The 72089-nt window shown below is 39.8% G+C and overlaps 2 protein-coding genes and 1 long non-coding RNA gene across 3 annotated transcripts in view; 1 reads left to right on the forward strand and 2 right to left on the reverse strand.

Moving 5' to 3' along the window:
- Positions 1-9206: 9206 nt before the first annotated feature.
- On the reverse strand, positions 9207-10312 carry LOC141545781 (uncharacterized). The gene is made up of 2 exons (XR_012483137.1): positions 10048-10312; positions 9207-9471 (listed from the first exon to the last, which is right to left on the reverse strand). It is a non-coding gene; the product is annotated as an uncharacterized LOC141545781 (long non-coding RNA).
- LOC141545780 (sodium-dependent phosphate transport protein 2B-like) lies at positions 10299-42822 on the forward strand. The gene is made up of 11 exons (XM_074273039.1): positions 10299-10420; positions 20205-20333; positions 20614-20757; positions 21930-22041; positions 28762-28957; positions 29718-29813; positions 30061-30181; positions 36275-36442; positions 38952-39068; positions 39161-39285; positions 41851-42822. Exons 1-11 carry the CDS (start codon positions 10414-10416, stop codon positions 42403-42405), a joined length of 1770 nt encoding a protein of 589 aa, XP_074129140.1. The 5' UTR covers positions 10299-10413; the 3' UTR covers positions 42406-42822.
- A 16666-nt stretch (positions 42823-59488) lies between these two features.
- The window catches only part of SEL1L3 (SEL1L family member 3), a 110014-nt gene continuing 97413 nt past the window's right edge, over positions 59489-72089 (reverse strand). The window contains exons 18-24 of the mRNA XM_074275633.1: positions 72000-72089; positions 71809-71893; positions 71032-71141; positions 66451-66578; positions 65660-65762; positions 65496-65568; positions 59489-60711 (exon numbers count right to left, since the gene is read on the reverse strand). The exon at positions 72000-72089 is cut by the window's right edge and continues 1 nt beyond it. Coding sequence (XP_074131734.1) covers positions 60584-60711; positions 65496-65568; positions 65660-65762; positions 66451-66578; positions 71032-71141; positions 71809-71893; positions 72000-72089 — 717 coding nt within the window. The 3' untranslated portion in view covers positions 59489-60583. The remainder of the gene's footprint in view (positions 60712-65495; positions 65569-65659; positions 65763-66450; positions 66579-71031; positions 71142-71808; positions 71894-71999) is intronic.

The following is a 72089-nucleotide window of genomic DNA, read 5'->3' on the forward strand; positions in this document are numbered from 1 at the left end:
AAATATACATGGAATCTCTTATAGGACAGACCACCAATGAAAAAGTTTTATAAACCACTTTACTAATAAAGTTTGAAGTAAACTCCCAATGAAATTGTGGGGTAAACAATAGAAAACACCTATTTTGTCACTGTGACTTTTTCAGTTGTGTCCCAACTCTCCATGACTCTATTTGGGATTTTCTTGGCAGAAATATTGAAGTTGTTGGCCACTTCCTTCTCCAGGTCATTTTTGTACTATTTTTTAAAATTGTACATAACCACATTATAAATACAGAAACTAAGTACCTCATTGTCTCCTTTACACTTTGTATTCCTTTTTCCATTTGGATTATCATGTGATCTGTGTACATGGTGTGCTTTTACATATTTTTGGAAAGACAGAAACCAAGGTATTTAAACCTAAAGTGCATGCGCTTTTGAAAGTTCAAGAATGAGTTGCTTTTAATACTTTCACAATTTCTCATCCTTAACAACTCTTCAAGATGCCTCCACCCATCACCTCTCTCCCTAGCAAAAATAAGTATCAGATCAAGTGTCCTGCCTGGAATCTTATCAAGAACCTGAGAGCTAGACCATGGGATCCATTGCCTTGCAAGATCCTTAAGGTTCTTGTTCCACTGTTTTCACTTCTATCCCACTATTCATGACCTCATTTACTGTTTCCTTAGCAAAGATAGTAGAATGGTTTGCCATATCCTTCTCTAGTTCATTTTATGGATGAGGAAACAAAATGAGGTAAACTATTATGGGCCAGAACTCAGTACTTAAAACAAGGATACTTTTTAAAAAAATTTTAATAGTTTTTATTTACCAGATATATGCATGGGTAATTTTACAACATTGGCAATTGCCAAACCTTTTATTCTAATTTTTCCCCTCCTCCCCACCCCAGATGGCAGGATTTGGACTTTAACATCTGACTATCCTTGTGGTGATTATTCAACCAAAACAAAGGCCTCCAGAAAACCAACCAAGAACATTACAGCAAACCACATTAGGTGACTTGCACAGCTAGAGTCTGAGGCTGCATTTGAACTCACTAAGAGTCTTCCTGACTCCAGATCCAGCACTCTATCCAGTGTGCTCATCTAGCTACCCTTTCTTAAACTAGAAGAGACCAATAAAGCATATTAGTTTTTCTTTTCTTATTCCAGTTCCTGGGTCTCTAAGCCTGAATTAATCTAAATAATTGTAGAAGGTACCATTTCCTATATCTTTTCTAATTGAACAGTTCCAAGTTAAAGAGTCAGGCCAGAGAGCTGCCATTAGTGTGAACCAGAAAGCATGGGGATGCTAAGTAGTCGGTACCCTGAGAAGCATCATGACCAGTTTCAAAATGGAGGTAGTCTGAAAACCTAGCCCCTTGGAAACTCTCCTAATTGGCTTGCATGAGGCAGGCAGCTCTTTTGCAATCTCCATTAATTAATATAGTGGAGTGTGTTATTAAGCATCAACTTTGCACTAGAAGATAATAGTTTGTGAATAAGTCACACTCTGGCATCTAGCCTGGCTGGCTGGCTCTCATACAGCAGTAGGGGCATACATTATGCTGGCAGGACATAAATTATGCTTTATCATTTGGCTGGGGTTAATCAAAGAAGCTCAAAGGGTCTCTGGTAGCAGCTCTGTATTGAGATTAGAGGATTCTTCATACTCCCTTGGACATAGAATGGCACAGTGGACAGAGTCAGGATGACTCATCTTCCTTCGTCCAAATCTGCCTTCAGACACTGTGTGAACCCAGGCAGACATTTAACCCTGTTGGCCATTGTAAAAATGAGATGGGGAGGGAAACCACACTAGCATCTTTGCCAAGAAAACTCCCAATTAGGGTCATGAAGAATGGGACACAAATGAAAACAGGTGAACACTGTCCTTCCTTGACAAAGGCATCTTTCCAAGGAATCATTTGTTCATGGCTACTGAACCATGGGGTAGTTGGAAGTGCAGGAAACAACCCAAATAAGAAGGGGCTTCCCAAGCCATGATGTAAATAACTCTGGAAATGATACAAAACTAAAGCTCTCTCCTGGTGACATGGGGCACGTAGAGTTGTGGTTGTTGTTCATCAGATGAGATCATTTTAAAGCCCTTTGAACAATGCCTGACACAGTGTTATTAAATGTTTGCTATTATTTTCATTCCTCTTCACGCAGAGGAAAGGAAGAAAATAAACATTTATTAAGTACCTACAACTCTGGCAGGTAGGTACCATTATTATCCTTATTTTGCAATTGGGAAAACTGAGGCAAATAGTGGCTAAGTGACTTTCTTAAGGTCAAATAGCTTGTGTCTGAAGCTCTATTTCTCTCTGTCTCTCTCTGTCTCTCTCTCTCTCTGTCTCTCTCTCTCTCTGTCTCTCTCTCTCTGTCTCTCTGTCTCTGTCTCTGTCTCTGTCTCTCTCTCTGTCTCTCTCTCTCTCTCTCTCTCTCTCTCTCTCTCTCTCTCTCTCTCTCTCTCTCTCTCTCTCTCTCTCTCTCTCTCCCTCTCTCTCTCTCCCTCTCTCTCTCTCCCTCTCTCTCTCTCTCTCTCTCTCTCTCTCTCTCTCTCTCTCTCTCTCTCTCTCTCTCTCTCTCTCTCTCTCTCTCTCTCTCTCTCTCTCTCTCTCTCTCTCTCTCTGTCTCTGCCTCTCTCTGTCTCTGCCTCTCTCTGTCTCTGTCTCTGTCTCTCACACAAACTCACATACACACACACACACACACACACACACACACACACACACACACACACACACAAAGACAAAAAAACAAAAGCCTTGGAAAAATACGAATAGGCAAGCCAAACCCATTCTATCACTAATCATGTCCAATGACATTCATGTCTCATTTGGCATCCTAAGGTTATCAGCTTCTCTGTCAAGAATTGAGTGCCTTGCTTCACCTTAAGTCCTGCCTTCATCCATTGTTCAATAAACATCTAATTACTTTATAAATACATTCTCCTATTCTTATTAGATAATAATGTTATTTATTGCAAGAGCCTGTGCACAAGACTAGTTTTTTTTCCCCCTACCGGGCCAGTGATTTCATTAGAATGGGTCATATTTCTTCAGCAATTTGATTACCAGAGCCAATAAAAGCTTAAAAAACTTGACCAAGGTTATTCAAAATTTAGGAGCTTAATATGACAAGGCAACAAGTCAAATAGTTCTTGACTTTGAGGAGCTTACTTTAATTTTTTTTATTAAAGCTTTTTATTTTTCAAAACATATGCATGGATAATTCTTTGATATTAACCCTTGCAAAATCTTGTGTTTCAATCCCCCACCCCCTTCCCCCATGCCCACAATCCTCTCTCTGGATATAGATGGCTCTCTTCATCACAAGATCATTGGAACTTGTTGAAAGAGTCAGAATTGATCATCGGATAATCTTATTGTTCCCATGTACAATGATCTTCTGGTTCTGCTCATTTCACTCAGCGTCATGTAAGTCTCTCCAGGCCTCTCTGAAATCATCCTGCTGATTGTTTCTTACGGAACAATAAATAACATTCATATACCATAATTTATTCAGCCATTCCCCAGCTGATGGGCATCCACTCAGTTTTCAGTTTCTGGCCACTACAAAGAGGGCTGCCACAAACATTTTTGCACATGTGGGTCCCTTTCCTGAGGAGCTAACTTTTACTAACAAGATGCACCAGAGACACAAGTAAACACAATTTAAATACAAATAATGCATGGTAATTTAAAGAGGGAAAGAAAGAAATAAGCATTTATATGGCAATTACTATGTGTCAGACACTGTACTAAGCACGATATATATATATCTCATTTGGTTCTCACAATAACCCTGGAGGTACCTGTTTTTGCTACCCCCATTTTATAATTAAGGAAACAGACAAAACAGAAGTTAGATTATATGCTTAGGAGCGCCCAGGGCTCTATCCACTGCAGCCATCAGCTGTCTCCAAGTGAGAGTTAATAACTAGGAGAGAAGGAAAGGGAGCTGCTCAGGGAAGTATTTATATCAGAGTTGTTACCTTCTGCAAAGGAAAACTGGGGAGAGAGTGTATCACAGACTTAGAAGATCATGGATATCAAAGCAGGGGAATATTGAATTCCAGGTATGGCCAATAATTAACTTTGAATAATTTATTATTCAACTGAATCAGACAATAAGGAGAAGGGTGGATTATGAAATAACTGGCTAAGGAAAGCACATTCTTGAAAGTCATCAAAATTGGGAATTCATAATTAATAATTATAATAATAATAATTCATAATTAATATCAAGGCAAAGGGGATCCATTGAAGATTTTAAGTGGTGTGGGAGTATTAAATCAAATGCTTTACCAAAAAACAAAAACAAAAACAAAACCCAACAACACTTTAGTGGCTTTTTAAAATCACCTTCCATTGCATCCATCATCCTCTCCCAACCAAAGAGTCAATGAACATTAAAGGGAAAAAATCTGATATTTATTATATTCGGTGTTCTATACCCAAAGTCCCTCCTCTCTACAAAGACTTGGGGGAAGTGTTTTCCTGTCTAGGTTCTATGGAGCCAAATTATTTACTAGAATGATGCACTCTTGCATTTTGATTATTTTGTTCTTCCCATTTACATTGTTGCAATCATCGGATATATTATTTCCTTATTTTATTTTACACCAATCCATCCAGGTTTTCCAATGCTTCTCTGTATTCATCATATTCTTTGCTCTGATATCCTTCTCTAGAAGGAGCTTTCCTAGACACCCGGGAGAAAGCGAGGCTGGGGCCTTCAGGGAGGAGAAAGTGAGAGTGGCTACTTTGCACATCCCATACTCTCTTCGATCCAGTTCCCTTGGGTGTCAGGGCGCCACCTTGCTGATGTCGTGGTCTTTTCTTTTCTTTTTTTTTTTTTTTTTTTTTTTTTCCTGAGGTTGGGGTTAAGTGACTTGCCCAGGGTCACACAGCTAGGAAGTGTTAAGTGTCTGAGGCCGGATTTGAACTCGGTCCTCCTGAATTCAGGGCTGGTGCTCTATCCACTGCGCCCCCTAGCTGCCCCTGTCGTGTTTCTTTTAGAGAAGGAAAGACAAACAGTAACAGTCCTAGGCCTGGGCAGAGCCTGGACTTGGGGGTGGCGGGGCCGGCTTCTCGGCGCCTCTCTCGGGTGAATGGCCGGCACGAGACGAGCCCAGAGCGCGAGAGCAGCGGGGGGTGTCCCGCGGCCCGAGTCCCCGCGCGCCCCGCAGGGGAGTCCGGGCCGCTGCGGGCCGGGAAGCACAGTGGGCGCCGCAGCCGGGCCCGAACTTTGCGCAACCCCTCCCTCTATATAAGGGCTGCGGGGCCGGGCCGCGGGTCATTGCTCCCTGGTCCTCGGTCCGGGACGGAGGCGCACAGGTGAGTGCGGGCGGGCGCGCCGGGCCGCCTCCCCACCCCCGCGCTGGCTCCTGCGCCCTGCTCCGGCAGCTCCGGCGGGGGAGAAGGGGCCGGGGCCGCGGGGCATCCCGAGCTGGGGGGCGGGGGGCTGGAAGCTCCCAAACTTTCTACTTTCGGCTCCTGACTCCTCCCGGGTCTGGACGCTGAACAAGTCCGGGCTCCCAGGCCCCCGGACGGGTTTCTGCCGGACCGTGCCCGCGCCCCAGCCCGAGATTTCCGAGGGTTGCCCGCCGGGAAAGGGGGCTCCGAGGCTGGCTGCCGCTCCCCCCGGGGGAGGGGCTGCTCCGAGGGGGAGCGCGGAGGGGCCCGGAGCTGGCCCTGGGCAGCAGCTGCGGGACAGAGACGGGGCCGGGGGGCGGGCTTGGGGGGGGGCAGGTTCTATGGGGGGAAGTGCCCATGGGGAGGGTCGTTCCGCCTGGATGTCAGAGCGCAGAAGCTTCTGGGAGCGCAGGAGGTGAGGACAGGAGGAGGTGAGGTGGTGAGCACAGATGTGGAAACTGCCCGAAAAATTAGGTAAGCTGCCGCCCAGGTAGTGTCGAGTATGATTCCGAACCCATTGTAAGTGATTCCTTTTGCAGTGCTCTGTTATTTGTGGAAGGCGCTCCTTCTCCTAGAAGAAATTTCCTAATTGCTGCTGGAGCAAGAGTGATGGAGCTCTGCTCTTGGAGCTGCAACAATAGGGTAGAATCGGAGAGAAAAAACTTGCTGTTTCTGTATTTTGTAATAAAAACAACAAGAACCTGCCTCAATTCATGTGTATAAAATGCTGTAAATTTTAACAATTATGCGTCTACTTTTCCTCGAGATTTAAATAGGATAAAGATGTCTTCTTTTTACATGAAAACATGGATACTGACTCGAAGAGACTCGCCGAGGATCACGTGGCTAGAAGGGGTTGAAGCTGGGCCTGAGTCTTTTGACAATTATCCAAAATAATATTGGGAGAACAACAAGAATAGTTAGAATTCAGAGGGGGGAGAAAAGGTTGCAACTTGCCAGAGCTGTCTACAAAATCCCTCCAAACACCTTTAAAGAATGAAATAAAACAATCCTGGAGCAGCAGAATCCACAAAGGTTGGGGTGAAACAATGTTCCAGCCCAAGATAACTAAGTCAGCAGAAAAGGGTGAGAGTGCACAACAGTCCAGCTCAGCAAACCAGGAGTGGGCCTTCCTTGCCAGCCACTGAATCAGCAGCACAGTAGCAGCAGCCTATTCCCGAGCTCTCAATCCACAGCCATCAAACTGGTCAGGAGGAGATTTCAGGGTCTCAGAGTAGGACTCTGAGGCTTTGTCTATTCTCACATCTGAGTCGCAGTCCCTGGGCAAGGAGATCTTTGACCCAGCAGTGCTACTACTAGGCTTATATCCCAAAGAAATACTAAAGAAGGGAAAGGGACCTGTATGTGCCAAAATGTTTGTGGCAGCCCTTTTCGTAGTGGCTAGAAACTGGAAACTGAGTGGATGTCCATCCATTGGAGAATGGTTGGGTAAATTGGGGTATATGAAGGCAATGGAATATTATTGCTCTGTAAGAAATGACCAGCAGGAGGAATACAGAGAGGCTTGGAGAGACTTACATCAACTGATGCTGAGTGAAATGAGCAGAACCAGAAGATCACTATACATTTCAACAACAATACTATATGAAGATATATTCTGACTAAAGTGGATATCTTCAACATAGAGAAGATCTAATTCAGCTCCAGTTGATCAATGATGGACAGAAACAGCTACACCCAGACAAGGAACACTGGGAATTGAGTGTAAACTGTGTTCACCATTGTCATTCTATCCAGGTTACTTTTACCTTCGGAATCCAGTTCTTAGCATGCAACAAGAAATTTGGTTTTACACACATATATTGTATCTAGGATATACGGTAACACATTTAACATGTATGGGATTGCCTGTCATCTAGGAGAGGGAGTAGAGGGAGGGAGGGGAAAATTTGGAAAAGAAGTGAATACAAGGGATAATGTTGTAAAAAAAACCAACCAAACAAACAAACAAAAGAAAACAAACTACCCATGCATATGTACTGTCAAAAAAATTATAATTATAAAATTAAATTAAATTAAAAAAAGAAAAAGAAAACAGTTGCACAAAATCCCTGAAGGTTGGAACAGTATACCCTGGACCCTGGGAACAGAGTCCTACTTTAACAGGGCTAAAAGTCAAGTGATAGTGTAGGAAAATGAGGAAATAGGAAAATATTCTGACCATAAGAAGTTACTATGATGACAAGAAAGAGCAAAACATACACTCAGAAGAAGATAAAGTCAAAACCTCTAAGAAAATATAATTTGGTCTTAGGCCATGGAAGAGCTCAAAAAGGATTTTGAAAATAATGTAAGAGATATAGAAGCAAACTTGGAAAGAGAAATTAGATTAATTCAAGAAAATCATGAAAAACAATTCAACAGTTTTGGTAAAGGACACACAAAAAAATCAAGAAAAATAATATTAAAAAGAAAACTAGATCAAATGGTAAAAGAGGTACCAAAAACAAAACAACAAAAAAAAAAAAAAAAAAAAAAAAACCAAACAATGAGAAGAGTGCCTTAAAAAAGAGGGTTGGATCAAATAAAGGAGGTACAAAAACTCACTGAAAAAAATCCTTAAAAATCAAAATTGAGCAAATAGAACCTATTGGCTTTATGAGAAAGCAAGAAACAATAAAACAAAATTGAAAGAATAAAAGAAGATAATGTATAATCTCATTAGAAAAATAACTTACCTGAAAAATAAATCCGGGTGAGATAATTTAAAAATTATTAAACAACTTGAAAGCCATCGTCAAAAAAGAGCCTCGTCATCATCTTTCAATATATCATCAAAGGAAAATACTTTGATATTCTAGAGCCAGAAGGTAAATAGAAATTAAAAGTATCCACTGATCACCTCTTGAAAGAGATCCCAAAATGAAAAACCCCAGAAATAGCACAGACCAATTCCAGAGCTCCCAGGTCGGTCAATGAGAAAATATTGCATGCAATCAGAAAGAAACCATTCCTACATCATGGAGTCAAAATCAGGATAGCACAGGATTTAGCAACTTCTACATTAAAGGATTGGAGGACTTGGAATAAAATATCCCAGAAAGCAATGGAGCTAGGATTACAATTAAGAATCCCCTAAATGGCAACATTAAACATCTGTCAAGGTGGAGGGGGAGGGAGGAGAAATGGGCATTCAGTGAAACAGAGGACTTTCAACATTTTTGATGAAAAGACTAGAGCTGAAGAGAAAATTTGATTTTCAAATGCAAGATTCAAGAGAAGCACAAAAATATAAACAGGAGAGGGAATTGTAAAAAATTATTAATGTTAAACTATTTATATTCCAACATGGGAAGATAATATTTGTAACTCAAAAACTTTTTCATTATTAGGATAGTTATAAGGACTCATCCATCCATCTTGTGATGATAAGAGCCATCTGCACTCAGAGAGAGGACTGTGGGAACTGAATGTGGATCACAACATAGTATTTTCACTCTTTTTGTTATAGTTTGCTTGAATTTAATTTTCTCTTTTTAAATTGTTTGATCTGATTTTTCTTGTGTAGCAAAATAATTATATGAATATGTATGCCTATATTGGATTTAACATATATTTATATACTGGATTACATGCTATCTAGGGGAGGGGATGAGTTGAGGGGGGAGGGATTGGACAGAAGGTTTTTCAAGAGTTAATGTTTAAAAAATTATCCTTACATGTTTTAAAAATAAAAAAAAACTTCAATAAAAAGTAATAGCAAAAAAATGTTTAAAATTGTTTTTACATGTAACGGAAAATAAATACTAAATAAAAAATTTAAAACCACCAACAAATCTTGCTCATCTCCTTTATTGGCAGAACTTTTCTCTGGAACTGCAAATCAGTTCTGAGTTAAGAGCTGGTAATCCCAGAAGTCAACTCTAATCCCTTCCTTTTACAGTTGACAAGTTGATACTGAGTGTGATTGATTCTTCAAGATGAGCCTGATGATCCACATAAGAGGGAAGATTTGAATTAGTGTCTCCTGTCTTCTGCAGGTGTGTTCTTTCCATTTTATCCACACTGCTTCCTCTTTCTTTCTGGTCTTCTATTCACTGCCTATGGAAGAAGTTTTCAAGTTATAGAGTGTCCTAAAGGGAGTGGACTAAGGAAAAGAGAGGATTACTGTCTTCCTGACTTGGGACTCACCTGGCCATTTTAGGAATGAAGACAGCTCTGTGCCTTGGGAAGGTAAGGGAGACAAGAGTGTGAGTAATCCTGAGGGGACCATGTCAGACGAATCAGGATTTATTAGAGGGCAGATCTCATAGTACTGAAAATGTTTACCCTATTCTTCTAACACTTCTGAGGAGTATTTTACTCCACAGTGTAGGCAATTTGCTAGCCTCTGAATCAATCAGTCATCATTTATCTAAAACTCACCAACTAAGTGCCTTAGGTCCTGGAGTTATAAAATATTAAAAACCAAGAAAAGAGGAGAACTATTAGAAGATGAACAAAGATGACAATTATCTATTTAAAGAGTTTAGAAGCAAGATCATTAGTTTGCCTTAAAAAATTGAGGAATGAGACAGCCCATACTGTTACTTCTTTTCTAGGATTTCTAGAAATTGGCGATTAGTAACTTGTGGCACTAATACCGAAACACTTCCCCCTTTCCCATGCCAGACACACCTCATAGGCTCCATCTTTGAATTCTTGTCTCTTCTTGAAGGGAAGATAATTCTGTCCTGAAGCACAGTTGTAGAGTTTGAGATTCCCTCATCCCTGTATCCCCCGCACTCATCCTTTTGCTGTTAGATGACAATCCTGAGCAGCTTGAGCTACCTTAAAACTAACTCAGCAGTCTCTGGGTAACTGAGATTTTAGTTACCTGTTGGAGCCAAATGGAAGTGGGATATATTTAGTAACTGGAGGTTCTGAAGCAGTTGGATTCCACAGAAGTCTGTTGGATTGAGTGAAGGGTTTCTGAACATTGGCCTGGAAAAGGGTATTGATTGGTTTGGTGGCAACATCCTTCACTTACCTTTTGTTCTGAAGATGCCAGGTGTCCTACTAATACTTGTTTATAAGTAGCCTATAATTGATAAGTTTAAAGTAGAGCTTAATCTTGAAAAGGAATAGAGACCCATCAGAGGAAAAGCCAACACTGAGCAAAAAGACATTTGCTGAGCTGGTGATTAATATAAAAGGGTTTGGATAGTGGAATGAGACATTTAAATTTAGAAGGCAATAAGAAAGAGATGAAAGAAATCCAGTAAAACAATGACCAAGACCAGGATTAGTGATTTAATTATGAATTTGGGATTGGGAATGTAGGGAAAAAAAGTGAATCCAGAAAGAAAAGGAATGACTTGTTAATAGGTTGCATATGTAAGGTTAGGAAAGTAAAAGTTTAAAATTTTACCCTAAGATGCCACACATAGAAAATAGAAATATGTATATTTTAAAATAGCTTTAGAATAAATGATTTTTGTTGGTGCTATTGTTGTGCATCTGAACTTCCTGTGTTCCATATTGGTATACAATTCAGCTGATGTGCATTTTTTGTAATTATTTATTCATTTCACATAGATTGTTAGTTTTACTAGTATATAATTGAGCAAAGTAACTAGTAATTATTGGTCATGCATTTACCCTTTTCATTTCTGATCCTAGTAATCTGGTTCTCTTAAAAAAAATCAAATTACCCAGTGGTTAATCAATTGTATTGTTTTTCCATAAAATCAGTTCCTAGTTTTATTATTTTATTTTTAAAACTTTCACTTTTATTAATTTTCCTTTGATTTTCAGGATTTCCATTTCATTTCTTATTTGGGTATGTGTAATGAGTTCTTTTTCCTAGTAATTTTAACTATGCCCAATTCATTGATTTACTCTTTAAAAAAAAAATTAACGTATGCATTTAGAGAGATACATTTTCCCCTAAGTACTGCTTTGGCTGCATCCCACAAATTTTGGAATGTTGTTTTATTGTTGTCACTCTCTCTTGTTTTTTCTTTTGAAAACTTGGGATATTTGTTGAAATGGAAGAGTTCCAAACATTGCTGATGAAAAGCCTAGAGCTTCACTGATGCTTCAAAGTGTAAACACAGGATTCAGCAGAAGGCAGCCCAAGCTCCCAGGGGGAAGTTTGTCTAAATCCACCCCTGGAGCTAAAGGCCTATCAGTGAGCCACTCAGAAACACCATCATGCCAACATAAAGACATAAGCATATGGTGGAAGATGAACCACAGTAGATGGAAAGGGATGGATTCTGCTGCTCCCAAGGGCTTTCGCCTGGGTTGATGGGAGACCTCAATCTAAGGCTAGAGCCTGGGAGATAGACAAAATCTTTGGAGAAGGAAGAAGAGTTTTCTTAACTTTTATGGGCACAGCCAATCCAACAAGCATTTATTAAGTTCCTGCTGTATATATACCAGATCATTTCTTTCACTCTGAAACTGTCTAAAGTCTTAAGGAAATTGTACCCTGATGGTATCCTTCTATGAACAATGAAAACCTACTCAGTTCTCCATTTTCCCCTTCCCTCCCATCATCCTTCCCTCCACTAGATAGTTCAAAGTCCCACTCTAAAGCTACCCATCCCTTCCCCTGTGCCTTCTGGAATGCTAGCTCCTTAAGTAACAAACTTAATTTCACTTTCAATGTTTCCCTTTCCCATTCTGAGATCGACCTTTTCCCCCCTTGATGACAAAGCCTTTCTTTTAATCATTGGCTGCACTTTCACTCATTCAACCCATTCACTAATTAAGGTGGGAAAATCAGAATACTCTTTGTTTTCCATTGTCACTTCCAGGCTCTCCTTCTCTGTGACTCAGTAACTTCTCTGAGGTTTATTTGGTCCATATCTATCACTCAATCCAAAATCCAGTATCGGTTATCCACAGGCCTTCAGGACTGCCCTTGTTTCCTTAATGTGTTCCGGGTCTGGCTCACAGGCTTTGTCTTCTCCCCAACTCCTGCCCTCATATTAAGGGACTTCAACATACATGTCTCTCCAACATCCTAACCTCATAGATTTCCTCAGTTTACTCATTTCACATGATCTGCTACCCTACCACACATCAAGGTCATATCTTTGATCTTGCCATCATCCATAAATAAAATACTTCCACATTCAAGAACTCTGCAATGCTCTCATCTGATTCGAATCTATCATCATTCTGGCTCTCCCTTTGCGTTGAAATCAAACCCATCACAACTTCCAATCTCCCCACCCTCAGTTCTTTCCTAGGTCATCATTCATGCTTCCTTCTCTACTCCCTTCTCCATTTTGGCCTCTGATGGACTAAACTTGAATTTGAACTTGGAAACTAATCAATTTTCTTCTCTCATGATCAGCCAAGCACCTGCCTTGCACCATTCCCGCCATCTGCTACCTTCATTCTTTCACATATGCTGTTTGAGTCAAGTTGGAGAAAATCAGGAAATGATGATTGTCACTCTTTAATGAAATTATTGGTTATTTCTGTCATTTGTTCTTTTACTCAGTCATTCATTAGAAGTATTTTATTTAGTTTTCAATTAGCTTTTAATCTGTACTTCCATGGCCCTATGTATAAATTTTATTGCATTGTGGTCCAAAAAGGGTGCATTTGGGGCAGCTAGGTGGCGCAGTGAATAGAGCACCAGCCCTGAATTCAGGAGGACCCGAGTTCAAATCTAATCTCAGACACTTAACACTTCCTAGCTGTGTGACCCTGGGCAAGTCACTTAACCCCAACCTCAGGGGGGAAAAAAAGTTAATGGCAAAAGGGTGCATTTATTATTTCTGCTTTTCTACATTATGCCCCAATACATGGTTAATTTTTGTCTAGCTGACAAAAAGTCTTATTCCTGTCCATTCCCATTCTGTTTTCTTCCAGTTCTTATCATATTTAACTTTTTTTTTTAGGATTCTAGTTTATTTTCTTTTTATTATTTAATTTTATATTTAGATTTATTCAGCTCAGAGACAGGAAAGTAGAGGTAGAGTATAGTTTTTCTATTTATTTCCTTTTGTAATTCATTTAACTTTTTCTTTAAGAATTTGGATGCTATGCCATTTGATGCATATAAATTTATACTTCATTGTCTATGGTTCCTTTATTTAAAAAAAGCAAAATGTAGTTGCTTATCCCTTTTAAGTATATCTGTTTTTGCTTTGGCTTTGGCTGAGATTATGATTGCTATCCCTGCCATTTTTCTTCAACTGAAGCATAATAGATTCAGCTTCAAACCCATATTTTAACATTGTGTCTCCCTGCTTTGAGTGTTTTCTATATACTACACATTGTTGGGTTCTGATTTCTAGTTTTCATTCTGCTATTCACTTCTGTTTTATGGGCGAGTTCATCTCATTCACACTCACGGTTATGACTGCTGACTGCTTTTCTTTTTATCCTATATTCTTCTGTTTATCCTTCTCTCTTTCTTTTTATTCTTTCCCTTTTCTACAGTCTGTTTTGCTTCAGAACATTGCTTTTATCTGTCCTCCCTTTTATCACTTTTCTCTTTCCCTTTTTCCTTTCCTTTCTACTTTCTTGTTGGCTAAGATAGATGTCTATTGCCAATTATGTGTGTGTGTGTATGTGTTTCTCCTTTTAAAATAATTTAAGTGTGAAATTCAAGCATTGCCTGTGCTCCTTCACTATTTTCTCTTCACTGTGTAAACTCTTCCTTGCCTGTCTCTTTGATGTGAAGTAATTTTCCCCATTCTTGCTCTTCCTTCCCCTTTCTCCCAAGTGTATCCCACTTTCTTGCCTATCCTTTTTTTTTAATACCATGTCAACATAATAGACTCAACTCTGTCCTTTTAATGTAGAATCCTTCTAACTGCCCTAATAATGATAAAATTCTTAGACAATATATGTATCATCTTCCCCTATAGAAATGTATATAGGTTAATCTTTTTGAGTCCCTTATGATTTCTCTTTTATGTTTACCTTTTTATGTGTCTCCTGAGTCTTGTATTTGAAAATCAATTTTTTTCCAAGACAACAAACCCAATAAACTTTGGATAGAAAGCATCATCTACGTTCAGAAAAAGAACTATGGAGACTGAATATAAATCAATACATGCTATGTTCACTTTTTTCTGTTTTTTTTCTCTCCCAACATGATTCATAAAGAAATGTATATTTAAAAATTAATATACATGTATAGCCAGAAAAAAAACAAATAAAAAGAAGGAACATCTAGATGTACACTATTAGACAAGAAACAAATACAGAAATAACTTTGTTTCAACTTAAAAATCTGTATCAACAAATCATCATATCTCAAAAAAAGGTCAATTAAAAAAAATTAGCTCTGGCCTCATCAGAAATATTTTTGTCTTCTATTTTATTAAATATTTATTTTTACCTTGAAGTATTATACTCAGTGTCTCTGCATAGATTATTCTTAGTTGGAATCCCAGACCTTTTGTCTTCCAGGACATCATATTCTAATCCCTCTGGTCTTTTAATGTAATAGCTACTAAGTCTTGTGTGATCCTAACTATGGTTCCTGAGAGTTTGGGAATTTAAGTACAATAGTCTTAGGAGTTTTCATTTGGGGATATCTTTCAGATGGGTTTTTATTTTGTTTGTTAGGCTCTGCTCTTTTTGCACTTTATTTTTAATATTCATTTTTTAAAAATGAATTCCAAATTCTCTTCCTCTTTCCTCCTCCATCCTTGAGAAGCAAGGAATTTGATGTAAATTATATATGTACAGTCAGCAAAGCATATTTCTAAATTAGCCATGTTACAAAAGAAAACATTTAAAAACTCACAAGAAAAAAAGTTTTTAAATATATATTAAAGATTTTTATTTTTAAAACATATGGATGGATAATTTTTCAACATTACCCCTTGCAAAACCTTGTGTTACAATTCCCCCTCTCTCTCCACCCCCTCCCTTAGATGGAAAGTAAAACAATATATGTTAAACATGGTAAAATATATTTAAATCCAATATAGGCATACATATTAATACAATTATCTTGCTGCACAAGAGAAATCAAAAAGGAAAAAAATTGCGAAATAAAATGCAAGCAAACAACCAAAAGGGTGAAAATGCCATTTTGTGATCCACACTCAGTTCCCACAGTCGGGGTGTACATGACTCTCCATCACAAGATCACTGGAACTGACCTGAATCATCTCATTATTACAAAGAGCCACGTCCATCAGAGTTGATCATTGTATATTCTTGTTGCCATGTACAACAATCTCCTGGTTCTGCTCATTTCACTTAGCATCAGTTCCTGTAAGTCTCTCCAGGCCTTTTTGAAATCTTGCTGATCGTTTCTTATAGAACAATAATATTCCATAATGCTCATATACCATAACTTATTCAGTCATTCTCCACCTGATGGGCATCCACTCGGTTTCCAGTTTCTTGCCAGTACAAAGAGGACTGCCACAAACATTTTTGCACATGTGGCTCTCATTGTCTCCTTTAAGATCTCTGGGATATAAGCCCAGTAGAAATACTACTGGATCAAAGGATATGCACAATTTGATAGCCTGGTACTATTGCAGGGCTGGAGGATTTTCTTAGCTAAGACATTTCTTTCTTCTTCTGTCTTTTAAGATTGTTGTTGATCTTGAATTCAGTTTTTGCCTTGGCCTAAAACTCTGAGGTAACACTCTTTTCCTATTTCCTTTTTCCATCCGTCTCTAGTTTCCCATTATTTCTTGGACAATGATCAATGAGAACCGTTGGATTCTTCCTCTTTTATCCAAATCCCATGTAATTTCATTCTTACAGACAGTTCATACTGTTTTACAGTATAATTAGCTAGTATGTGATGACTTGAAAACATAATAGTCTATGTAAAAGAGTTGATCTTAATAGATCTTAACAGAAACCAAAGGTATAGCATTTCTGTCTCATTAACTTATTTTAAAACAAAGTTACTGTCTTTATTTTTGGTTCCAATCTGATTTCAGAGGTAGAGCAAACTCTTGGTATAGAAATTTCCTCTGTTGATACAAATTAACAATTCCTCTATGACTTATTATTTTAGAGAGATATCTGGGACACTGAGAGGAAAATGTGGAAAAGCAGAATTTGAACCAAGATCTTAGTGATAGGAAAGTGAGCCTTCTCTGTGCTACGTTACCCTGTTTCTTCCCTTCCTGCTCCCTTTTAAATTTTATTATTTATTTTTACAGCACTCTTTTTAAATGTTGATTTCCAAAATTTCTTCTTCTTTTCTATTCCTTTCCTGACCCACTGGGAACGATATCATATTACATTAAGTAATATGATATCAAATATACTTGTGAAATAATGCAAAACACATTTCCATAGTATCCATATTTCCAAAACACCTAAGACAAATGAAGTAAGAAAATCATACTTCGAGTTGCACTCAGAGTTCATCAATTCTTTCTCTGGAGGTAGATTACATTTTTTCGTCATTATTCCTTTGAGTTATCTTGGATCATTGTAATCATCAGAGTAGCTAAGTTGTGGATCATCATTACAACATTTCTGTTATTATACACAACCGTCTCTCATTTCTTCTCATTCCACATTGTATCAGCTTATATAGGTCTTGACATGCTTTTTTTTTTTATCAATGCCTCTCCTCCTACCTTTCTCCATCTGTTCTTGAAGTTTAGTAACACTCCACTGACACTAATGCATTATTGGTGGAGTTGTAAACTGATCAAACCATTCTGGGTAGCAATTTGGAACTATGCCCAAAGGGCTATAAAACTGTGTGTATAATTTGATCCAATAATACCATATACTAGCTCTGTATTCTAAGGATTTTTTTTCCCCCTGAGGCTGGGGTTAAGTGACTTGCCCAGGGTCACACAGCCAGGAAGTGTTAAGTGTCTGAGATCAGATTTGAACTCGGGTCCTCCTGAAATCAAGGCTGGTGCTCTATCCACTGCGCCACCTAGCTGCCCCTCCAAGTATTTTTTTAAGGGAAAAGGATTTTTTTTTTTCCCTTTTCCACTCCACTTGAGTAATTTTTTTTTTCCAATTGCATATAAATATACATGCAACATTCACTTTTCAACATTCACTTTTCAACATTCACTGTGATAAGATTTTGTGGTCCATATTTTTCCCTCCCTTTCCTCCCCATCCCCCAATCAGCAAGCAATCTGATCTAAATTATACATGTCCAATCATGCTAAATATATTTATCATGTTATGAAAGAAAAATCAGAACAAATACAAACACAAGGAAAAAAACAAAAAACAAAATGAAAATAGTATGCTTCAGTCTGCATTCAGGCTCCACAGATCTTTCCTGGACATAGGTAAAATTTTCCATTGTGAATCTTTTGGAATTGTCTTGGATCACTGTATTAAGTGAGAAGAGCTAGCTGATCATCACGCCATGTTGCTTTTACTCTGTACAACGATCTCCTGGTTTTGTTCACTTCACTCAGCATCAGTTCATATATGTTTTTCCAGGTTTTTCTGAAGTCTGTCTCCTCATCATTTCTCATAGCAAAATCACATTCCATTCCATTCATATATCACAATTTGTTCAGCCATTCCCCAGGCGACGTGCATCCCTTCGATTTCCAATTCTGTCCCACTACAAAAAGAACTGCTATTACTATTTTTGTACACGTGACTCCTTTTCCCTTTTTAATGATCTCTTTGAGATACAGACCTAGTAGTGGTATATGGCCAGTTTTGTAGCCTTTGGGATATACTTCCAAATTGTGGTGGCTTAAAGACGAATTTCATTATCACCATTGTCAACATCAAATATGATTGATTAAATGTATCTGTGCTTATGACTGTGTGCTCAGGATGCTCCAAAGCAAGTGAGAGTGAGGTGAATCTTATCCTGGGGACAGTGGCAGCTCCACAAAGTCAGTAGGGGATGGGCAAATGCATAGCGTGGGAGTGTCAGATGGGCCGACCTTCTGGCAAATGGTGGGAACCCAAAAGCTCTGTCTAGCACTCTAACTCATGAATTTCTGGGAATCATCATTTCTGAAGTGGGGAAGGAGATGCACAAGCACCTTCACTCCTCCCCTCCATGAACAGTACAAAGGGTTGTATTGTTCTACACTGACTAGAATGCTGGACCTGGAATCACAAATACTGAGTTTGAGTAGGACTCGGACACTTCCTAGCTTGTCAATCAGGTGCTCGCAGCCTCAGTTTCCTTAGCTGTAAAATGAATAATAGTAGCACCTGTCTCACAAGATTCATGTGAGGATGAAATGAGATGGAAGATGTGAAATGTTCTGCCAGTTTCAAAGCACTCTGGGCACTTTGGCTCTTCCATTAATTACTTCTTCCTTCTTCCATTCTCTTCCTCTCATGTTCCCGGGCAGCATTTCCCGTTTGGGTATATTTTTCATCCCATTAGATTATAACTTGTGAGGGTTATCTCTACAGGTCCCCAGCCTCTGGGACAGTGCATTCTGCCCAGCTGGCTTGGAAAAAAGTGGTAATTGATTAAATAAATGAATGAATGATTATTATCTTCCCTGACTGTTGAACTGGGTCTTTGGAAGGCAAGTGTGGCTTATGGACAAGGCAGAAAGGCAGAAAGGTGGATAATGGGAGCAGGGATATTTGGGGCCAAAAGAATCTTTAGAAAAGCAAAACTGTCATTTTTATTGTGAAGCCCAAGACCCCAATGACCCCTAATGCCCTTCTGGAGAGCACTAAGTGCTCTGGCTGGTCATTATCTGGGACCCCTCTACCTGCAACTGACTGCTCCTATTATCTGCTCCACTTAGCAAGCCAGTGGGTCAGCTAAGAAAGCCTGCTTTGCTTATGGCTCCTCATCCCCTCCAGACCTCAATTTGTTTGGTGCCAAAAAGCTCCACCAATGTGGCTTTTTTAAAGAAAGGGGTGGGGCAAATCTGGAGACCACTTCAAGTTAATGGCTCCTTCTTCAAACGCAGTTTCTAATTCATCCCTCAAACTGACAACCCCAGCCTGCCTTCTCCTGGCTAGAAAGAGATGGGACATGATTGCACAAAGTGCCAGTTCATCTATATGTGTGAGTGTGTGTGTGTGTGTGTGTATGTGTGAGTGTGTGTGTATGTGTGAGTGTATGTGAGTGTATGTGTGAGTGTGTGTATGTGTGTGTATGTGTGTGTATGTGTGAGTGTGTGTATGTGTGTGTATGTGTGTGTATGTGTGTGTATGTGTGAGTGTGTGTGTATGTGTGAGTGTGTGTGTATGTGTGAGTGTGTGTGTATGTGTGAGTGTGTGTGTATGTGTGTGTATGTGTGTGTGTATGTGTGAGTGTGTGTGTGTATGTGTGTATGTGTGTGTATGTGTGTATGTGTGAGTGTGTGTGTATGTGTGAGTGTGTGTATGTGTGTGTATGTGTGAGTGTGTGTGTATGTGTGAGTGTGTGTGTATGTGTGAGTGTATGTGTGTGTATGTGTGAGTGTATGTGTGTGTATGTGTGAGTGTATGTGTGTGTATGTGAGTGTGTGTATGTGTGAGTGTGTGTATGTGTGTGTATGTGTGAGTGTGTGTATGTGTGTGTATGTGTGTATGTGTGAGTGTGTATATGTGTGTGTATGTGTGTGTGTATGTGTGAGTGTGTGTATGTGTGTGTATGTGTGAGTGTGTGTATGTGTGTGTATGTGTGAGTGTGTGTATGTGTGTGTATGTGTGTGTGTATGTGAGTGTGTGTGTGTGTGAGTGTGTGTATGTGTGAGTGTGTGTGTGTGAGTGTGTGTGTGTGAGTGAGTGTGTGTGTGTGTATCTGCATAGGAGGAAGCCATACACACATGCCTACAATAAATGAGGCAATATTTGTATAATGCTTAGCACAGGGGCTGCTGTTTAATAACACAGTAGGTAGTCAATAAATGCTTTTTCCCCTTCCCAATTTTTTTTTTCCCCAGAGACAGAATCTACAGGGAAAATAAATGCTACCTGTAAAGGGATCTTAAAATTGATTTCACTACTGCTATTACTCTACTTATTTGTATGTTCCTTGGACATTCTCAGCAGCGCTTTCCAGCTGGTTGGAGGTATGAGAAGCGATATCAGAAAGGGGCAGAGGTTTATGGGTAGCTTTCTTTCTTTTAATTGATCTGGTTCAGCATATAGCCAATCAACAAGCAATGTCCCTTCTTTTAAATTATGAGGGGTCTCACCTTTTCATCCATTCCAGAAACATGGATGCCTCTTGGTTCATACTTTCCCTCCTTCCCTCATCTCCCCTCCCCAGCACCAATGCTTATTTATTTATTTAATGATTTATATTATTTATTGTGTTTTAAAAATAAATACACTTCTGTGTCTTTGTAGGGAAAGCTGCTGGGATGCTTTTCTATGGTGGTTCAATAATTTACAACCCCATAGCCGGCCTGATGATCGGTGTCCTGGTGACAGTCATGGTGCAAAGTTCCAGTACTTCTACATCCATCATTGTCAGCATGGTGTCCTCTTCACGTGAGTTAGCCCTGACCCCTCCATCCTCCAGCCTTGATGGTTAGGCAAGCCTGGGCAACATCCAAAGGATTTCATTCCAAATTATAGACTCATGTCATTATTCAGGCTCTGCTCGGGCCTTTGATCTTTGTCTTCCTGTTTTTTCATGGTTCCATCAGGTTGAATCCGTCTCTGATACCTATCCTATGTCCCGTACTTGTTCTCTCGTGGTGGAGTTAGAAAATTTGGCCCTAGCAGAACAGGGCTGCGTGTTGTTGGCTGAAATCTTTAATACTCCTTGCTGGAATTGAAGAGTGATAATCTTAGAGCAGGTCTGTTTTAAGAGAAGGCAGCTCAGTGAGGACTCCTTTCTCTTCTTCCCCCCCCCCCCAGTCTGCTATTTAACCCACATGAGTCTGAGTCAATGTGTTGGATGTACAGTTTGAGTGCATTTCTTTTTCTGCCAGAGATAATTCAGACCAGATCCTTTTAAATTGCTTCTTTATTTTTCAAGTGGGCTTGAATTGGAGCAGATCTCTCCAGATCCCAGGACTGGCTCATCCCCTACCCACATGTCAGTTTTCTCTCTAGTTCAAGGGACAGATGTGGACAAATGTGGGGTCCGAAAGTAAGCTTCTCTGGAGTATGGTTATGCAGGAGAGAAGAGGATGAATAATTCCCTGAGAACACAGAATTCTAAGTTGCTGAAATAGGAAGAGACAATCTGGGGATAGAGCTATTGCCACAGCCACCATTAAAGAATGATCATCTCTCTTTCTCCCCCCAAGCATTGCTGCCATTGGTCTAATTTTCTTGTTATGGGAAAACCCCCAGTTACTCTGCCATAGTTATAGTTTGGGGCCCTTGGTCTCAGATGTAGTGTAGGAGATCTTCAGGTAAAGACTGGATAATTGACTGGTTGAGGGCCTTATAGAATGTATTCTATTCTTGGTTCTGGCTGACTCCATAACCTTCTCAAATTTTTAAATAATTTAATTTAATTTATTTTTAAAAATTAATTCAATGATCAATTTAATTAATATTATTATTGATAATTATTAATTAATAAAATTAATTTAATTTAATTTAATTAAAAAAAAATATATATATATACTCTTTGACTTGTTTAAGCATTTTTTTCTGTGAATTTCCATATTTTTTTCTTCCTCATTTACCTTTTTTCCGTTTGACAGTGTTGTCAGTAAAAGCTGCAATTCCAATTGTCATGGGAGCCAATATTGGGACTTCAGTCACCAATACAATGGTGGCCCTCATGCAGGCTGGAGACAGGGATGAATTTCGAAGGTAGGAAGCTTGTCTCACTTGGTTGCTAGCCATGTTGTTTCCATCATTGTCATAACCATCTTTGATTTAAAGTAGAGAACCTTCACATGGCCCCAGAGATCTCTTTTCCCTCTTCCAATGGACCTTGTTCAAATGCAGATTGACTCATTAACCATAAATTATCAGTTGACAATGGTTTTTATTTTTAGTACAACGCATTCTCTTTTAACATTTCGTTCTTCTAGACTCATAAAAAGCAAAACATATTCTAGGACTCTGGTCTGGTCTGGGAATAGGTAAGAGGTCATTGGGGGTGGTAATAGTGCTGAATAACAAAGGGAATCTTTGTTTCCCTTGTGAAGGGAATATCATCAATATTTAATTTTCTGAACTGAGTAAGTTAGAAAACTTGTTCATCTTTAGAATCAGGAATTGACCTTAGTTAAACTGAGACCTGTTGAAGACCTTTGCTTAAAATGGCTTAAAAAGGCATCCTGGACCACCTCCAGTCATCCTGATCTATATCTGGCCACAGGACCCAGGCAGGCTCTGGAGAGGAAAATGAGGCAGGTGATCTAGTATGGCCCTCCCTCACATCAGTCCAATTTACTTGCATGTCATAGCATCATCTCCCTGAAATCATGGTCTTTTTTTGAGAACAAAGAACAACCAACAATTGTAATTAGGAATGACACTGAGACAGATTCTGGTGGGGAAACTCAGATGGGAATTTATGTTGTGAAATTGCACTGTTTCTTGATAGTAAATGCCATACCTTGTCTCTTAATGAATAGAAGAGTGTTAGTAGAAGATAACTAGATACATACATGCTGTGGACAACCTGTGTCATTGGGCCTTCTCTCTGTCATATTTAACATGCTTTGTCTCTTGTTCATCTAGTTCTACTTCTGCCTGTGAGTCACAAACACTACAAAACTAAATAGCATTCTTCTAGGGTAAATGCCCAGCAAATCATTGGTGCTTTATCTATCCCAATAATATTTTTCCCCCCTTGGGGGACCTTGTTTCTGCTAAGGGTTATTTGGATATTTATATAATTCACAAGCCATGCAAAATTATCAACTTAAAAACTCAAGCAGTGGGAGGGTATTGTACCTGGTTTTTAGCTCATCATCTGCTTGCAGTTGCTTTGGCAGGGCCAAATAATTTCCCAAGTCTTATTACCCCTGGACTGGATATTTCTCACCCCTGCAATAGATTCACATTGTGAGTCTATTAATTGGAATCAAGAGAATTTCTATGAGATGCCTCTTTTTAGTATGTCACTTCCCTATAGTTCCCACATTTTATCAAAATCAAGTGGAAGTTAATGCCTCTTTATCAGACATCAAGAAAATAATAAAACATGGCATATAATAAGATAGAGGATGTTGGACTGAAGGGTTAAAATTGCCGAATTTCCCCTCAAAACTCTTCTACAAAATAGCCATGGAAAACACATCAAATTGTATCTAGTAGAAAAGCTGACAAAATCATAGTGAGTCATTATTCCAGCCAGGAAAGCTTGAAGAAAAAGAGAGAATCAGAGGTCTATGACACTGCGGTGGGGGTTGGCTGGGAGAATGAAGCAGCACTGACTGTAGGCCTTCCTAGCAATACTAGGAGCTGTAATTACCCAGGCATGGTAAACGGAATGAGCATCTGATCAGAAAGAGAGTCTAGGGAACCCCTTTGCTAACACTGGACACAGAATCTAGCTCCATTGGGAGTTTTGTCTCCCATTACCCAATTCCAGGTTTCAATTCAAGGACAGAAAGGAATAATCTCAGTCACTATACCTGGGACCAGAATGCAGACCAGGAGAAAAAATGACTAGATTTCTCTCTGTCACACCACTTTGGAAACACTGAAAATCCTACAAACCCTAGATAGAGCTTTAGAAATTCCTGTCATCCCTCTCCCATTGAGGTCAGTGGAGTCCAACTCTAAAATAAATCCAAAGTCAAGAAACAGGCTGAAAAAAATAAGCAAATAACTAAAAAATGTGACTATCAAAAGCTAATGTTATAGGGGAGGATTCTGGGAAGATAGCGGAGTGGGCCAGTAAATGTCAAGCTCTTCAGATATCTCCCATAAACAGAACTAATATACATTTAGGGTGAACATACTCACATTGGGAATGGTTTAAATAGGCAATACTACATATATATCATGAAGTATAGCGCCTTCCAAAATTTATAAAAGAAGAGGGAAGGAGGGATGGGCAAAAGGAGATGCAAAGGGCTGGTAAGAAGATAAGGAAGAATCTATGGGTGGGAGATTATAGAAAGGCAAGGTAAGGAGCAGAATTAAAGTAGGACAGTTAGAGAAAGAAGAGATATACATAAATACTACAACAAGGATCTGGCATAGACTTTATTAGAAAAAAAAAGTATGGCTAATAATCATTGATCTAAGATAAAGTCAGACTTACAGATTCAAGCAAGAAAGTAATCTACATTATATGTCAGTCATATTTACATTGTTTTAGATGCATCTTTATGTATGGGTAAATGCATATGGGTCTGTGGATGAGTGTGAATATATATGTGAATATATTTGGGGATGTGGGTGTGTTCCTGTATGTATGTATATATCAATTAAATATATCTGTGCTTAACTATAGTATAAGCTTTGGGGTGAACATACATTGGGAATGGTTTAAATAGGCAATACTACATGTATATCATGAAGTATAGCGGTTTCCAAAATTTATAAAATAAGAGGGAAGGAGGGATGGACAAAAGGAGATGCAAGGGATGAGGTAAGAAGACAAGGAAGGATCTATGGGTGGGAGGAGACAAAGATATAGAAAGGCAAGGTAAGGAGCAGAATTAAAGTAAAACAGAGAAAGAAGTGATATACACAAATATTATAACAAGGATCAGGCATAGGCTTTATTAGAAAAAAATATGGCTAATAATTATTGATTTTAGACAAAGTCAGACTTACAGATTCAAGCAAGAGATTAATCTACATTATATGTCAGCCATATTTACATTGTTTTAGATGCATGTTTATGTATGGGTAAATGCATATTTGTATATATGTTTCTGAGTATATATGTAGACGTGCATGCATGTTGTTCTATGTATGTGTTAATATAGATATGTGTATAAGTGTGTGGGTCTTTTATTGTGGCAGGATAGCTCAAACGACTTCAAAGAAGGCAATCATTTGAAAAAATTTACAAGTAATATCTTAACAAATGCAGATTAAACTGAAGCCCAACAAGAATTTATAGAAGCATTAAAGCAATTTTTTAAAGTGAAAAATGATTTCAAAAATCAATTAAGGGGAGCAGAAAAATTGGGAAATGAAAAGAAGAGCAATACAAGAAAATATGGAAAGAGAATGAATAGTTTGGTAAAAAGGTTATAAAAACTCACTGAAAAAAAATAAGTTTTAAAAAATGAGAATGGATCAAATGGAAGTTGGTGCTTCTGTCAGATATCAAGAAAATAATAAAACATGGAACATAAAGGGAATGGAATATTATTCCTCTAAAAATTGATGAACAAGCTGATTTTAGAAAGACCTAGAAAGATTTACATGTACTGATGCTAAGCGAAACAAGCAGAACCAGGAATACACTGATGATCAACTATGAAAGACTTGATTCTTTTCAGTGGTTCAGTGATCCAAGACAATCCCGATAGACTTTGGATAGAAAATGCCATCTGCATCCAGAAAAAGAAGTATGGAGATTGAATATAAATCAACACAAGCTATGTTCATGCCTTTTTTGTTTTGTTTTGTTTTTTCCTCTTTCCCAAGGTTTTCCCCTTTTGTTCTGATTTTTCTCTCTCCACATGATTCATAAAGCATTATCCATTAAAAATAAATAAATAAGAAAAAATAAGAAAGCAGTAAAACAAACAAAAGAATTTTAAAAATAGAAGGAAAGGTAAAATGTCTCAAAGGAAAAACACTTGTCCTAAAATAGGTTGAGGAAAGATAATTTAAGATAAATAATTTTGTAAAATTGGCAGAAGTGACCAATAAACTCACAGTTTCTAGCAACTTAAGGTCAGAATGGGAGGGTATGACAGACATAAAGGGTAATATCATAAGCAAATTAGGGGAGCACATAAAAATTTGCTTGTCAGATCTATACATAAAAGGAAGAATTTATGGCCAAAAAAGAGGTGAGATAAGGATCATGGAATGTATGATAAATATTTTTGATTTTTTTTCCCCACAAACAAAACCAAAATTAGAAGGAAAGCAGGAAATTGGGAGAAAAAATTGTTTACAGAAAGTTTCTTTGATACAGACTTTGTTTCTCAAATATATAGGGCACTGAGCCACATTTATAAATATAAGAGTTATTCCCCAAATGATAAATGATCATAAGATATGAACATGTAGATTTCAAAACAAGAAATCAAAGCTATCAATAGTCTTACAAAAATGTTTTAAGTCATTATTGATTAGAGAGATACAAATGGAAACAATTTCCTCTTTTTCTATTTTTTTCTCTCATGGTTTTTGCATTTTGTTCTGATCTTTCTCTCCCAATATGATTCACAAGGAAATATATATAAAAACAGAAGAATGTACATGCATAACCCTTCCCCCCAAATATTGTTTTTACCTTTACCTGGGGAAAATATAAAAAAAAACCCTAATGTGTCATTGGTAGAATTGTGAATTGATCCCACTGTTCTGGAGAACAGTTTGCAACTATGCCAAAAAAAACTATAAAAATTGCATGCCCTTTGACCCAGCAACGATGCTTCGATATACATAAATCTCTAAGAGAATACAAAAAGAAAAAGGAACAAGACTCATAAGTACAAAAATATTTATAGTAGCTTTTTTTATTGTGCCAATAATTGGAAACTGAAGGGATGCCCATCAGTTGGGAAATAGCTAATTAAGTTGTGACATATGATTATAATGGAAACTATTGGAGTATAAAAAATCAGGGAGGAGACAATTTCAGAAAAAATCTGGGAAGACATATGAATTGATGTAAAATGAAATGAAAAGAATCAAAATGTACACAGTAGCAACAATATTGTAATGATGAGTAACTGTGAAAGACTTAGTTATTCTGATCAATTTTGTGATTCATGATGATCAGCAGGCTGATTTTAGAAAGGCCTGGAGAGACTTACATGAGCTGATGTCAAGTGAAGTGACTAGAACCAAGAGAACATTGTACATAGCAACAAGATTATGTGATAATCAACGCTGATGGATCTGGCTAATTTCAACAATGAGGTGATTGGGGCCAGTTCTAACAGAGTTGTGATGGAAAGAGCCTATGAGGATTGAACATAATATTTTCATCTTTGTTGTTATTGATGTTTGCTGGCTTGTTTTTTTCTTTCTCATTTTTCCCATTCTTGATCTGATTTTTTTTTTGGTGCAGCATGATAAATGTGGAAATATGTTTAGAAGAATTGTACATGTTTAACCTATACTGGATCACTTGCTGTCTTAAGTGGGGAGAGAGGGAGAAAAATTTGGAACACAAAGTTTTGCAACGGTGAATGTTGAAAACTATTTTTGCATATATTTTGAAAAATAAAAAAGCTATTATAAAAGAAAGGGATAAAACAACCACAAAAACAAATTATGATTCATAACAATTCTAAAAGATTCATGATGAAAAAATGCAATCCACCTTTAGAGCAAGCACTGTTTGATTCTAAGAGCAAATTGAAGCATATTTCGTTCCTTTTTTTCTTCTTGTTGCTGTTATACAATATGGCAAATGTAGAAATATATTTTGCATTACTTCATGTGTATAATGGTTAATATTATTTCTTGCCTTTTCAATTCATGAGGTAGAGGGAAGAGAAAAAAGAATTTGGAAATAAAAATTTTATTATTTTATTTATTTATTTTTATATCTTTTTATTTACAAATCATACACATGGATAATTTTTCAACATTGGCCCTTGCAAAACTTTCTGTTCCACCTTTTCCCCTCCTTCCCCTTACCCCTCCTCAAGATGGCAGATAGTCCAATACATGTTAAATATGTTAAAGTATATGTTAAATATATGTGTATAATAATAATAATAATGTATGTGTATACATATTTATACAGTTATCTTGCTACACAAGAAAAATCAGATCTAGAAAGAAAGAAAAAAAACCTGAGAAGGAAAACAAAAATGCAAGCAAACAATAACAAAAAGAGTGCAAATTCTGTGTTGTGGTCCACACTCATTTCCCATAGTTCTCTCTCTGGGTGTAGCTGATTTTCTTCTTTGCTGAACTGATTTGAATCATCTCATTGTTGAAGAGAGCCACATCCATCAGAGTTGATCATCGTATAATCTTGTTATTGTGGGGTGTAATGATCTCCTGGTTCTGCTTAGGAAATGAAAAATATTTTTAAAAAGTAGTTAAAATATTAGTATTGGGTGAAACATGAAAATGAATTAGACTTCAAAATGTAAACCAAAATGATCATGAAAGAGTAGAAGGAATGAGCATTTATTAAGCATCTACTATGGTGCTTAATTTGCAAATATTATCTCATTACAGTCCTGTGAGAATGGCTGATTATTATTCTAATCTTTTATAGCTGAGGAAACTGAAGTTAATTGACTTGAGATGGTAATAGAATCAGGAGGTGTCTAAGACTATGTTTAAACTCAGAGCTTTTTAACTTTAGATGGAGAACCCTCTCCTGTGTCTCTCTTTATATAATAACTATATGACATTCTAGAGTAACTGCTTCATCCTTTTCTCTTTCTTTGGGTTTTCTTCTTGCTCCAGGGCTTTTGCAGGAGCTACTGTCCACGACTTCTTTAACTGGCTGTCGGTGCTGGTGCTGCTGCCCCTGGAGGTGGCCACAGACTACCTCCTCAGTGTCAGTCGTATAGTAATTAACTACTTTCACATCAACAGTGGAGAAGATGCTCCGGACCTGCTGAAAGTCATCACCAAGCCCTTAACAAAACTCATCATCCAGGTGGTTATCAAGACTCTCTTATTTTAAGTCTGAGCCAATAAGAGGGTAAAGTAGCACCTGTGATCCAACTGGTTCTCTTGGAAGGGGAGTTAACAGTTGTCTCTTTTCCTAAGTTGTTGGCCCTAATAGGATGCTTCTCACCCTTGTATCTTTCTCATTTCATTGTGTAGGTGAATGGAGCTAAGAAGCAAGCACTAGCTTGCTTCAAGCACCAAGTTTTGTTTCTTACCACCATTGTGGCCAAAGGAGAGACTCATCTGGTCTGCTATTTTGTACCTGATGATTCTGGGTTTTTTTGTTTGTTTTTTGTTTTGTTTTGTTTTGTTTTGTTTTGTTTTGTTTTGTTTTGTTTTGTTTTGTTTTTTATCTTGACCCAACAGTATTGGCTTTCAGTAGGTCAATATTTTGGCAGCTAGACCCTCAGATCAGGTCAAGCTATTTTCCAAGGGATGCCTCCTGCCAGAAGCAATCAAGCAAAAAGCATTTATTAAATCCTTATCATGGGCCAGGTATTGAGGAAGACAAAAAAAGATCCCCACTGATAAGGTGGTGGTGTACTGGGACCTCTAGAATGGGGCAAAAGAGTCTATTGGGCTGAGATGAGGAAAGGTTACATGTGTAAATGTGGTCTTCTGGAAATGAGGCCTGTTTTTTTTTTTCTTATATATTGGAACCTCTAGGAGAGTAACTAATTTTTAAGTCACAAATCATAGCTGAAGAACAGGCTAACTCTTTTTCTCATATCTGTTGTTTCTCTCAGCTGGATAAAAAAGTCATATTTGAAATTGCTGCAGGAAATGAGGCAGCAAAAATCAAAAGCTTGGTAAAGATTTGGTGTAAAACTTCAAAAAATGTGGTAAGTATCAGAAAATGATTCAAAGGACATAGGTGGGGGCCTGAGAATCTTCCATTCCTCCTGTGATTTTGAGGGATTACAATTGTTATTGGTGTTCTATAAATTTAGTGTCCTGGAGTAAAGGGAAAATGAGGTAGAGAAGAGGGTAAAAGTGGGGACATGTCTTCAGTGCTGTAAATTGTATCTTCACATAGAAAACCACCTTTATTAACAGGTATTCTTTTTCCTTCTGTATGATGTCACGTAGTCTTTAAGCAACGTTACTGTAGCCTTCCGAGAAAATTGTTCCTCTCCTACTTTATGCTGGACCGAAGGGAACTTGACCTGGACACTCCACAACGTAACACATAAAAAGAACATTGAAAAATGTGAGTAGAAAATTGGCTGGAAATTCATCTTTCCTGAATTTATAACTCCATGCTCCTTTTTTGCTAGGAGAACAAATGCAGGACAAAAAAAGTCTTGGGTAAATAAGTGCCATGAAATAGAGCTATAGGAGTCTGGGGAAGATTTAACAGTCATCAGCATAGTTCAGACTGCTCACTTTCTGTATTTACTCCTCCTCTTCCATCAGTCATTGATAGCAAGATAGTCCTTGATATGACAATTGACTGTTGGCCAAAAAGACAGCTCTGTAAAAGGAGTATTGAAAGTAGTATCCCTTATCTTCAACATAGAGAAGAGCTAATCCAATTCCACTTGATCAATGATGGACAGAATCAGCTACATCCAGAGAAGGAACACTGGGAAATGAGTGTAAACTGTTAGCATTTTTTGTTTTTCTCCCCAGATTATTTTTACCTTCCTAATACAATCCTTCCTTTGCAACAACAACAACAACAACAAAATTTGGTTCTGCACATATATATTGTACCTAGGATATACTATAAGATATTTAATATGTATAGGAATGCCTGCCATCTAGGGGAGGGAGTAGAGGGAAGGAGGGGAAAAACTCGGAACAGAAGGGAGTACAAGGGATAATGTTGTAAAAAAAATTACTTATGCATATGTACTGTCAAAAAATGTTATAATTATAAAATTAATTTTAAAAAAAAGTAGTATCCTAGGGGAGGAGAAGGTGGCTAGGACTACTTTAAGGAATAACTAATCTTCTCTTTAACTGATGCAAATGAACATTTAATGTACAGGAGGCAGGGCAAAGAGCTCCAAAAAATCCTCATTGCATTTGTCTGATCTTCTCTGTAACACTGGTCCAGACTGACCTCTGAGGCATTTGGAAGTTCTGACCCAAGTCTAAAACAAGTCAGACAGCTCTTAGGAATATAGTTTGGAGGCAGGGATAAGTCAACTTTCACATGGAGTTCTTATATACACTGGAGTCATTGAGGCAATGTCCTCTGAGACCCAGGTTGGCCTCTGAGACCCAAGCCATCTTTGTTCATATGGATCCCAGATATTTGCAGGACATTGCTCTGACTTTCTGACAATAATCCTGACGTTCAAAGGGCCCTGAGAATTCATCTCCCCAATACTTTAGCTCCTTGCATGGGTGTATTAACTTGCCTGCCTGAAGGGAAATATTATCCCCATTTTATAAAACATGGTTCTCAAAGTGCAGTCCAGAAACTCCTGGGGGTCTTTGAAATCCTTTTGGAGGAGCTACAAGTTTATTTCGAATGTGGTAAATATCTCTAAATAGAACCCATATAAACAAAAAGTCTTTGGACAGCTCCTCCATTATTTTTAATGGCATGAAGATACTGAGAACAGAAGCTTGAGAATCAGCTATAAAAGAGAAATGAGATCCATAAGGTCATCTCACTAGTTAATGGCAGACTGCTTGCTAGGATGTTCTTTGCATCACACCCCACTGACTCCTAGATACCATTCCTAGCTTGAGTGACATGTATGAAGACTAGTGCTGTTCCTTCTAGTATTAAATTCTGACATTTACTGGCTTTTCTTCTCTTAGGGAGTTAGCTCTCCATTGCTGGATTTATTTTAGTCTCTGAATAGGGGATACTCTAGGGAGTTTCATTAACTCTTTGGTTTTGCTAGGATAAAATCCATAAAATTTCCTGTATTCCAAGTTTAATCCATTGGTTAAGCATATTTTGGGACTTTGCATTTCATGGAAATCAGGGAGATTTATGAAAGACTGTGACTGAGTCTTGGTCCTTAGGATACAAAAGATTTTTTCTTGAGAGGCAGGATCAGTAAGCATATCCATGTGCATGATAGAAATAGAAAAAGACAGATTTGAATTTCAGATTCCATATTACAGTAGAAAGAACCTGAATTTTAAAAGTCAGAGTAATCTGAATTCAATTTTCAACTCTGTTGCCTGATATACATGTGACTGTGGGCAAGTCACTTAAATTCTTCTTGGGTCTTGATTTTCTTATCTCTAAAATGAGTGGGCTGGAGATGGCCTCTCTTGTCTCTTCCAGCAATAAAATTCTGCTTCTATAGGTCCAAGAGTCGAATTAAAATATATTCTGCTATGTACCAAAATGTCTAGTTTACTGCTAGGGAGTAATTTAGACACTGAGGCTCAAACATAGCTCCATCAAATTGAACGTTTTTCCTCATAGTGGATGGTGCTTTGGACCCAGAATTCTGTATTAGTGTCCCAATTTTTTGCATAAATATAAATTTATATATAAAATTATATATAATATAATATACATGATAATATATAAAATATAAATAAATATAAATTTTAAAAATAAAATTTATAATTTTCCTTTTCTGTCATATTAGCCAATCTGATAGATGTGGGGTGGCACCTCAAGAATGGTTTTAATTTGCGTTGTTCTAATCAATAGTAATTTCGAGCATTTTTTCATGACTATAGATAGCTTTGATTTCTTTATCCACAAGTGGCCTGTTCATATCCTTTTGACCATTTATTAATTGGGGAAAGTTCTTTATATATTTTAGAACTGAGTGATTTATCAGAAACACTGGCTGTAAATTTTTTTTCTCCAGCTTTCTACTTCCCTTTTAATCTTGGCTACATTGGTTTTGTTTGTGCAAAACCTTTTTAATGTAATGTCCATTTTGAATTTCATAATGTTCTCTAGTGCTTTTTTGGCCATAAATTTTTCCCTTATAAATCTAAGGTCTTTTTTTATATATTTGAAAAATGAGGCTTGTTACAAAGATTTTTACTTTAAATGTCTCCCCCTCCAGTTTTCTATTTTTCTTCTAATTTTGGTTGCATTAGTTTTGCTTGTGCAAAACCTTTTAAATTTAATATAATCAAATTTACCCATTTGATATTAATTTTCTCTGTTTTTTGTTGTTTTGAAATTCTTCCTTTCTCCATAGATATGTAACAGGTAAACTATTCCTTGCTCTCCTAATTTGCTTATGCACCCTTGATGTCTAAATCATGTACCTATTTAATATCTTGGTGTATGGTGTGAGATTGCTTACTACCTACTTTCTGCCATAATATTTTCCCAGTTTTTCCATCAATTTTTCTCAGATAATGAGTTTTTGTCCCAGAAACTGGGGTTTTTAGATTGTGGCATGTATGAAATCTAGTGCTGTTCAAATACTAGGTTACTCTGGTCATTTGTTATGTGTGTCATGTACCTAATTTATTCCACTTTTCTGCCATTTTATTTATTAGCTGTTATCAGATTGTTTTGATGATTAGTGCTATATAATATAGTAAATATTTAGTATTGATAGACCATCTTCCATCATATATTTTTCCATTAATTCTCTTGATATTTTTTACCTTTTTTTTCCCCAAATGAATTTTGTTGTTTTTTCTTAACTCTATAAAATAATTTTTCACAGTTTGGCATGACATTGAATAAACAAATTAATTTAGGTAGAATTGTTATTTTAATTATATTGACTCAATTCACCAATCCATGTATCCATCCCTTTCTGACATGTGTGAAGAGATTCCTAGAAGAGTAGTTTTGCATTTCCTAATCAATAGTTATTTAGAAAAATTTTTATGACTACAGATGGTTTTAATTTCTTCATTGTAAAATTATCTGTTTATATTCTTTGACCATTTCTCAATTGGAGAATTATTTGTATTCTTATAAATTTTTGACTCAGTTCTTTATATATTTTAGACCTGAGTTATTTATTAGAAATTCTGGTTGTAAAAATTTTTTCTCCAGCTTTTTGTTTCCCTTTTAATCTTGGCTATGTTGATTTTGTTTGTGCAAAACCTTTTTAATTTAATGTAATCAAAGTTGTCCATTTTGCATTTTATAATGTTCTCTAGTGCTTCTTTGGCCATAAATTCTTCCCTTCTCCAAAAAATCTGATGGGTAAACTATCCCTTACTCTTCTAATTTGCTTATCATATCTGAGAGTGTAAGATATTTAATATCTCTGCCTTTCTATACTTCAGTGTGAGGTTTTTGATGCCCTACTGCCCTCCTCTTTTATTCTCCCAGAGAATGAGCCTGTGAGAACTCGGGGGCTTGTGGGAAAATACTTCAACCAATGAACTTGCTCCTCTTAAAGGTACAAACTCCTTTAAACATGTAAACTCCCCCCCAAACTCCTTTCAAAGGTGTGAACTCTGAGCTAGAGAATTATTTAGACAACCTGAGTTATCACCTTGTAATCCTAACACTGGCCTATGCTCCCCTTTTACCTGAGTGAAACCTTCAAAATTGCTTTGAGATGAAAACTTGTTTCATCCCATCTTTTTGTTGTTTTTGTTTGCCATTCCAGAATTCATTTTGAGGTATTATTTCATGGTTGTCTGGAGGAGAATTTGGGAGAGTTAAAATGATTTTGTGCCTCATTTTGCTATCTTGACTTCCAGAGGTCAAGGGTACTTCTGTATTTTGTAGATCTTAAAGTACTATATAAGTGTTAACCTATTTATTTGAATTGTCATATTTTCAAGAAACATTTGACTCAAAGTACAGAGGAGACCCTGAATGAGCCAATGATAAAGCCCCTAATGAACTGACATAATTTGCAACTCTCAACCTTTAGTCAACTCTCAGTGGGTCCTTGAAGCTAAGTCATCTACAAGATAGTCAGCACCAGACTGAGAAATTGTGTAGCTGTGATCTTTCAGATAAGCAAAGATATCCTACTTCCATGATCCAGCAGTTTTCAAAGAAGGGATGAGGTCTTCTGTACATCCTCTTTTCTCTTGTTCCCCCCCCCCTTTTTTTTGAGGCTGGGGTTAAGTGACTTGCCCAGGGTCACACAGCTAGGAAGTGTTAAGTGTCTGATTCCAGATTTGAACCCAGGCCCTCCTGAATTCAGGGCTGGTGCTCTATCCACTGCGCCACCTAGCTGCCCCTGTTCCCCCTTTTATTGTCTCTTCCCATGTCTTCTTTCATTTGGGGGGGGGAGATTGCCTTTTTCTCCTCTCCTGTAATTTCCCTTTTTCACCATAATCCTAAAATACCCAAGACTGCATTAGTGGGTTCCTTTGTACACTGTGTAGAGCAGAGGTTCTCAAACTACTGCCCTCGGGCCAGATACAGCCTGCTGAGGATGTTAATGAGACCTGCTGGGTTATGGCAAATGGGCTGAGGGATGGAGACAGAGTGTGAGTTTTTGTTTTTACTATAGTCCCGCCCTCCCACAGTCTGAAGGACAGTGAACTGGCCCCCTAGTTAAAAAGTCTGAGGACCACTGGTGTAGAGGATACCCAACATGCAAGTGCCCTCCTATGTCTTCTAATAAAATAAGTTACTGCTCAAGTCTTTTGGGGTAGAGAATAAAAGTTGTTGGTGATTGTTATTATTATTCTGTTACATCGCATTTTCAGTTTACAAACTACTTTATTATTTGTATATTATCTGTATTCAGTATACAAAACACTCTATTACTATATATTGTATTTCCAATACAGGTAAACTAAAGTAACAAACAAGTAATATAAACTCAGGCAATGGATATTCCTGGAAAGGGGTAAATGCCATCTATGATGCAAAGATCATAAAATATTAGAGCAGGAAACCTGACATTCAGATAAGGGAAGAAACCCACCCCTGTCAACAGAAATAACACCAGAGAGCAGAAACAAGATTCCAACCCAGAATTCAATCTTCCAATCCACTGCTCTTTCCACTGTGTTATAATGGGTATACAGAAATTTAGCTCTCATTTAACTCCCACACCTTTACATTTCAAGGCATTTTAGGGAATAAAAGTTGACTTCTCACAAAAGGGTGGGGAACTCTTACTCTAAATCAGAGTTTCAGGGTTAAATGTTATTTGGATTTAATCTAAATTCCATTAGTAAGATTTCTCTTGACTCTATCATCTTTTTCTGAATTAGAATCATTTTATATAAGGCACAGTGCTTTACGTGACATCATGTACCCAGTTCAGGTGAGGAGGAGGAGGAGGAAGAAAAAGATGATTGGGTTATGAGGAAATGCTTGGGAGAGAAACACAGCTAAGCCCTAGAAGAGTCAATGTCAACTTCAAGGAAGGTTCTCATAGTTTGAACTTCTCTTGATAAGTGATGATTCTTGTTCCTGCAGGTAAACACTTATTTGTGAATGTCGACCTGTCAGATTCAGGCATTGGACTCATCCTTCTTTCCCTCTCCTTGTTGGTCCTGTGCACCTGCTTGATCTTGATTGTCAAGATCCTGAACTCTATGCTCAAGGGACGAGTTGCTGCAGTAATTAAGAAAACCATCAATACAGGTAATCACTTCAGCCTCCCTGGGCCTTTCTATAGGTAGAGTCCTAATGAAAGTCCTTTTTTCACTTGCTAGCTCTCCTCCCATGGTGCTCCCTGAGATCCACATGGAGCCCACCTATCTGGAGGCAAGAACTCTAGATGACCCAGTCCCTGCTTGGATTTTCTTCTGATCGACAGTCCTAGAAATGCATGTCATCTCCTTTATTTTGAATTTGTATTATTGTGCTAGAAATGTTCCTGAGCCCAACACAAGGCTCATGGCTGTGATGTTATGTCCTGAATAAGAAAGAGCTGAACCTGGAGCGTCTGGTTTAGTTGTCCAGAGAGACTGAGGAAAATAGGAATTAGCCTCTACCATATTTCTTACAGACTCTTTGTAAGATAATTCCCTTTAGGAGGCTAAAATGGTAATGAAGAGAGGAAGCATGATATGGTGGATAGAGAGCTGATCTATATAAGGCAGAAAAATATTGAGTTCAAGTTCTATTTTTGACCCATACTGTCTGTGTGACCAACTCCCTTAATCTTTTAAGCATTCTAGACAATTCTTCAGGACCATGTGACAGAGAATTTGCCGACTTGCACTGGTGAGAGTTTCCCCACCTGAGGGTCTCCTATCACAAAGAAATCACAGCACACATCCCTTTCTCTATCCCCTAGTAAACCAGAGAGCTCTAGAGTTGGCAGATTCCTTACAGACATCAATGCATTCATTCCTCTGAGGTGGCCACATGAACACTGGTATTCCCATTTGAAAGATGTTCAATGATTCTCCATGGTTACTAAAGCCAAGGAGGATTGGCCCCTAGGTCATTCTCACGGCCAAGTCCATCCTTCTTGGTCAGACACTCATTAGCTGTGTAATCTCGGACAAGTCATTTACACCTATGAACTTTGTGGTGCAATAGAAAAATAGAGCATTCAATTTGGATTCAGAGAGCCTGGATTCAAATCTGCCTCTTTGCAAAAGTAAATGGAGGTCTCTGGTCCTCTACTTTTCCTCCTTTAAGTCTGAAGATTCTATGATCTAATAAAAAAGAAAGAAAGAAAGAAAGACTATGTAAACAAAAATAAAATCATCCATGTAGCATTCCTGATAAGGTCACTGTAAATACTAAAGGGCTGGCCAGGGAAGATAGTGCCAAGCTGCTCCTTCTCCCTCCTGCCTCATATGTAGACACAGAAGAAAAATGTCCAAGGAAAAGGAAATAAGTGGGCAGAGCATGGCTGTGGTGGCTATCGCTGACCATCTAAAGTAATCAGTTATTCTTATCAAAGTTATAAAAATAGTTATTATTAAATGATCAAAATTATTATTAATAAAATCATAAATAGCCAATTATTGTTAATAAAATCATAAAAATAAAGTTATTATTAATAAAAGCACAAGCAATCAGTTATTATTAATAAAATCATAAAAATAATCAACGTTATTCTTAGGGAAGAAGAGAGTTTATAGGCTGAGCATACAAGATAGTACAATGGTTAGAACTGCGGGACTGAGAGTCCAAGTCTCAGATACTTACTATCTGGATGGTGTTCAGCAAGTCATTGTATATTTCTCTATTTTCGCTTTCTTACCTCCTAGGGTGGTTGTGAGCATCAAATGAGAAAATGTTTGCAAAGTGTGTAGAGCAGTGTTTGGTATATGGTAGAAACTTAATAAAGTGTGATTCTCTCTTCCCCCCTTCCCTACCTCTCACCAAGGAGAGAATTAACAACCTGTAGCCATTCTTATTGATCCATTAATTACATTTTTTTGCTCCCTCCCAAGTTCTGTTTCCCACATCTTACATCTCAGGGAAGACCTGGATATTTCTTAATTAAAGCCCTTTTGGCTTCAGCTCATTTCATCATCCACTGCCCCTGCTCTCCCACCTTTCCCAATTAGGTTGTCGTGAAATAAGATATTGATGGAACGTGGGAAACGTGAGTTACTCCAACTCCTTTCTCTCACTTGGCAAGGAAGTTAAGATGCAGACCTGGACATCTTGAGTTGATCTAGAACCCAGCTGTGGGAACAATGGAGAACATGAAAGGGGATTAGGATTTATAATATGCCTACTAGGTGCTGGGCACTGTGCTAAGTGCTTCTTAAAAACATTATTTCATTTATGCAAAGAAAAGTAAAAATAAAAGTCATTTTTATTTTTTTGGGGGGGTGTTAAGTGACTTATCTAGGGTTACACAGCTAGGAAGTGTTAAGTGTCTAAGGCCCGATTTGAACTCGGGTCCTCCTGACTTGAGACCTGGAGCTCTATCCCCTACCACCTAGCTGCCCCATAAAAGTCACTTTTAGAACATTGGCTAGAGCTCCTGAGGACTCCTTTCCCAGTAACCTCCTCCCTGACTGCCTGTGAACTATTTCTGCTAGAAGCTTTGGAATGGGTTTGTAATAAAAGGACTGTTTCTGGATGGATGTTGGAGTGATCTATTGCATGAGACAGGAAATTCTCCTGTTGACCAGGATGATTACCCAAATGATGCCTTTTTTGTCTCCTCTTCCTGCAGATTTCCCCTTCCCCTTTGCCTGGCTGGCAGGCTACCTGGCCATCCTTGTTGGAGCTGGGATGACCTTTATTGTACAGAGCAGCTCTGTGTTCACCTCGACAATCACTCCTCTGGTTGGTGAGTTTTTTCCTTTGCCCTCCATTCATATGCTGTTGCCTCCATTTTTGCATGTGGTTCTGCCACGGTCATTCATTCATTTTTTTCTTTAGGCATCGGAGTGATCAGCCTGGAGAGAGCGTACCCCCTGACCCTGGGCTCCAACATCGGCACCACCACCACGGCCATCCTGGCTGCTCTGGCCAGCCCTGGAAACACTTTGGAAAATTCCCTCCAGGTCAGAATGCACAGTCGGGACCTTCTGCTCTTTCCTCAGCTTCCCACTCCATCCTTCCCATAAGCACCCTGGGGTCTTTTTTGAAAGATCCTCCATATCCCAAAGGGACTCACTGCCGAGGTGACTTGGGGGCTAGAACCATCCCTAACTCTTATTCTCAGGAGCTGAATTTCCTAAGTAATGACCAGATATCTTCAGTTTGTGTCTTAATAAACAAATGAGGGTGGTGACATGTAGAGAGCCAGAACTTTGGAGAAGAGTAGGAACAAAGTGCTAACTCAGTGGAATTGATAAGACAGTGGTTATCTAGCTTAGCATGGTGAGTAATAGTTCTCTAAATTCAGTATGATTGATTTATTCCTACAACAAGATATTAACTCAGTGGAATTAAGATAATGATTCTCTAGTTTACATGTACGTAGTACTTAGTATAGTTTTACAAGTTAACACCTTGCTTCAAGTATACTTCTCCAAAGTTCTGGCTCTCTACAGTGAAGTTTCATCTCACGTCTCCTACTCGTTCCCTGTCCCCCACATAGATTGGTATGGATAACTTCCCTCTTTGCCCTCCTCTGAGTCCGAAAACGAGAAAAGGTGGAAACAATGTCTGACTTGTTTGAAGTTGTGAATTTGAATCTCAGCTGTTACTTGCTAGGTGACTGGTATAGATCCAAGCTCTGTGTGCAGGGCAGGGAGAGGCGACCTTTGGTTTCCTGGGGGAGGGAAGCTTTGAGGGATTCTGAGGATCCCTTCAGGCAGAAAGCTGGAGGAAAGGCATTCTGAGAGGAGGAAGGTGGGGAACAAAGGTCCCGGGAATATGGCAAGTGAAGAGCATCTTTTTAGATTCCAGTGAAGCTGGCATGGTGATGATGGCAGGGATAGTGGTAGTATGAATGATGAGGATGGGATTGTTAGATGCTGGATGGTTAGAAGCAGCTGAGGTGATGCTAAAAAAAAGGCAAGGGAGGATCAGGTTCTAGAGGGATCTGAGAACTGAACCAAGGATTTTGCTTTTATCCTTCATACATTAGGAAGGCAACCAGTATCAGATCAAAAGGTAGGACGACACTGGAGATTTGATTTAGGAAAAGAGTATATGGAGGATGCATTTGAGTCAAGGATCAGCCAGGAGGGGCTTTGGAATAGGGCTGGAGTGTGGATCTGGAGACGGAAGGGCTTTCAGAAATGATCCTGTCCAATCTCCCCTCATTTTGTAAATAAGAAAATTTGAGATTCAATGACTTGCCCAACATCACCCAAATAGTATTTACCAGAGGAAAGACAGTATTATTTTGCAGGTTACAAAAATGAAAAACTGGTGATGTCATTAGGAATGGATAGGAGGGGATGAACAAATAAGAGATCCTGCAGAAGGATTCAAGGAGTGATCCCATGAAAGCCAACGGGAGAGAGGGGTCAAGGTGGAGCTTTGCAGCCCAGACATGGCAGGATGGAGGTGCCCTTAGCATTTTACCTCACCAGGTAGCTGTCTCCCCTTCTCTCCTGGGAAGGGAGGCCAGTGGCATCTGCTGGTGTGTAGGCAGGCCAGGGGATGTCTGGGTAGAAAAAAGGTGACAAAGGAGTGGGGGGAGGGCAGGGGGAGGAGTAGAGTCAAAGCATCATAAGGTAATGGAATTCATTTTGTAAAAGAATGAATTCCAAAACTGATTTGGAAAACAATTACAATAAAAGTCCCATTGGTTCTGGAATGCAATATTTTTTTTTATTAAATTCATTGCTTTTTAACTCACTGGTAGTTAATTCGATTTGGAGCAACATTTTAATTATCTAAATTGTTTTTGAAATCACTCTTGCAAAAGTGATTTAAATTGTCAACTTTGTTTCATTTGTAATCTGGGACTCAGGTTCTTCCTTGCATTTTAGTCCTTGATGCAAAAAGGCCCATTTTCATAGGATTTAAGGGTTGGAAAGATCTTTGAGATTATCTGGTTCTCCTTTTGTACATAGGACAAGGGTTTTACTGAAGATTAAGGTCATGAGGTAGGACTTCAGAGGAGCAGAATGTAAGCTGATTATGGGCAGGAGCTTTTCCTCTGCATGATGCTTTGCATCCAGGTGGCACTTAATCAATGCCTGTTGGCTTCGATTATAGCTTTAGACTCCCATTTAGATGGCTTGTTCTTTCCACAAGACCACAATAGGAGTCTTACTTGTAGGGTGCATGAAAGGTTCCCAAGCTCTTGACACCAGGATCTCATTGGACGTCGACAGTAACCCAGGGTTTGAAGGCTCTATTGCTGATTTCAGATGAGCAAAGTGAGGCTGAGAGAGGCTTCCACCCCAAGTCTCCCTGGCTTTGGGTCGATGCTTTCTGGGTCACAGCCCCCATAACAGCCAGTCATATAAGAATATGAACAGACTGCTTTTCCTCCTGGCTCTTAAGCTGATTAGCCCACAGTGTAAATATTCATGGATAACTTCTGTGGTGCCTCTGATCTTTCCCATCCCTTCTCACCCTCGCCTCCTGGTTTCCCTTTCCTCTTCCTCATTGGCTTCTAGTGTGTCTCCCTGAGTTTTCATCCTGTTTACTCTGTTTGCTTTCAGATTGCCCTGTGCCATTTCTTCTTCAACTTGTCTGGAGTTCTTCTGTGGTACCCAATCCCGTTCATGCGCCTGCCGATCCGTCTTGCCAGGGGCCTGGGGAATATCTCGGCCACCTACCGTTGGTTTGCCATCTTCTACCTGAATGTCTGCTTTATTATCTTCCCCCTGGTTGTGTTTGGCCTCTCGCTGGCAGGTTGGACTGTGCTGGTGAGCGTCACAGTCCCCATCATACTGGTGCTGCTGATCATAATGTCCCTGTGGACCTTTGAGGCCCACTACGTGTTACCCCTGTGGATGCGCTCCCTAGAGCCTTGGGATGAGATCATAACTTTCCTCAGAGAAAAATGCTGCCAGCAGCGCTGCTGCTACTTTTTAGGTGTTTGCTGCAAAGTGGTGTTCCTGCCCTGGAAATGGGGACTAAAGAGAAAGCAGGAAAATGTCAAGGAAGTGCCCTCCAAGACCTCTAGTAGTTCTATTGACACTGCATCCATAACGAAAGAGGAGGAAAGTCCAGACTTGAAGGTTCCCAGCAGCAAAGTGGAGGTCAATGGATGACAGGGGAAGTGAAAAGATGGGATTATTTCTTGTTCCTATATGTCCTTCCTTCCCTGAGTGTGGGAAGGGTAGAGGCAGATGATTAATTATTCAATGGAAAAATGGAACCACGGATATTTGCTACCCCTACTCTCTACCCCAGAATCCAACGCATTGGCAGGTAGGGCTTGCTCAGCATTGGCAGAAACTTGATCAAAGCATGGTCCTTCCCAGAGTCCCAGTTATCCCTCACATGATTTCTGGCTCCCAAAGAGCCCTGGGACAAGAACCACAGGGATTGTACAGGATGAATTCTGACTGGGCTAGTTACTTACCCTCCCTCCAGAAATACTGGGATAACAGGATGTGAAACATTTTTTTAAGAATGAAAGAATTCTTTTTCTTAAATAAATATAGTTAGACTTATTTAAAAAAAAATAAGTGAGTTTGGTTTTTGAGAAGACCTGACTATAAATAGGAAATCAGTCCTTCTGTGGCCCCACAAGGCTGGCAGGCAGGCCAAATCTGGCTGGAGAAGATGCCAGCTAGTGACTTAGCCCCCCAGCCCAGGCTTACAAAGCCTCATCTCCATCCCTGGGGACTTGCAGCAAGGGGAAGGTTGAGGATTGAGTCTGAGATACAGCAAGCTATGAGGGCCCCCCTCTCTGCTCAGGAGAGAGAGCTGCTGGTCAGCAGCATGTTCTGGGATGGCTTCTGGAAAGACTAGGGAAGGAGGGCTGGGCCATCCTCTGGGTTGATGGCCACCCTCCGATGGGCCGGGTATGCGGCCCATACCAAAGACCAGTTCCAAAGAGGTGGCTCAGTGTATGTCCCCGTGCCCCCCGTTTCCCGATCTTCCCCCCTCATAGTCTCCACAGCTTCTCCTGGACAGTCTACACAAGCTGGCCAGAGCCAGGCAATTTCTAGAACATTGAAAATCTATTTCTGAGGGATGGTGACTTAGCAAAGAAGCACACAGAGTTGCACGTGTGCTTCTGGATCTCTTGCCCTTGGAGGGAAATTAAGGGAGTAGTGTCTCCAGGACAGTTAGCATAACAGCTTAGGCTGCGGCCATGGGCCGTCCTCAACTGGGAGTGCCCAGAAATCCAGATTCGTCAGGGGCGATGCTGAGAGCTGATATTAATTCCCAGATGGTCTGAGTGCCTTTGATGCCATGGGGAAGTCTTTAGAAACAGGGGAGAGCAACTCCTCCTTCCATCCTGGGGGCCTGCCAGCCTCTTGTTCTGGCCCTAGGAGAGAACCTCGAGATTCTGAGCTAAACTTTGCTTCCCGTCTGCCTCAGTTAGGGGCTTGTGAGTCAGATCCTGAAGCTCGGTTCGCCCTCACAGGAGTTGGAACAGAATAAACTGAGCTGGCTGCAGGATCAGACTGAAGGTCCTTCCCATCTTGGACCTTCCATGAGGCCCAAAGTGCCTTGGGATCTGTGTCCCCTCTGAGCAGAGGGATTAGCTGGTGGGCTGGCCCCCTAGCCCGTAAGGATGTGAATGCTCCTTAAAGGATTTGGAAGTGACCGGGCTTGCTGGGAGCCCTTCTTTCTGGGTTTTTGCCTCTCTGTGCCCCTTTCACAGGAAGCCAAACCTGCCAGGCCTGCTGAGCGGAGCTCCAGGGATAGGTGGCCGTGTCCTGGGCAAAATGTAGATGTTGAAAACATGACCCTTCTCAGACAGCCGGTAGCTGGGGTTTTCTGCATCCTCAAAAGGTGGCAGTCTGCCTGGACACGAAGCACCTTGTCCTCCTGTAGCTGTAGGATGACCTGCTAAAGGAACCTGGAATTTTCCTCTACCTGCCAGGAATGAGCTCTGTCCAAACCCTTAAACTCCTGCCTCTTAAAAGAGGCTCATTGGTGAGCCTGTGATTGGCCAGAGTCCACATTCCCAGAGGTCATCCCGGAGTTTGGGCTGCCCAGCCAGCCTTGGTCCCAAAGCCTCCCTGATGTATGTGCTTGTGCGGGGTGAGGGAGCCTGTGTATTCTGGCAGTCCCGGGGTCCTCTCTGCCTTTTGTGGATCTTTCTAAGGGACAACAATCTACACACTTGCCTCTCTGCCAGCCATGTTTGTTCCCTCCAACACTCCTCCAATACTCATCCCACTTGAGTAGGCTCTTGCAACAATTTCCCTGCTCCAAAGACTTTAGAGGAAAGGAGACTGAGGAAGAATAATCAGCCTGTATTTCATGTCACCTCATTTGGGATCTTGGAGCCTTACCCTGATCTTCCACTAATGTCTACTGAAGATTCTAATATAGTCTTTATATATAGTCACTGAATTGTATAGCTTTTTCATAAGTTATATAAAAAACAACCTATATGATTCTGGTTTTATATTACTCACCTTTGGAAACAAAATGTTTAACTCTAAAATATCTTTAGCTTTGTAGTTACCATCAATAAGAACATTTGTATGCTTTGTAATGACTTTTAACCTTCTCCATAGCACACTGTAAATACAGAATTAAGCACCCTTTATATGTCATATAATTTTTTCTAATTGGATTATTCATGTGATCTGTGTACATGGTGTTTCCCCCCTGAATTTTGGAAATAAAGAAATAATTAAATATATTTAAACCCACGTTGTACTCACATTTTTCAAGGCTTGGAAATGGGTTATTTTGATAATTTTCTCCTTTTCCATAAAAATGATTTAAGATGCTGTGTTTTAGGGACAGCTAGATGGCATGGTAGAGAGAGCAGGGGTCCTGGAGTCAGACGAATCACAGTTCAAAGCCTGCCTCAGACACTTAGCGCTTATTCGATGTGTGAGCCTTGGTGTCTCCCCCAGAATCCTGTGTATTTATTATGTGTGCCTGTCCCCTTCATGTCCCCTCCCAAGGTAGCAAAAAGAAGGATTACATCGGCTGTCCTGCCCGATCTGTTCAAGAGCCTGACCTCTAGAGTTGGGGTCCATGATCGTACAAAATTCTTTCTTAAAAATATTATTTTTCCTTATTCTAGAATATGTCTAGAAGCTTGAGTTAATTATCATAATTGTTGAAGATCACTTTTTTGTGCATTTCTTTTTAGTCAGACATTTCCAGGTTAAAGAGAGAAAGAAATGATGAATAGAAGTAGTCACAGTATGGGTGTGTGTGTGTGTGTGTGTGTGTGTGTGTATACTGTATTTGTGTCCCATGGTGGCCTTCTCTAGTTCAATGTGGGGAAGGAGAGAGGGAGACAGCTTAGAACTTAAAATGCAGAAACAACAAAAAGACTCAGGCAGAGAGCCACCATCAGCCCAAGCCAGAAAGTAGGGAGATGCGACCTAATGAGTCAGCAGCCCAACAAGTATCATGTGGCTGATTTCAAAATGGAGGTGGGGTTGACATATGATGGATCAGAGCACCCATGCCCTTGGAAACTCTCCTAATTGGCTTATATGAGGCAGGCAGCTCTTGTGCAATCCACACTAATTAATACAGTAGAGCCCATTATTAAGTATCAACTTTGCCATCAGAAGATCATAGTTTGTGAATGATACGTTCCCTGCTACACCAGCCTGGGCGGCTGGCTCTCCAACATCATTAGGGACATACATTATGCTGTCAGGATCAAAAATATGATGCCCTCTCATTCAACTGGGCTGGATCAAAGAGGCTCCGGGGTTCTCCAGTGTCAGCTCTGTTTGTGCTTGAGATTGGGCACTTTTTCTCCTCCCTGGCAGAGGGCATCTCCCCTTTCCCCAGCTCCATTCCTCCATGGCCCACTTAGCCGTGGGGTGTAGAAAGTGCTGTACTTGAAGCTGGGAAAAACCACTGCCAGTATTTCCCTCCTCTCTTCCCGGCTCATCTTAAGAAAGGAATGAGAAAGAACTTCCCAAGTCTTTAAAATGCTATGTCAGTATTGGCGGGCAAATGTTATGTATCTAAGGTCTCTCCTCCCAGAGGCTTAGTGAGATGGGGCACAGAGTAGTCAGGTGGGATTAGCAAAACTCAGCCACATGAGGGAAGCACAGAGACTTTAGGAGGAGATGGCCTGAGGAAGAATAGGAGCTTTGAGAAGGGAGCCCTAAGGACCCTGGAAAATTGGCTGGAGATTGTGAAAGCAAAGGGGATAGTGCTGGTCTCAGAGAATGCTGGGTAGGCTAACATGGCTACTCCTTTGAGAGTCTACCTTTTTCTCAGCTTGCCCTGGATACAAGATCTAGGAGTCCAAGCTGGGAAAGGTGACCCTCTCATATCAGGAGCCACCTTGGCCTGTCTTACTTTTAAGTGTGTTTTCCTTTTGTTTCCTTTTGTTTGAAGTTTGGGACTTCAGAACCAAGTTTTCAGGCCACCAGCACTTGCAGTACCAGGGGGGACAGGATGATTCCTTTCCAAAGTAACAATTCCAAAGCAATTTGTAGTTTCCAGAAAGATACCAAGCTTGTCAGAGGATACATGGTACAGATGGAAAAAGGAAGATTTCAAAGAAGGGAAGGGAAAGTCTAGAGCTCAGAACAAGGAGAAGCCAGGGAGGTTTTTGAAGAACTGCCTTGAAAGGGCTAGAAAATCTGATTAGTTAGAAATCCCTGGGAGTCAGGGGGGACCAATGAGCTTTTAAAATCAGCCTCACAGGCTATGATCACTTATAACCTTAAATCTGTAATCCTCTATAGATCATTATAATTTTTTTTTTCCCCCTGAGACTTAAGTGACTTGCCCAGGGTCACACAGCTAGGAAGTGTTAAGTGTCTGAGACCAGATTTGAACTCAGGTCCTCCTGAATTCAGGGCTGGTGCTCTATCCACTGCGCCACCTAGCTGCCCCCCGATCATTATAATTTTCAAAGCAGTTCCTCTATGTTGCTTCATTTGGTAATCACAATCGGTCCATGAGGAAGGTTCTTTATGCTTGATTAGCTACATTTTACAAAAGGGGAAAAGAAGATTCTGAAAAGTTAGGTGAATAGCGTCAGTGGCAGGATCTGAACCCAGTTCCTGAAACCAAGTTCATGGATCTAGCCAATCCAGGTTCAAGGTTCCTCCCGGTTCTGTGCTGGCAAATGAATTCTTTTATCAATAAACCTTTATGAGCATCTATTTTATAAAGACAAAAATGAAATCTCTGCCCTCAAGGAGCTTATGTTACCTTAAGGGTATATAAAAAGGTACAAAATAAAATATTATTTTGAATCAAATAGGGGAGAGGAGATAAAGAAAAGCCTTTGAGATGGAGCTTTGAAGGGAAAGAGGGATACTAAAAGGGGAAGGGACCCTAGGCACTTAGAAACATTTAACAAATGTTTGTTGATTTTGTTCCTCTTTGATATACTAACCTGGTCACTCTCTAGTTTCCCTCTGCTATTGTCTGCCCCCCCTGCATCCCCAATTACTTAGTCCAATCCCCAAGTCCCTGTGCTTCATTTGACTGCTTTTGTGACTTTTGAATGGCTGATTTGCATTCTTGTTTCATTTCTCATGATTTTTCCCCAACTGTAGGAGAACATATCTCCCCCTTTGGGCAAGTTTTTCCTAAGAGACTGAACAGCTTTCTTAAAAGTTCTCTAGAGAGATGAGCTGGCATTGTGTCTGGGTACATAGCCTCTTCCTAGGTAGAAGATTAATCTCAAATTTCCAGCACATAGGATTTGCAAAAGAATAGAATATTCCCTTTCTCTAGGTGCAGATGAGCTCGAAGTGCTCTGGGAAGATCCCCACACCGGAAGTGTCTCTGCCCTGGGGAGTGTGTGGAAGTTCTATTGCTCCAGGCAGAGCCCTCTTGCTATGCAGATTTGTGGCTCTGCCCCCCACTGTGCAGATTAGAGGCTGAGCCCCTGCTGTGCAGAAGTGTGATTGCCCTGGGCAGGTGCAGACTGAGGCTGCACAGCTGTGCTGTGGTCTGTGCTAAATCACTTCCGGTTTTGGGTGGGTGTGGCCAGATCCTGTTAGATCCTGGCGTTTTGGGGGAGCACCCTCTACCTTTGGCTTGAATTTCTCTGCTGATGGTCTGCTTTGCAACCAAAGCAGAGAAGCCAACCTGTGTAGAGTCCTCCCTGCAAATTTTCCAGCTGTGGAGACCACCCCTGCCCTGGTTGGCTCAGGATGCTGGCCTCTCCTACCTCCCTGCTTGCGCTGGTCTGCTCCCACCTCTCAGGACAAACCTTTTCTGACCATCTTCCAGATTATCTTCTGTTGGTAAGTAGTTGAATTTCCAATATTTGTGAATTTTACCAGTCAAGCGCCACTTTTGAGGCTGAATTTGGTAATTAGTAGTGAAGGTACGAGAGGAGCTTAGAATATTGAGTGTGTCTCTGCCATCTTGGCTCTGCCCCCCAACAAACCTTTTTCAAAAGAAAAATTTCCATTTCTTAAGTCATCAAAATCTGATGACTTCCTACTTTCCCAGTTGCCTTATAATTTATTCCCTCCAGCTACTCTACAATTCAGTTCCTCTCACAGGACTTGTCCTTGTCCTTGGCCATCCCTCTCTTCTCATCTCTATCTCTGGGCTTCCTTCCAAACTCAACTCTTCAAGAGGTCTTGCTCACTTCCTAGACTGCTAGTGCTGCCCCATGGAGACTGCCTCCCATTTACACTGTCTGTATCTTGTATTATGCATGTAATTACTTACCATGCTGTCTCCATGATCAAAATCCTAATTAGAAATGTGAGCTTCAAGCATGTGATTTGCTACCCTCATCCCACTCAAAAATCCTCAGAGTTCCTTGTTGCCTCAATATTGATCTCAATATCACAATTTATAAAGCCGCACAAGGACTTACTTTCCCTGACCAGCCATTTTGTAGTACATCCCTCCACTCACTCACTCACTCACTCACTCACTCCCTATCCGATCCAGTCAAACCGGTTTGTTCATTATTGTCCACACGTGACATTCAATATTCCTCTGTCTTGCCATCAGTGATGCTCTAGATCTGTGATGCACCATCTCCCCAACCACCCCCTTAGGCAATCTCTGCTTCCTTCAAAGCAAAGCTCATAAATACTTGACTGCCTGATCCTGCACCTTCTCTTCCACCTTTTCACTTTCTTTTTGCTGCAGTGAATAAATCCCGGAGTCCATTAGATCTGCCCTCACACACCTACCTGCTGTATGGTGGTGGATGAGTCACTCAACTTGTTTGCCTCAGTTTCCTTGACTGTAAAATGGGGATAATAATAGCATTTACCTCCCAAGATTGTGAAGATCAAATGAGATAATAATTATAAGTGTTCAGTACAGTGCACATTATAATCAACAGAGGGCAATAGAGAGTCATTGGAGATTTTTAAGGGGAGCATCAAAACGAATGCTTTAAATTTTTTAAATTAAATTTTTAAAAATTAATTTAAAATTTTTTTAAATATTTTTTTAAAAATTAAGGGGAGCATCAAAACAAATGCTTTTAAAAAAATTTAGTGGGCTTTTGTTTCATATCACCTCCATTTCCCATTGTATTGCTCATCTTTTCCCAACCAAAGAACCAATTCTTTATCTTGTGATAACAAAGAAGTAAAAAAGGAGGAAAACCAGCTGAGTAAAACTAATGAACTTTTCTTTCCCTGAGGCAATTGGAGTTAAGTGATTTGCCCAGAGTCACACAGCTAGGAAGTGTTAAGTGTCTGAGACCAGATTTGAACTCAGGTCCTCCTGATTTCAGGGTTGCTGCTCTATCCACTGCGCACCTAGCTGCCCCTGAACATATTTTTAAAAGGCTATTATTTATTGTTCTCAGTGTTCTGTGCTCATAATCTCCCATCACTACATTGGGAGAAGTGCCTTCCTATATAGGTTGTTAGGGTCTAAGATTGGTTACAACAATGTTGCAGCTTTCTATTTTGATTTTTTTAGTGCTGTTCTTTCCATGTATATTGTTGCAATCACTGGATATAATGTTTCCTTGTTCTACTCTCTTCTTTTTTCTCTTTTTTTCTTTTTTTTTCCTACTCTCTTACCAGTTATTTCTGATTTTCCCATGTTTCTTTATATTCATCATAGTCATTGCTCTCATAGCACCATATTAGTCCACAGATACTTTTTTATGGTCAACAAATAATGAGCACAATGTGATCTTGTATTTCATGGTCATCTTTTTGTTGGTTGTTTTTTGTTTGGTTGTTTTTTGGGGGGAGGAGGGCAAGCGACATTCAGGTTTAAGTGACTTGGCTCATTTTCAGGGTCACCCAGTTTGTGTCAAGTGTCTTAATTCAGATCTCCTGACTCCACTGCAGCACCTAGCTGCCCCCATGAGTATTGTCTGTGTCCAGCAGGGCTCAATAAGCTTTTATTCAGTTGGATTTCTACTTCTACTCTGCCATCTTGGTTACTTTCTGTGTATTTTCATTTATAATAAAAATGTTAAGGAAATGACATATAAATGGAAACTATGTCAACTTTCACTATATGCAGGCTGTCACAAAAGTCTTAGTGAAGTTTTCAGTTTTAATGTCTTAAAGGGGGCTTTTAAAGTTAAAAGTTGTTCTAGACTTCTAGGGCAGTCTGTGTTCTATATCCAAGGAAGATCAATTCCATTAACTTTTGCCCATTTTGTACTATAAGGATGAATTATTGGTATAATGGTAAAATTATTATTGTGAGACAACAGCAAAGTCTGATACTGGGGGAATCTATTAAACCAAATAGTTGTGGAAGTCTGACAAAATCACTCTTCTATCTTAGTCCTTATTTATAACATATTATACTTGAAGAGTTCATCCTATAGTGCTTTCCAGTGTTGTTTCTCAAAGATGCAAAGTTTTGGAGAGGGTGATAGCCAAAAGGATAAGCTTCTATTGGTCGGATAATCCATCACGCCAAGCCCAGAGTGAGCCAACAACCACATTTCCCATGATGACACTGATGAGGTTTTGGGTAGCTAGATGGGCAGTGATAGAGAGCCTGAATCACTGTACATGATCTGGAAGTCTAGTTACTCCCCTAGGATGGTTGGTGGGTTGGTTGCTATCGTTTGTTCTCAAAGAGGAACAAAATGTCATCCCTTTGCCAAAATGACATCGTTCTCTTAGATTTGAGTTACAACGTGCCTTGATTGTGGCTGATCGGACCAATATCAACTCGTAATGCTCTGCCTCAAGTTGGACCCAAATAGTCCCTGTGAACATTTGGGATGGATTCTCTAGCTTTGTGCATCTCATGTTTCTTCTGGGCTAATTCAATTCTGCTATGCTCCTGGAGCAGAGCACTTTCTCTGAGGAGGGCGCGCCATGCTGGGCGGTCCTGTGTCAGGGTCTCTCATGTCATAGAACCATTTCTAAAGCTCTTAAGAGAGACATTGACAGTGTCCTCGTATCACTTTTTCTGACTAGATTGTAAGCACTTGCCTTGTGTGAGTTCTCCATAAAATAATCTTTTTGGCTAATATCCATTTGGTGTTCATAAAATGTGGCCAGAGTTGGGGTCTCTGCTGCAGAGTTGGAAGGCTTGGTAGTTAAGACTGAGAAGATCATCTCAGCCTCAAATGGGCCTTTTGTTCAAGTGAACTTTTGATTATAGCCTCATCCCAGATGGAAATCTCTGGAAACGCCACTGTACAGTAAGTATCCAATCGGAAAGTCAAGTGGTGATGTCAATTCTATTCCTTATATTTCCCCTATAAAGTTCTGTTCGTACTGTAGATTCTCACTAACTTCTCTATGAATTTAGTCTTTCAATCAATAACTTGTTATAGTTTGTTATAGTTCCTTGTTATAATTAACTACACACACACACACACACACACACACACACACACACACACCTCCTTTTGGGGATTAGTCTGCTTGTTAAGTGTTGCAATAGCTAATACTTATTAGGACCCTCAACTCCTTTTAGGGATAACTCCATAATCCCCTACTTGGCAAGTTTCTCCTAGTTAATTGTGAGTTCCACTAGGGAACTTGTCTTTTCCCTTCTTAATTATTAAAACCCCTTTTCCTTGCTAAGTTCTCTTGAAATTTAGCTCATTCCTAGTAGTGTAATACAATCTTTGCCCCTTGATTTGGAAATCTATATTTTCAAATTCCTTTGAGACAACTCATCATGGCATCAGCCTATAACCCCAACGTCCTTTGGGGGTATCACCTGCACCCCATTATTTTGGTAGACAATCTCCTCATTTTGGTGACCCTTGTACAGGAAGAGTCCGACTACACCTTGTTACCTCAACATGACAATGCACTACTTAACAAATGGCTGCAAATGTTCGGTATGGGAGTTGAGTGGGGAGAAGAGGGATCAGTCTTGAGTTGCCAGTGCAACTCTTCCAACCAAGAATTTGTAGTTCCTTTCAAATCACTGGGTTAATGTGGTGGGAATGGACTAAATCCAATTGCTCCCAGTCTGATGCTTGGGAATTAATGTGTTATGAATAGTTGAAGAATGCAAGGATGTGTGCCTGAAGTCAGTTAGGAAGCCCACAGCATCAAGGACATCCCTGACTTTGGGTTTCCTGCAAGATAATCTTGCTTAACCTTGTTAAACTGGCATCCCTATATCTCTCACTCCTTTTCTCCTTCTCCTTCCTCCTATCATATACTAGGCAGTGCTCTAGGTCTTCGGGTCTTAGTTGAAGTTGATATTTAGAGTTCAAATAAATAGCCTTTGTTTTGGCTTGATTTAAAAAAAAAGAATCCAGAATTACAGTTGCTTGTATGAAACAAGCAAGTATGAAACAAGGACTTTCCTTCTTGGAAAGTCAGGGGCCCAGGATTCTAGTCCTGACTATATTATAAGTATACAAGTAATTTTATTTCTGTTTGTCAGTTTCTTCATCTGTAAACCTAAAGGGCAGGACTAGCTGCTGTCTTACGGTGTTTCTGAAGGCTTCAGTGGATTCGATCATCTTGTTTCTGTAGGTCCTTGCACAAGTGGGGCAGATTGAATCCTATCTGTGCCTTTTCACTTTGTCCTCTCATAACTCCACTACTCCATCAGGGGTCCATTCAATTTGTTGAGAGATTTCCTCCAGATGTCTTGATATTGTGTGGATCCCAATGGAGAACTTTCTTATTGGTAATATTGGTTCCCAATGAAATCAGGTTACAGTGAATAAGAGCAGAGTTGAACAAACCAGTAAGCTTCCAAAAGGAAGCTCAAGAACCGTGAAAGGGCAATTCCACCAGTGTGCTCAGCAGATGAAGGATGGGGTCAGAACTGATGATTCCTCACTTTGAGGCAGACAGGCAGATCTATGTAACATATAATCTTAGGGAGTTTGCTGGGGGCCAACTGAGAAGTTAGATGGTGTGTTAAAGGTAGTAAGTCAGTAGGAAAAGAATGACTTGAAGCTGATTTTATAACTGGCTTTCTATCTAGAGATCATGATGCTTTTTATTTATTTATTTTTCCTCTTTTTTTTTTTAATTAATTTTATAATTATAATTTTTTGACAGTACATATGCATAGGTATTTTTTTTACAACATTATCCCTTGTACTCACTTCTGTTCCGAATTTTCCCTCCTTCCCTCCACCCCTTCCTCTAGATGGCAAGTGGTCTTCTACATGTTAAATATGTTATAGTATATCCTAGATACAATATATATGTGTAGAACTGATTTTTTTTTGTTGCACAGGAAAAAATGGATTCAGAAGGTAAAAATAACCTGGGAAGAAAAACAAAAATGCAAACACTCATTTCCCAGTGTTCCTTCTCTGGGTGTAGCTGATTCTGTCCATCATTGATCCATTGGATCTGAGTTAGATCTTCTCTTTGTTGAAGGTATCCACTTCCATCAGAATTGATCATCATACAGTATCGTTGTTGAAGTGTGTAATGATCTCCTGGTTCTGCTCATTTCACTCAGCTTTTTATTGAGAGAAGAAATAGAAGTCAGGGTGTTTCCAAACCACTCAACTTACCTTTGAGGAAGGGAAGTTTCCATTTATAGGGTGAAAAATGGGAGGTTCCCAGGACGTTTCCTTTCATGTTTAAAGGTGGTAGTGAGGAAAGATCATTGACTTAGAAGTCAAGGCGTATGGGTAAATATTACAGACACATAAATAAGTATGTATGATATCTATGTGGCCCGAGGTCTCACAAGGAGTTAATAATGGCAGAAACTGGGTTTCCTGACATTTAGGTCAATGCTCTGTTCACACCCCAGGTTTTTACCCCTATTCTTTGGACTTATTTCAGAGAACAACTGTTTATTCTTAGGTCTGGCTAATGATCAACTAAAAATAAAGATTTTGATTTGAGACATTTTTTAAGGGTAGGTTGCAATGGAAGGCATTTTGACAGGATCCTCTAATTAAGCATAAGATAACACATGGCTTATTACTCGAGTCTCTAGGTTCACAGAAAGATATCTCAAATAATGAAATATTGTACAATCCCTCCAATTTTAGAGACCTTTGATACATGCTAAAGTTAATTCATCATTTTCCACTTTTCCTACACTTTTCTCTATCCCATATTGTCAAGACAGTCAAAGAAAACTCTCTTATCTGGTCGAGGCTCTTTTGGCATATATAGCATCTGATCTTGTCTTTGCCTTCAAATATACTAAATACACTAAAGTTAATGAGATGAGATAGGAATCTTGAAAAAAAATGAGAGTCTATAATTATGTGCTCAATTGTATGGCACTGCAAAGTATCAGTGGAAGGGCATATTGGTAAGAGCAGGAGCGTGATTTAAGGTCAATAACTGTGGGCCTTAGCTCTGGCTCTGACATTTTGATTTAGTCACTTTTCAGTCTCATTTTCTTTCTCCCGTTTGCTAATCTATAAAATTGGAAACACTTTAAATTCTTTTGCAGTTCTAACATCCCACGGTGAATATCACCTACACACAAGTATGTATAGATGACCCATTTGGGGCTTTATTGGCACTGATTTTAGGATGGTTTGCCATTTCCTTGGAATTGAGGCAAATAGAGTTAAATGACTTGCCCAGGATCATACAGCTGGTAAATATTTAAGGCCAGATTTCAATCTATTCTTGACACTCTATCCACATCAGCAAGTCAAATTCATCCCTTCTTGGCCTGTTTCCCTTGGACAATTTTGCTAATTGAAAGAGAGGCAAAAACAACAACAACAACAACAAAATTCGGTTCTGCACATATATATTGTACCTAGGATATACTATAAGATATTTAATATGGATGGGAATGCCTGCCATCTAGGGGAGGGGATGGAGGGAAGGAGGGGAAAAATTTGGAACAGAAGAGAGTACAACGGATAATGTTGTAAAAAAATTACCTATGCATATGTACTGTCAAAAATGTTATAATTATACAAATGAATAATAATAAAAAGAAAAGAACAAGATAAAAAAAAGAGAGGCAAAAATAAAAAACAAATACGAGACCTGCAAGTCTGAGATTGCTGATAAAGCTGCTCATGGAAAAAGATACTTAATTAGGCTAAAGATGGTTATAGTAATATGTTTCCTAAACTTTAATTTTTATGACTGACAGGAGTGCTCTGAAATGATGCTGGAAATGTGACTCCTAGAACTGCTTTGTGACTATTGGGTAAATGTATAATGACTGGTTATACCTTCCTTAGTCAGTAAAAATAAAGATTTTATTAATCATCATGGTGTAGAACTACAAAAACTCTTGGTTTCTGGGTTTTGATAGGAGAGTTGGGTCAGGATTAGCCTGAATTTAGAGTTAGCTTTAGGGGTGAAAAGAGAGTAGGATGGTATTTCTTAGACGGATCGTTCTCTTGCTTTTAACTTTGGTCTCTTTTCATTAGAATTAAGCTTTTGAAGGAAGGGACTATCTTGCTTGCTTATATCCAGAATGTATATACATTTCTCCATATTGGGCTGGTTCCCTCAGCTACTGGTGCCCTCTCCTGTCCAAATCACCTCATTTATTTTTGTAAGAAAAACCCAAACCCACCTATACACACACATACACAGATGAACACATACACACACTAAAGAGGTTCCCTTCTCTCATAGATTTTAAGTTCCTGGAAGGCAGGAACTTTGTCATTTTTATCTTTGTCTCCCTAGTGCCCAGCAGAGTGCCTGACACATAGAAAGTTTGGCCAGCTTGTATGTTTTTTTTCTCTCCTTTCTCTCATAGTAAATAAGGAACTAAAAGAATTCATTTCAATTTTACTCTTCATTTTCTTGTGACTACCCTAGGGAGAAGTTATAAATGGCATTCAAGGCCTGCTGTCACCTGGCAGATCAGATGTTTGCACATAGAATTTGGATAGGAATGGAAGAGATTGCAGAATATTCTTTCATTTTATTTTGGAAAACAAGTTATTTTAAAAAAATTAGTCAACAAGGAGAAAGCATATAATTTAATGACATAAACTATTCAGTCAGAGTAACTCCAACTTCTATAGCCCCTAAACATTTATTTTCTCATTTGACCAATGCGACACCTTCGAGCTAGGCTTGACAGACACTATGTTCATCATATAGACGAAGAAATCTCAGTTTAGGGAGCTAGAGTAAGTTGAGAGAGGCCATAGAGCTAGTAAGTGATGGAAGCCAGCCCCAAACCTCAAGTCCATTGTACAGGGGACCACAAAGGCTATAAATGCAGCACCTTGCTTTTTCACCTGCTCCCTTCCATCTCTTTACTAATTCATTGCTTATTAGCCCCTAAATTGAGGAGAATGAGATAGACAAAAGGGTTACAGTGATCCTGCAGTGCGTCCTCAATTTTTTTTAAATAGGGGCCAGTTCCCTGTCCTCTCAGACTGTGGGAGGGCCCGATTATAGTAAAAACAAAAACTCCCACTCTGTCTCGGCCCCCTCAGCCCCATTTGCTATAACCTGGCAAGCCACATAAAATCACCTCAGCGGGTCGCATGTGGCCCATGGGCCGTAGTTTGAGAATCCCCTGCATGTAAGCTTGCCTTCAGTAGCACAGGCACAGAACTGGCAATATCAGGAGAGAGGCTTTGAGAATCGGACATTAAAGAGAATCAAAAAAGTGACCAGGGAGGTCTAAGGCTCAGTGACAAGAGACTAATCTTTTAGAAAGATTCAGCTTTTTAAAAAAATTGTATTAGTTCTAAATAATACATAAAAATTTACAAAATCAACAAAAAAGGAAAAACTGGAACATTTATTGTTTTGTGTTTTGAATCCTCTCATATTCTGCTGTGCACTTGGCGGTATTTATATTTTTCTTTTTCTATTTTGTATTTAATTTTTACATAAATAGATTCAGAATGAGATCCTCTCTTTAAAAGAAAAATCTCCTATTTGCAATAAAAAAATTATGATGGGTACTTTGGCATGAGCTCATTCTTTCCCAGACAAGCTGAAGAAATCATACAGCAAATATAGTTTTCATCCATTCAGGGAACCATGGGACATAATTGGAAATTCCTGAGGTTGAATACCAGCCCTTCTTTACCTTAAGACCTCAAATCATTCACTGAATTTCTCTGAGCCTCATTCCTTCCTGTGTAAAGTGAGGAGAAGCCCAGCCACCAGCTTCCTCTTCCATCCTTTCCTTTCTTAATCCAAAAGGGCTTCATGCTAATTATCCTGTAAGTGATCCAGGCCTTTAAATCCACACAACAATCTGAATACTTACTCTGAATTGGGCAAAGTATCAAAGGGTCAGTTGTTCTGTGGAGACCCTCGGAGAGGAAGAGGTAGGTCTGAAGAAAGTCTCTAGGAGAACAATGTCAGCCAGGTGAGACCCGACCTTCTGGATCCCTGGCTCAAGTTACTTCTGGAAAACTCTGCCCTCTCCTTCTTTCCCCACACCCGGGCCCTCTGTGGCATAAGAGTGGACTTCTGAATTTAGTTCTAGTCAGAGAGGAGGAAGTGTGGTTCAGTAGAAAGCACCCTAGATTTGGAAAGCACCTGAGTGCAAGTCCCCTCTAACTTAGCTGTATGGTCTTGGAAAAGTCCTTTCACCTGAATTGTCATTGTTTTTACATATGTTAAATGAGGTAGTTGTATTAAGTGGTCTCTAAACTCCTTTGTAGTTCTAAAACCATGATCTTATGAAGGAAGAAAGAGAAGGCAATAATAAATCATAGTTAGCATTAATATAGCACTTTTAAAATTTGAAAAGCATTTTACTTTTACCCCACAACAATCTTGTGCAGCACAGCTATTATTATCTTTATTTTATGGAATACTTTATGGAAACTCTTGTCTAGCTAGCATCTGAGGAAGGAATTAGAGGCAGGAATTTCTGTTCCTAAGCCTAGAACCTGGAATAGAGCAGGGTTCTTAACCTTGGAGTCCTTTGTCACTCTGAGAAAGTCTGTGTCATCTGGGCCACCTCCAGTCATCCTGATGTTATCTTACCACTGGACCCTGATGGCTCTGGAGGGGAAAGTGAAGCAGGCGACCTTGCATAGCTCTTCCCCACTTAAATCTAATTAACTTGCAGGTCTTCTCCTTCCTGATATCATTTTTCTTCGACAAGGAATGATAAATGACAACTAACTGTGTACTCCTTCTCTTTAAATGTATAAAATCAAATACATAGGGTTAAAAAAGGAAGCTGAGTAGTGTACTCTCCCCCCATGTTCACAGATCCCCTGAACCCCCAGAGTAGAGTATGTTGGAAAGATCTGGGCTGGCTGGCCAGCTTGCCAGGGATCAGGGGCTCTAGACTGGAGGAGGTCTCAGGGGTAATTCAGACTTCTAGGCTGATCTTGGAGCTTGACTCTAGAAACCACTTTGTCCTCCCTCCCTCAAAAACCAACTGGAGAACAGAGGAGTCCAATCTTCTTGGGTCAGAACCCGGCCTGATTCTGAACCACTTCTGGAGACTGAATACTATCTACCTGGACATTCACAGATGTTCCGGTAAAATGACAACAGCTGTAACTGAGACGTCTCTGGCTGTGGTCCGGGCAGTGCAGAAAGGAGATTAAATGGAACCAGACAAGAGAGGCTTACAGCAATAGGGGACATCTGGCCCTAACCAGAACCACTGAGGACTAGAACTTGGGGTGATAGGTCATTTGAAGAGGGGACCTGCCTGTCCACTTTTCTACCTCAAAATGTCATGTCACCAGAAAAAAATCTGATAAAGCTTCCCTTTACCTCTGCTTTTACCAAAAATGCATGGACTTTGGAACTTTGAGTGATTAATATATATATATATATATATATATATATATATATATATATATATATATATATATATATATATATATATATATTTACATGTGAAAAAAGGAAAAAAATACAACCAGTCACTTCACAAGTGGCAAACAGTATAAAAATAATTTTATTTACTACTGTAAATAAAGTAGTGCAAAGAGAGTAGACTGGACCCACAATATTGCATTACTGATTGAGTTATTCTAGCACACACACTCGAAGGCACACGCACTTTCTCTTTCAGATGCACACATGTGTACAAACAAACACACATGCACGCCCAGACACACACGGCCCTCTCAAAACCCAAGAACCAGGCACAGGGGGACTAGGAGCTAAAGGATTGTTTTCTGCATATTCCATTGGTCTACTTCTATTCTAATGGGTAATTCGCGGTGAAGACTACTCTTAAAGACTAATCATTTCCTAAATGGCATCTGAAGGTTTACAATTGTGAAGAAACCATATCTGGCAATATCATTAAAGCATTTTAAGCACTATGATCCTAGAAAAATTTAAGGAGAAAAATGTAAACCGATTTACAATGACATTTCCTTTTCTGTATTTCACACTGACTCAGACTTGATTCTAATTAAGGCGCACAAGACAAAGAGGAATTTGGATTGTGCTTCCAGAAGCCGCCTGGCTGTGGAAAAGACTCTTCTCGGAAATCCTACGGACTAAAAACATCGCCGGCCCTGCTTAGAGGCCGCAATTGCCCATTTTGTCAATAAAGGAGAATTTCAAAAGGACCGGACAATACTGATGGAAGAGCCGTTATCAAGAAGCTTGCTTTGAGTGAATTTAGAGAGAGCAAAGGTAAATCACGTCCCCTGAAATAAAGCAATACCATAGTGTGAGTCCAAGGCCCACCACCTGTAGACTGCGAAGAGAATTCTACCATATTTGCCTGATGCCCTGGGAAAAAGTGGCATCTGCTCTGGACACTTCCTTGCAATTTAAATATCTATATCCATATGTCTCTATTTAATATATATATAATATTTATATTTATTTACATAAATATAAGTACCATATAGATATAGATATTTACTCAAGTTCAATATTAATTTCTAGTAGTCAAAACACGTTCAAGGATTTCACATCATCATTTCCCGGCTGCAGCATCCCCAGTGTCTACTATCAAATACCCATGGTCCAAAGGCTCCATCTCCCCCCGAGGGAAACCTGGAGAATCAGCGATTCACCCCCGCTGCTCTAAATTATTTGTGGGAACGGCCTCTTCTTCTTCCAAAGAGCCAACGGCTGGATTTCCCACAGAACTGGCTGCTTCTGAAGGGAGCTGGGACACGGATGCTGGAGGACCATTGCCTGTAAAGATACGGACACATGTACAGAATGCTGAGCATCTGAAGCAACAGGAGAAAACACATAACTTGAGTAAAAGCTAATGGACTCCGCATGAGGGCTTGGGTTCCAGTTTTAATTAAACACTCTGACCCTTCATCTCTAGGATGGTGCAGGGGGGAGTCCTCCGGCCAGGAGCTCAGGCCCCTTGTTGATCACCAGAGCTCAGGGGCTGTCCCTGTCCCCCCTTACTAGCTTGTTCTTCCTGAAGTTGTGCTGGATTTGGAGTCTGAAAATGTAGATTTGAATCCTGGAAGTCTATATAGACATAATAAAAAGAGGATTGGAATCCCTTTCAGCACTGGGGGGAGGGGGGAGAAATGATCCTAAGGAATACTATTCTTTAGCCCAAAACATGTGGGCAAATTGCTGTCAAAAGACCTTCAAATTCAAAAACCCTAGGAAAGGGTAAGAGAGTTAAGACTTTAGGAAGGTAAGAAGCAGGTTCTGTGGGACAGTATAGGTCAGTCAGGGGAGAGGAAGTAGAGACAGAAATCCTCACATAAACCTTGGCTACTGCATGGCTGTGCTTGGGGCTAACAGTGTTTGATAAGGAAATCTGTTCAGAGAGCAAAACCAGGAGAGAGCCTTCTTTGCGTGCCTTACGAGCTTCTCCGGGAAGCAACGGCCTCAGAGGCCCCCATTCGTAAGGATGCTCTGTGGGAAAGGAAGCCTGCTCAAGAGAATGGCTTAGTGACCCACTTTCATCCGGTCTTTTATGGCAAAGCACGATATATGTATGTATATACTTCTGTAAAGTAGGCAATAGAAACCTTCGTATTATCCCCATTTTGTAGCCAAAGAAACAGAGGCTCCTTGAGGCATCTAGATCACTTTGCAAGGCCACACCACTAATAAATGTCGAGCTGGGAAGTCCAAACACATTGCTAGTTGGCCCGAGCCCAGGATTCTTTCTAGGACACCACGCTGTGTTCCGAAGCTCCCCGGCAGGACTGATGAAAGAAGCTGTCGCACTTCACGCTGTGGTTACCAAGACCCTTCTACCTTCTGGGACCGATTGTAATTCTTCTCAAAGAGACTTTTGTCCCAAATCGTTAAATGCCACTGGGCTTTGGGAATCACAGCTTCACCTTTTGATTATTTGCTGAGATGGAAGAGAGCTTTAGTATCCAGAAAGCAGAATCCTTTCGACCAGGTTTTTCACTATGGCTGCCTCCCGATGATGGTATGAATCGTGGACTCCAACTGCCTCCTCTTCCTCCAAGTAATGGAGTAACCTTCCCCCTCCCCAGTTCCCACCACACAGGCTCCCAAAGGAGAAGGGACTGTCCTCTTTTTGTCCTTGAATCCACAGCACCTCCTATAGTCATTGGTACATAGTCAGTGCTTAATAAATATTTGTGGTAATAATAAGTATCTTCTAGGAGATGAAAGGAAATGGCTTGGGAGGAAAGATTATCAATGTCTGAATCATCATCATTAAAACTGATGAATTACTTCAAAGGATGATGTTCTGAGTTCAAATGTCAACTCCACTACGCAGATGTCCAGAATTCCCAGAACCAGAAGTGATTTTCCCCACATCTGAGCTGCTTTTTATGTTCCTCAATCTCATATTATGTCTTACTTGTGTTAGATTTAGCTCTGTCTAGCCTATCTTCAGTATTAGATACCAGGTCAGGGTGGCTAGTGGACAGCATTGTGGTAAGGTGAAAGGACAACTGACCTTGGAGCCAGAGCAGCAAGGGTCAGTCCTGCTTCCGACCCTATTGGCTGTGTGACCCTGCCTCAATTGAGCCCTTTAGCGTTTTAGATGACTCTCCAAAATGATTAGTTGCTGAGAAGGTACCATTGTGCGTTTGTAGAGAGAGTCTTTTAGAAGCCTGTCTTATTTATCTTCCTTATCATCCAATAGAAAAATGTTTAGCTAATTTGATTTTTTTTCAAGAATAATATTTCATCTAGTTAGGAGATCAGGTGGTTTGATTTTATCTGTGTTTCAAATGGATCGGTTAATTTAAAACATTAGTTTGTAAAGTGCCGGATTGTTCTGAGACTTCTGAGAATCTTGTGTATATATAGACATTACTAATATCATTAAAATGGTTTATGCTAACACTAGTTAATCTCCGTGTTTGGCTATTTTGATAAAGATCTTTGTTGCCATAGAAAACCTGCCATGAGTGGGAAAACATGAGACTCCTCCCCTGTGAATCACTTCTAGGAGAAGCGTGAGTGTTTGGACCCTAAGGCTCGAATCCAGTGGCAGCTCCCTCAGTGGCAGCTCGTGCCAAACTGCAAGCAAAGTGCCCTTGGAAGAAATAAATAACCTCTCCAGAATTAGCCTTGTAAACACCAGCCAATCAAATAACGGCTAATTTTATACAAGATTTCAACCGATAGAAAATAGACATAATGCTTTATGGGTCACTGGAACCAAAAGCAAAATGGATGGATGTCTCAGTTTAAAAACACAGAAATAAATTAGTTTGTGTGTGTGTGTGTGTGTGTGTGTACGTGTAAAAATGACTTCACAGACTGAAATTCAAGTCATTAGATAATAAAGTCCTCTAACTTAGAACACCCTGCCATTCATATGGTGGCTGGATTTTTATACAACTGTATTTGGAGGGATTCTTGTTTGTTTTTGGTTTGGGGTCACGCCTTGATAAGTGTCAAAAACTCATCACACTTTCTGCGATGGCCCCGGTCCTTAAGAATATGTTTGATAGTATATTTTAGTACTTTTTCCTTTATTACATCACACTGAATAATCCCTCTCAAAGAGAGACCCCATGAGTCAGCATTGCTGTACATTAGCCAGGTCTTTTTGCCTTTGATAGGGAGTCACCAAAGCTCAGTTTCTTCCTTCTTTTTCTCATGCTTTAAAATATATAAAATGGTCCCCAATTTATTGGTCCATTCCATAGTTGTGGCTAGTTATTAAGATAACAGATATAAAGTATCGGGGACCTTAAGAGATTGTCTAGTTCCAATTTCTTATTTTACAAATGAGGAAACTGAGGTCCTGAGAGAAGTTAATTTTCAAGGTCACACACACACAATAAAGGAACAGAGCAGGATTCAGACATAGATATCTAGATTCCAAATCCAGGATTCTTTTTAAGTTTGCACCTCAGTGAAATCTCACTAAATACTAAAAATATCTCCTATGTATTTTAACTCTTTAAAGTGTTTGTGGTTGAGAAGAAATTGCAGATTGAAAAGAAAGAGAAGGGGACAGATTTGGGAGAAAGCAAAAATTAGGGGGGAAATGTGTAAATATATGGGTGGTGCAATGTGGAAAGCTGAGAAAAAGGAAGAAATAGGGAAAGAAATGATAAACAAAGTGAAAGAGGAAAGAGTGAGATGAGGATATACTGGGAGCAGAGATGCAGGTATGAAGAAAAGTGGCAGAAACAACTTTTCATAAAAAACAATTCTACTAGCCCATGAATTTTCATGGGTACCAGCTGGCATAAAATCATAAAGACAATTTTCAGCTCCTCTAACTGAATTGCATTTGTAATAATCATAACAATATTTCTCCAGAGTAAAAATGACAACGATAATTTGAAATGGAAAACACTGACAAGATGCAAAATGAATGTGCTATACCTGGTAACAAATTTAGTGACGGAACAGAATTTGCATGAGCTAGATTTATAGGCCAGCTGACGAGAAGTCATCAGACCTAGGAGAGGGTTGGGACGGTCCCTCATTAACTTCCTTAGGGACTGAAAGCCAAATGATGATTCCATCTGCCCTCCTCACCACGGACTCCTTCCTTACCATCGGGTTTATTCTGTTCCCTTTTCATGGAATCCTTGCACTAACATTTATAGAGCCTGTCCCTTCTTCATCTTGTTCTCTGCTAAAGTTACATAGATCTTTGTGAGTCTTTATCTATTTTTATGTCTTTCCCGGTTGACGATGTCTGTTTTAGATATAACCTAAAAAGAGAGTCTGTGTTTTTGTTTATTTTGGTCTGTAAAGAACCCAGCTTTATCCCCTGGCTTAGACACATGCTGAATAACTGCTTTCTGATGATGAATGACATCAAATTTATACATCCGTGTACTTAACATGTATCAATGTGATGTGGATGGATGGCCGTCCATTCAACACATATTTATCGAGCGCCTGATGTTTGTGGGATACCGACCTGAGAGCAGTGAGGGATGCTCACTGACAAAGTCTATCCCTGCTCTCAAGAAATTCATAATCTAAAGTAGAAGTCCTTAAACTTTTTGGTGTCTTTGGCCCTTACTTCAGTCTCAGAAAAAATGTTCTTAAATACACAAAATAAAATACAGAGAATTACAAAAGAAGTAAATGATATAGAAATGTAATCATCAAAATATATGTTTAAAAGGTTCATAAACCCCAGATCTAGAAGAGATTTAAGATGCCTGTGTGAATATCCACAATATAACTGGTTATCGGGTGTCACATGAGAGACGCAAAGTAAATCTTAGAAAAATTCTAAGATGGGTGATCAGGAAAGATACTTAATTTGCTGCAATGAAACAAATATATTTACTATGATAATGAAGGGGATGTAGGGATGTGAGCTGGGCCTTGAAAGAGAAGAAGAGAAGGGTTGTAGTGAGTGCAAATGCAGGAAGTATTTTAGGTAGATGCAATGATTTAAGTAAAAGGGAAAATGGAGGCAGGAAAGTAAGACCTAATTGAGGGAGAAGAAGGAAAAAAAAACATGACATATACACACACCCCTCTCCCTTTTCTTTTTTTCTGTAATGGGTTTGATTCAGCTAAATCATTACCTGAGACCGATTGAAAATACTGGACTGCCAACGCGATCAATATGGACACCAGGAAGGTTCCCAGAAAATAAATCTGCCAAACATCCAAAAAAGTGGGTTTTAGAAGAATGATCATTTGAAAGGGCAGGAGGGGGCGGGGAGAGGCCATGGGAGCTGATACCCACCAGAGTGGAGTGCAAAATTCCATTCCAGATGATTCGCAAATAAAAATAAAACAAAGCTAATGAACAAGGACTGAGAGAATCTTCATGACTATGGCTCCAGCACCTACAAAGAAACCAAAAATCACTGATTATTCGACTTAATTGGATGGTCATCCTGATTACTGACATTTCCAGAGTAGGGTATGATACTTCACTTAATCTCTCCTTCAGTTTTTCTCACCTATAAAGTGGAAATTATACGAATACCTAGTAGTTTCCAGAGCTGCTGTGAGGATCAAATGAGAAAATACATATAAAGCCCACTGGAAACCTTCAAGTGCTATGCAAATCTCCGTCACCTTCCTTATTGTTATTTACAAGCTTGGCTGTACAAAAACTTCACTCCTAGAAAACTTATCTGACGGGTGTTTTTTCACAGCCTCCCATAGATCAGAATTTTGGGAGGGGGGTGTTTTCAAAAGAAAGATTTTCATTTAGCTGTCTGACTTTGTATCACTAACCCAGAACCTTAAACTTTGTGCCTCTGGCAAATAGTAATCAATCATCTGATGTTGGCCGGACAGGGAAGTTTGTAAGTTCATTAGTTAGCGATGGATCTTGAGCCTTTTTCATTCTTTTGGTTATATATGCCAGTGGGCCTGGCCAGTGTGAAATGGATGGTGGGCTTTTACCCAGAAGCAAATGCTTCCCCTGGAGCTCGCTCACACACACACACACACACACACACACACACACACACACACACACACACACACACAAAAACACACCATCTTGTCATCAAGTGAGCTTACCTTTCATAGAGTTCCCGAAGGACTGAGATGTTACTAGATTGGAGTGTCTGATCAATCTCTAGGTATTCCAAAATGTGGTATGGGATAGTTGCTCCCTCTTCAATGAGAAGGGCCAGGTTAAAAAATCCCTAAAAAAATCAAAATTAAAAAAATAAATAAATAAACAAATCCCAAACAAAATTCATCCATTCCAAACAAACAAATCATGTCCCCACACCCCTCATCAGAATGTAAACTTTTACAACCTCCATATTTTTTTTAGTCCTAGTACCAGATGGTTTTGTCATTTTCATTGATGAGTTGTTTCCGTAAATATATGCATCTGAGAAATTTATTTGCAAAAGAACCAGTAGGCTTTCATAGGGATGCTGAGCTCCATCTGCTCAGAAACTAGTCAACCGGAGGATATGTCCTTTTCCTTCACTTTCTGAAAACAGAACTAGCTTGAAATGTTGCCTTCAGATCAGCAAAAGAGGGAAAGGACCAGAACAAAGGCCGTGACCATTATTTACCGATTATTCTTTGAGATTCCATCAGCAGGTTGGAAATCAGATTGTGTTTTCATGTTTTGGAGGAATCATATTCTAATACTGGGCATACTTTTAAGATATAGAAGAGTTGTGCTTAGCTTTCCATTAATCACCATGGGAAAATTACTCCTGTAGGTCCTTGCTCTGGAAAAGGCTCTACTCTGCTATCTGTTTTCAGGGAGTCTGGAATGGTTCTAACCAGCTATATTCTGGAGTCCATTTGTATGGACTGGTAAATCATTAAATTTTCATTGTGAACATTCACCCTTCAAAAACAGATTAGAGCCTCAAATCAGTGATTAGTTTTCATTTTGCTGATTAAGAATATGATTGGAAAAGTTAATGCAGATTAAACTAAGAACTCATTCTTAAACACTTACCTGCCTCACCCCCAATAAATCTTTAGACAGATATCCTTTAGAGGCTTGAGTAAGTCAAGGAAGAATACCTACTTTCTCATTCAGGAGCATCACGGGGCTAAAGCATCTAGCAAACTTGATCACAAAGCCCTGAAGTAAAGGTAAAGGGCACAAAAATGCCCCTCTACGTTTTCTTCAGTTCTCTAGCTGCCGTTCCCACTGTGTCCTCCCTTAAACATTTTTTATGGCACAGGAAGGACACACGCTTTGCCCGTAGCCCTTGGCCAAGAACTACCAGCTCCACGTAAGATCTAGAAGAGGTTTGGGAGAATTTGTTTGTTGTTCATATCTGGAAGGGTTTAATGTTTGTCCAAAGAGTGAAGGAAGGAATCCAGCTTTTTGTGCTGATCCCTGCATGTGGATGAGAAGGAGAAGCTAATCAATTTAGTTAAAGGCAGACTAAAAGTTAAATAAAGTTGCTAATTAGAGGAATCTTGACAACAGCTCTCTCTTCATAGGATCATAGACTCAACTTTGGAAGAGCCTTTAGAGAATATTCATTTAGAAAGGGGAAACAGGACCAGAGAGGTTCACATGGAGAGTAACTGTCAGAGGCAGGATCTAAAGCCAGGGCCACTGACTCCAAATCTAGAGCTCGACCTACTGCTGCCCATTCCTTGGGGCCAACTGCTCCTTCTTTCAATATTTCAGTGGAGCCATGACCTCATCAGCAAATGTATTTCCTCCATTCAAACCTCATTGGGGACAATTGTGATCCATAATCTTCCCTAAAGAAGCTCAAGCTCCACAGAACTGGAAATTTCTCCCCCTTTTAAAATTATTCCTCTTTATTCTGGTACTTTTTTCTAATTTATTTCTAATTATATAAAATATATTTCTAATTATATAAATTATTTCTAATTTATCCTGTATATAGCAAGTTTGAAAATCGTATCCTCCCCTGCACAGTGAGCTTTGAGAGAGCAGGGAAGTCTTTTGTCCTTCTTTATAATCTCAGCATTTAGCTTTGGGCCTGGCACAAAGTAGGCCCTTAATGTCTATTGAATGAATGACAATGGCCTTCTGGACTTCAGGTTCCCTCTTCCAATCTCCGTCCAGTCTCCATACCTGAATTTTCTTTAAAAACTGCTCAGAACTTACCACCCACAATTAAAAATAAAAACAAAAAAGTCCAACTGGTAAACAGAACACCACCACCATCAAACCATCCTTGGTGGCTATCTGCATCTAGGATCCAATTGAAATCCTTCAGCCCCGTATTCGAGGTCCTCATTCCCTTGCTCATCTACGCAAATCCTTCCTTCCAACCAAATCATTTCCCCTGAACCTTATTCAATCTCCCAGCTTGGGTAGAATTCCTTCTCTCTTCTCCCTGATTTACTAACCTAAGTTTTAATCTTCCTTCAAACCCCGCTCTAATCCTAATTCTTCCCTGAAGCTTTTCCCAACCAGCCAAACCCTCAACAACGAGTAGCTCCTCGGAGCTCCTACAGCCTTTCCAACCTAGCAGTCCCCTGGCCCTGAGAATGTGCTCAAGGACGAGCGGTGCCCAGTGGATGAGCTTGGAGCTACGCCAATGGATGGTATCTCTGTATTGATATGAGAGATATCAGATCCATCGTATTATATAAGTAAATCCTGCCTTCGATTATTAGTTTTCCTTTTGCGTAGATGTCTATTCAGTTCAAGAAACCTTAAGGACCTACTTGGCATAAAACTATGTCTCTTTGTTTCAACCAGATTGCAAACTCCTGCAAGAAAAGAGATCATTTTTGTGACTAGAACCTATTGTAATGGCGCCTCTGTGTATGGATGATGAGGAGTAAATAATTAAGAAGCACTTATTAGTCAATGAGTAAATAATTAATAAGCACCTACAATTTTTTTGTCAGACACTATATTAGGTCTGGGGAACAGAAAGACAAAATGAAGTAATTTCTGCTTACGTTATTTGAAGAGAGAACTGATTAGCTGTGTAGACCAAAGGAGGGACAGGAGTTGAGGAGAAAGCCAAGTTTCCTAAGGGAATGGTCAAACTGTGGAACCCTCAACCAAAGAGGAACATTCAGAACAGGAATGGTTTTTGGGGAAAAGATAGTGAGGTCTACAGGACATCCGATTGGAAAAATAATTTTATAAGCAAGTAGTGATGTGTGAGTAGCGCTCAGGAGGAAGACAAGGGATGGATATCTGGATGGGAGTTGTGGGCTAGTCGCTGTGGACCATATTTATCTTGGCCAAGACCCCGGAGTGGTTTGCCATTTCCTTCCCCATTGCTGATCCATGGGAAAAAACAGATTCTATCTACTCAGACAGCTTGGGGGCCCGGCAGAGTGCTGTAGTTAAAGTCTGGAAGTCCTGAGTTTGAATCCTGCCTCAGAAACTTGTGGCCCGTCACTTATCCTCTCTCGGATTCAGTTTCCTCATTTGTAAAGTGGGAATGATAACACTTGTTGAGGATCAAATGAGATGTGTATAAAGCCCTTTAAGGGGCCAGCTACCACTATCAGTTACTCTCACATTTTACCCATTTTCCTGGTGCCCATCAGCAAGTTTGGAAACTTGAGCCCTTAAGGAACAGCTGGCCTTCTAAACCAAAATGGGATGGAGGATGACAGGGCTGAAGATAAGTCTATGGTCTTCCCTTTTGTCAGCCAGGGCCGGGGGCAGCAGGAGAGAGGACCCTGCCCTGGTCCTCCCAGAGGGGAGCAGGTGCTCTCCCCCTCCAGCATGGCTGAGCTGGCGGAGACAGCCAACAGTACCAGGTCAACACCCCCTGGGACAAATATGCATGGGGTCTGTGGCCGACAACCCCCCCCATTTTTGAGTTTCAGAACAGGGGTCTGCAGGCTTTCCTCGCCTTCAGCTTCCGTGCCAGCCTTGTGTTTATATAAATGTGCTCTTACAAGCCGAGGCTCGAGACAGCACCAAATACAGAGACGGTGCAAGTTCCCAAGGTCAGAACGGTTTCCATTAGAAAGGAAATTAAATAAACATTTTAGTGACTGCTGAGCAGATGCCCCCAAAGCAGCCTCCCAGAGTACTCTGTATTTATTCTCTTACACATGGAATACTGTATATGAAGGTCATCTTTGTGTCCTATTATCCCTCCACTAGACCGTAAGCTCCAAAGGGGCAGAGACCGTGTTTTAGCTAAACTTTGTATCTCCCCCAGGAGTAACATATGGTTCTGAACAAAAATGGCCCTTGAAATGTATGAAAAGCGGTTGAATGTGACTAAAGGTTGGGCTGCTTACACTCGACATTTAGCCACAAAATGTCACCATGCCCCTGTCATTCTCCCCTCCTCTCTGTCTCTTCTCTCTCGGTGTCTCTCTCTCTTTGTCTCAGTCTCTCTTCTCCTTCTCTCTGTCTCTATCTCTCTCTGCCTTTCTATCTCTCCTCTGTGTGTATTTTTTTCTGTTTTCCCTTTCCCTTCTTCTCTCTTTGTCTCTATCTGTCTCTTTTTCTCTATCTCTGAGTATCTCTTTCTCTCTGTCTCTCTCTCTCTCAAAACAATAACAAAGGTCCCATTTCTCTGGCACTCTGAAATAACCTAGGACTGTCCTGCCCTGCTGAAGGCCTGAGGAGCCTCACAGGGCTGCTCCTGACACGGCAGCTGTCCTCCCTGTCTCCTTTCAGAATCAGGACCCAGTCAAGTGTTTCTTTACCTGGGCTTCTCCATCCAGCGCAGCCTGGGCGTACATCTGCACGGACAGCTCAAGGTCTTTGGACTGGTTCTCGTGGCCATAGTAATAGAGATCTCCCATCTTCAAATAAGCTTTGGGAAAGAAGAGATTTCACTTAGATGACGCCCCCCCCCCCCCCCCCAGTGCCGCTCCTCCAACCTGCCGTGTCCTAACAAGACCTTTCTGCTTCTAGGGAGGCGCCGCAACAGATAGTAGGTGAAGTGAATTGAATTAGAAGAGGGGAAATCTTTGCCCTTTGCACGCCTAGTTAAGGAGTCAAAGTCTTTTCCCAAACTCTAATTAAATTAGGGGCCTGTGGGGATCTTAGAATTTAGGCTCAAAGCCCACATCTGGAAAGATTTATTTTTGCTGCTAAAACTTAGCACATAGTAGGCATTTAACAGATGCTATTGACTTAGTTTGTTGATTAATACCCAAATCTTCCTGCTCACATTTGACCATTCAACTAGGATTATTCTTTACGGGCTCAAAGAAGACTTTTTTTCTCCCACATTGAAGAATTTTCCCTAAAATAACTTGTAAAATTTGGTATTCTCTTTTTTTTAAACTAAAATGGTGAAATGAGGAGAGACCTGTGCAGGTCTGCAGAATCTGACTTTGAACCCTGATTTTCATCCTGGAGTTCTTTCTCTCTGCTAATTTCTTCTGAAACCTCATAAAACAGTGCGCTTTTTCCTTGTTACCGACATTCTGGCACTTGTTAGTGGTGCAGCTCGGCAGCAGTTTTCCCGTACATACCAAAAGCAGGGGCATCGATCTGGAAAACAGAGAGATTATAATATCTCCAAATGCAGTTGACTCCCAAGTATCTTCTTGCCAGTTCCTAGAGAGGAAGAAGATGAAAGAGGAAGTCAATCCATCAACCAATGAGGTTTTGTTTATTCCTTTTAATCTTAAATTAAGCGTATACGTGGAAAACGTTTACTTACCGGCCTCTCCTCACAGATATGGGCTAAATTTGTTTGTGACACTTCAATCCCAGTTTCTGCTGCTAAGACAGAATACAGCAGAGCTTCGTG

This window comes from Sminthopsis crassicaudata, chromosome 6 (genome assembly GCF_048593235.1).
Source record: "Sminthopsis crassicaudata isolate SCR6 chromosome 6, ASM4859323v1, whole genome shotgun sequence".
Classification (NCBI taxonomy): domain Eukaryota; kingdom Metazoa; phylum Chordata; class Mammalia; order Dasyuromorphia; family Dasyuridae; genus Sminthopsis; species Sminthopsis crassicaudata.

Coding starts and splice junctions, on each gene's coding strand:
- LOC141545780 (XM_074273039.1), top strand. Junction 22,042..28,761: donor GACAGGGATGAATTTCGAAG/GTAGGAAGCTTG, acceptor TTCTTGCTCCAG/GGCTTTTGCAGGAGCTACTG. Junction 39,286..41,850: donor CTTTGGAAAATTCCCTCCAG/GTCAGAATGCAC, acceptor GTTTGCTTTCAG/ATTGCCCTGTGCCATTTCTT.